Here is a 54601-nt window from a genome sequence, read left to right on the forward strand (position 1 = left end):
CCCCTATCACTCAGGTAACAGCAGAGCACTGACTGACCTTCCCTCCCAGCCTGGAGGATTTTTCTTCAGCCCTAATGTCACACTTTTCTTGAGAAGCTTCATGATTCTTTCTCTTAGATTCATACGAAGTCTTAGTGATCTTTTGAAACCAATTATAGGACCCCTATTAAATTTGAGATACTTAGTTTGACTTTATTTTCTAATTTTCTTCATGGGTGAGTTATCCTATATAATTCAAAGGTCTCTTCAAGGGAGAACCCTGTCATCTGTCATTCTACACCAGGCCCCCAGGAACAGAAAGCTTTTACTGCTAAAGGCTTCAGAGAGGCTAGAGTCCCTTTTAGGTTCCTCCATCCTCCCGGGTACATGGAATTTCACATAGAAAAAAACATCGCAGCTAGTTAACAAAAGAAATTAGTAATTAGATAGCAGATCAGACAGGGAAAAAAAAGATGGAAATCTATTCATTAAAGAGAGAACTCATTTTCTCCCAGGGGCCTTGTTACCTGTGAAGACCTTTGCCTCTGGGGGGCAGCATCTCCCTGCAAAGGAGGAGAGAACATTAGGAAAGGAGTTTGCCTCTTTGCAGTCACTCATTCCATTTCTCATTTTACTAGCAATAAGGGAAAACTTGCTTGTCACTAGGGTTCGACTCTCACAATGAAGCCTCCTGGCCTGAATAAGATTCAATATTTCAGCTGAATCACTTCTCAACTATAGAAACACTTTCAGAAAGTAAGGACTATTAGCTGTCCTCTGAGTCAACCACTCAAATATGGGTCTCCACCTACAGTGGATCCACCTTTTGTGTTATCAGCCAGAGTAATAGCAACAACAAATGCCATATTTACCGAATGTTCTTACCCACTGTGGTTTTTCCGCAGCATATAATTGTTAAAAGTTGTTAATATACATATTTATTATAATTATGAAAGATTTATGGAAGTGAAATCTGACATTAAAAATGGTCATGATATATGATTTGTAAAAAAGAGAGATTATATATTATACTAGAGGCCCAGTGCATGATATTTTTGCTTGGGGAAGGGGGTGGCCCTCAGCCTGGCCTGCACCCTCTCTAATCAGGGACCCCTTGGGGGATGTCTGATTTATGATTTAGGCCCGCCCCAACTGCCCTCCCCTGCCGGCCTGATTGCCGCCATCTGATCTCCACTGCTAGCATGATTGCTCCCAACTGCCCTCCCCTGCTGGCCTGAATGCGCCCAACTGCCCTCCTCTGCTGGCCTGATTGCGCCAAACTGCCCTCCCCTCCCCGCCTGATCTCCCCAACTGCCCTCTTCTGCTAGCCTGATTGCCCACAACTGCCCTCTTCTGCCACAACCCACCTCCTCCACTGGGCCCTGCCTCTTCTGTGCACATGGCCATCTTGTGATGGACATCTTGTGACAGCCATCTTGTGACCACTTGAGAGCATGATGCATGAGGGCATGACAATCACCTAGGCATTTTAGTATAGATTTTTTTAAAATTTAATTTTATTGTTTAAAGTATTACAATAGTAGTACATATGTCTCCTTTATTTTTTTCCCCATTGATCTTCCCCCAGCCTCCCCTACCCCTGGCATATGCCCTCACCCCCCAACCCCAGTGTCTTGTGTCCATTGGTTATGCTTATATGCATGCATACGAGTCCTTCGGTTGATCTCTTACCTCCCCTCCACCCCCCCAACACTTCCCAGCCTTCCCGCTGTAATTTGACAGTCTGTTCCATGCTTCTTTGCCTCTGTATCTATCTTTTTGTTCATCAGGTTATAATGTTCTTTATTATCCATAAATGAGTGAGATCATGTGTTGTTTTTCTTTCACTTCCTGGCTTATTTCACTTAGCATAATGCTCTCCAGTTCCATCCATGCTGCTGCAAATGGTAAGAGTTCCTTCTTTTTTACAGCAGCATAGTATTCCATTGTGTAGATGTACCATAGATTTCTAATCCACTCATGTGTTGATGGGCATTTAGGCTGTTTCCAAATCTTGGCTATTGTAAACTGTGCTGCTATGAACATAAGGATGCATATATCCTTTCTGATTGGTGTTTCTGTTTTCTTGGCATATATTCCTAGAAGTGGTATACTGGATCAAATGGCAGTTCCATTTTTAAATTTTTAAGGAAACTCCATACTGTTTTCCACAATGGCTGCACCAGTGTGCATTCCCACCAGCAGTGAAGGAGGGTTCCTTTTTCTCTGCATCCTCTCCAGCACTTTTCACTTGTTGATTTGCTGAAGATAGCCGATCTGACAAGTGTGAGGTGGTACCTCATTGTCATTTCGATTTGCATTTCTTGGATAATTTGTGACTATGAGCATGTTTTCATGAGTCTCTTGGCTTTCTGAGTGTCCTCTTTCGAAAACATTCTATTATTTTAGTATAGATTTATAGTAGGATTCTTTTCTTTTGGAATACACATACCTACAAACATTTGAAAACAGGAAAACATTTCTGAAGAGTTAGAACCAAAATTTCAACAATAATTTTTCAATAGTTTTTATTTTCTGCTTTAAGTCCTTCTGTATTTTCTCAATTTTCCACATTATACACTTATGTTTGTACTATACAATAGAACAATTAATAGTGAATTTCAACATTAAAATGAATATTTAAATATGAATTGCCTCAATCTTAGTCCTATGTTTGCCTGTCCTATGTTCTGGCTTTTATTGATTAACTAGAGGCCCGATGCATGAATTTCTTGCAAGAGTAGCCCTTCACAGCCCTGGCTGCCTCGGCACTCGCAGCCCCAGCTTCGTCTGGAAAGTCCTGTTCGGCTGTTCGGTCGATTTGCATATTATGCTTTAATTATTATAGATATTTATTTGGCATGTAACCAGCAGAAAGTTGTTTGAGGGTGGATAAGATGTCAGAACCAAGCATTATGTAATAATTTAAGCAATAAAAAAAAAAAGAAAAAAAAAAGAACCAAGCATTAGTGGATGTTCAAACCACAGAGACTAAGTGCAAGACAGAGGTACCAGCTCATTAATCACCAGGGCAACTCTGAGTAAGTCACCACCTGTATCTTTCTCCTTCTCTTGGTCCATCTCCTTCTCCTCTTGGTCTCCATCCCCTCATAGAATTCTAGACTCTAGGAGGAAGGTGAGCCACAGCTGTCATCTTGTCATGCCCTGCTACCCAGCTATCTGTCCCAGAATACATTTGACTCCCAGCCTCTACTTCAGCACCTTCAGAGATGCGGAGCTCGGGTTGGTGAATCACAGAGATGTTGCGGGTTTGTTTCCAGACTACAGCAACAGAGCGAGTGTTGCAATCATTTTGCTGGTGGAGGGTTTTGCCTTCAATTTACATAAAATGCAACATCTGTGAAGTGCAATAAAGCCAAGTACAATAAAACACAGTATGCCTGTACTTTTGCCTGAAAAGCATTCTCCTCTTTGTCTACCTAGGGAACTTCTCAATATTTGAATCAGGTGAGCTGTTTTAAATCAGGCCCCTGTGGCATAGGCATCTGTGCTTACATGAGTGGACTGAGCCTCAGTTTTCTTACCTGTAAAATGGGGTAACCTGATATGATAATGTGTATGGGATCTTCATATGGTGTCCGGCACACAGGAAGTAAACAATAAATGGTAACTGCTACTATTTGTCATGTCAGTGGTTTTGACCCTGATCTGCACATTAAAATCACCTGCAGAACCTTTAAAACATGACTGAATAGGTCTGGAGTGATGTTCCCAGCAAGGTATTTTTTTAAAAGTTGCCCCAGTGATTGAGAACTGTTACACCAGCAGTTCTACGATATGACTTAGACCAGCAGCACCAGCATCTCCTGGGACTTGTTAGAAGCTGAAATTCCAGCCCTTCCCTCCAGCCATCCGGAAGGAGAAGTTCTGGGAGTGGCCCCAGAAATCCAGGTTTTAGCAAGCCTTGCAGGAGATTTTGATGCATGCTCAAGTTTGTGAACCACTGCACTATATTGCTAGCTAAGTGAAGGCATGAACTAGCCGTGTTTGTCTTGTTCAGTGCCCTATTCCTAGGACTTACCACTGTGCCATATGCAAATTCAGTTTACTTCAATTCAATTCAATTTTCTGTGAAGGCACTGTGCCTCGGTCCTGGGAAAATGGTGCTGTGAGAGGTAAGTCCTTGCCCTCTCAGCTTGCTTACTGCCTCCTAGACTTGACTCTTTCTGCTCTCACTTATCCCATAAGCATACCTCTACCTCCGGTTGTAATCTTTATATACGTTTTCATGTGTCTGTATCCCCAACTCAACGGAATAGTTTTATTCATTTTCTTAGGAGTTGCTCTAATGCAGTTGCATTGCTGGACCTGGTTCTGTATTTGAAAGCAATGGACTGTGTTTCTTGATGTAAAATGATGGGGGTGGGGAGTCTGGTGTGTCAGTCAAGATTTGATCAGGGAAGCAGAAAAGCACTATGAGTCTTAGGGTATAAGGATTTATCTTAGGAATTAGACCTTACACCGTTGTGGGAGGAGCTAGGGATGTAAAATCCTGGGTAAAGAAGTAGGAGGATCAAAGTTACTAATCAGCCTTCCCCAGGCTTGTAGCTATAGGACAAGTCAGAGATTTTAAAGAAATCTGGACAAGCACATCCAGCTGTCAGAGGAACTGGGAGGGGAGTTAGTGAAGAAACCCACAGAAGGCTGTTGCCCTAGAGCGCCTCCTGTGGGCTCTAGGTCAACATGGCCAGCGGTGGGGGAGAGAGCTACTCTCCAAATAAGGAAAGATGAGGCCAAGCCTGAGCTCTTGCCTCTGAGTCCTCACTCATTGCATCTCACTCTGTGACTTTCCAAGAGTCATGGCTCTGCTTCTTTCCATCTTCTTGTTCACACACAAATGTCTTCTTTGAACAAATCTAACCCAGAACCACACAGAAAAGCATCTTCTTGGAGACAATTCCTGTTTAGCCAATTTGACCAAAGCACCAGGTTGGTAAGTATTGCTTAGGTAAAAAAGCTGGTACTTTTATTTTTTCCAAGAGCTACTATTTTTATTCGTTTTTAATAATAGTGGTGTTTCCACACACTCCTAAATGCCATATAGAGAAGACAGGAGACAGAAAAGCTGCCAGAATAAAGATCTTTTGCTGGTTTCAGGTTTATGTTTTTCACAAGCTTAGTCCATGAGTATCTAATGGTACTTCCTGTTAATATGGCAGGTGCCACAGATATTGCAGCAATGAAATAATTTGAGGTGGGTCCTAGTAGTGTTTTACATGCATTTGCATAATGATTTCATATGCTTATTCAGTTGTTGAAATATCTTAAATTATGTGCATTTGGGATCAGTCTGGTTGTTAGAGTTACTAGGAAGCACAGATTAGCTCCCAGTTTCCTTGTTTGTGTTAATGGCATCACTATTCCCTTAGGCACCTAGACTGGAAAACTTTTGTCATCTTTGACTTACTCCTGTCCTTCACTTCTCATACTCAGTAAATAATTTGTTTATATGTCTTTGAAAGGCCATTCATACCCATCTTGTACTCTTCATTTTTATTGCAACAAACCTAGTGAATATAATGCTAAGTTATCTGTCTGTCCATCCATTCATCATCCATCCATCCATCCATCCATCCATCCATCCATCCATCCATGCCTTGTGAATCTCATAACCTTCTTATTTTAAAAAAAATATTTGAAAGACAATAAAGTGGTACACGGCAAATCTGGATTAAAAGGAAACAGAGTAGGCCTAAATCAATTGTTCTGACCTTTAGATGCACTAGAATCAAAGCAGAACTTTTTGAAATATACTGATGTTCAGAACAACTCACAGAGATTTAGCTTCCTATGGTCTAGAGCTCCCTCGGTTATTCTAATGTGCAGCCAGGTTGGGAATTGTGGAATTGAAAATGAGGAAGTAGATATTATCAGCCACTTGATATGAGCTGAGTACAACCTTTGAAACATATGTATAGCTGCAAAGGCAAAAGGGGATATATGCTCTGTTAAAGACACCTCATTGTCTGACAAAATATTTTCCCCCAGAATTTAATTCTAAAAGTAACACAGTTATGTTCCAGCAATGCAACAATAGCTACACTTTACTGAATAGTTGCCATGTGCTAAGCATTATGCCAGTTAAAGGAATTACCTCTTTCAAGTCTTACCAGACACCTATGATGTGAGCATATTATTAACCTAATATTTCAGATGAGGAAACTGGGATGTTGATAACATAAATAAATTTTCATCTTTTGGTTTCAGGCTGTTTAATTGCAGAACCCTGGTTCTTAACCATTTTACTGCACTGCCTCTAATGGGCAATAACTCCAGTTAAACTTTGGCAAGACACAGAATGTGGTGGCCAAATGGATATTCTTTTATTTTTTAAAATTCTTTATTAGTGAAGGTATTACAAATGTGTCCTCATCCCCCCCATTAAATCCCCATCCTCCCCTCCCCCCCACTCATGCTCTCATCCCCCTGTTTTCCATATCCATTGGTTTGGCTTATATGCATGCATACAAGTCCTTTGGTTGATCTCTTCCCCTTGCACACCCCCTCCCCTACTTTCCCTCTGGGGATTAATAGTCTGATTGCTGTTTCTCTATCTTTGGATCTGTCCCTGTTCATCAGTCTATGTTGTTCTCTATATTCCACAAATGAGTGAAATCATGAGGTATTTATCTTTCTCTGACTGGCTTATTTCACTTAGCATAATGCTCTCCAGTTCCATCCATGCTGTTGCAAAAGGCAAGAGTTCCTTCTTTTTTACTGCAGCGTAGAATTCCATTGTGTAGATGTACCACAGCTTTTTAATCCACTCATCTGTTGATGGGCACTTAGGCTGTTTCTAAATCTTAGCAATGATGAATATGCTGCTATGAACATAGGAGTGCATATATCCTCCCTGATTGGTGTTTCTGGCTTCTTGGGATATATTCCTAGAAGTGGGATCACTGGGTCAAATGGGAGTTCCATTTTTAGTTTTTTGAGGAAGCTCCATACTGTTCTCCACAGTGGCTGCACCAGTCTGCATTCCCACCAACAGTGCAGAAGGGTTCCTTTTTCTCCACATCCTCTCCAGCACTTCTTGTTTGTTGATTTGTTGATGATAGCCATTCTGACAGGTGTGAGATGATAACGCATTGTCGTTTTGATTTGCATCTCTCATACAATTAGTGACTTTGAGCATGTTTTCATATGTCTTTCTGCCTTCTGCATGTCCTCTTTCGAAAAGTGTCTATCTAGGTCCGTTGCCCATTTTTTGATTGGATTGTTTATCTTTCTATTGTTATGTTGCATGAGTTCCCTGTAAATGTTGGAGATTAAACCCTTATCGGTGATATCATTGGCAAATATGTTTTCCCACGCAGTGGGTCTTCTTGTTGTTTTGTTGATGGTTTCCATTGCTGTGCAAAAGCTTTTTATTTTGATGTAGTCCCATTTGTTTATTTTCTTTTTAGTTTCCATTGCCCTAGGAGCAGTATCAGAGAAGAAATTCCTTCGGCATATGTTTGCGATTTCGCTGCCTGTGGATTCCTCTAGTATTTTTATGGTTTCCCGTCTTACATTTAAGTCTTTTATCCATTTTGAGTTTATTTTTGTGTATGGTGTGAGTTGGTGGTCTAGTTTCATCCTTTTGCATGTATCTGTCCAATTTTCCCAACACCATTTATTGAAGAGACTGTCTTGACTCCATTGTATGCTCTTGCCTCCTTTGTCGAATATTAACTGGGCATAGTGGTTTGGGTCGATTTCTGGGTTCTCTATTCTATTCCATTGATCTATATGTCTGTTCTTGTGCCAGTACCAAGCTGTTTTAAGCACAGTGGCTTTGTAATACAGTTTGATATCTGGTGTTGAGATCCCACCTACTTTGTTCTTCTTTCTCAGTATTGCTGCAGCTATTCAGGGTCTTTTTTTATTCCAAATGAATTTTTGGAACGTTCGTTCTAGATCTGTGAAATATGCCGTTGGTAGTTTAATGGGATTGCATTGAATCTATAGATTGCTTTGGGTAATATGGACATTTTGATGATGTTGATTCTACCAATCCAAGAACACGGTATGTTCTTCCATCTGTTTAAATCTTCCTCTATCTCTTTTTTCAGTGTCCTGTAGTTTTTTGTGTATAAGTCTTTTACCTCCTTTTTTTATTTTTTTATTTTTTTTTATTTTTCGCTTAAAGTATTACAAAGGGTATTACATAAGTGTCCTTTTTTCCCCCCCGCCCTTGACAAACCCCTACCCTCCCTTACCCCCCAGTGTCTTATGTCCATTATTTATGCTTATATGCATGCATACAAGTCCTTCGGTTGATCTTTTACCTCCTTAGTAAAGTTTATTCCTAGGTATCTTAATTTTTTTCATGCAATGGTAAATGGGATTGCTTTTTTAGTCTCACTTTCTGTAAGTTCACTATTGGTGTAAAGAAATGCCATAGATTTCTTGGTATTAATTTTGTATCCTGCTACATTGCCAAATTCATTTATTAAGTCTAATAATTTTTTGATGGAGTCTTTAGGGTCCTCTATGTACAGTATCATGTCATCTGCAAATAAGGACAGTTTTATTTCTTTTCCAATTTGGATGCCTTTTATTTCTTCTTCTTGTCTGGTCGCAACGGCTAGTACTTCCAGTACTATGGAAGTGGTGAGAGGGGGCAACCCTGTCTTGTTCCTGTTCTTAGGGGGAATGGTTTTAGTTTTTGCCCATTGATTATGATGTTGGCTCTGGGTTTGTCATATATGGCTTTTATTATGTTGAGGTATGATCCTTCTATTCCTATCTTGTTGAGAGTTTTTATCAAGAAAGGGTGTTGGATTTTGTCAAATGCTTTTTCTGCATCAATTGATATGACTATGTGGTTTTTATCTCTCAATTTGTTTATGTGATGTATTACGTTTATTGATTTGCGGATATTGTACCATGCTTGCATCCCTGGGATAAATCTAACTTGGTCATGGTGTATGATCTTTCTGATGTACTGCTGGATCCGATTTGCTAAGATTTTGTTGAGGATTTTGGCATCTATGTTCATGAGGGATATTGGCCTGTAATTCTCTTTCATTGTGTTGTCTTTGTCTGGTTTTGGTATTAGGGTGATGCTGGCTTCATAGAACGAGCTTGGAAGTGTTCCTTCCTCTTGAATTTTTTGGAATAGTCTGAGGAGGATAAGTTTTAGTTCTCCCTTGAATGTTTGGTAAAACTCCCCTGTGAAGCTGTCTGGTCCTGGGCTTTTGTTTTCTGGGAGCTTTTTGATGACTGCTTCAATTTCTTCCATAGTTATTGGCCTATTGAGATTTTTAGATTTTTCCTGATTGAGTTTTAGAAGATTGTATTTTTCTAGGAATATGTTTATTTCCTCCAGGTTGTCTAGTTTGTTGGAGTAGAGTTGTTCATAGTAATTTCTAACAATCTTTTGTAGTTCTGTGGGGTCTGTTGTTATTTCTACTCTTTCATTTCTGATTTTGTTTATTTGGGTCCTCTCTCCTTGTTTCTTGGTGAGCCTGGCTAGAGGTTCATCAATTTTGTTTATCCTTTCAAAGAACCAGCTGTTGGTTTTGTTGATCTTTTGTATTGTTTTTTTGGTCTCTATGTTGTTTATCTTGGCTCTGATCTTTATTATTTCCTTCCTTCTGCTTACGCTGGGCTTTTCTTGTTGCTCTCTTTCTAACTCTTTGAGTTGTATGGTTAGGTGATTTATTCTCATTGTTTCTTGTTTCTTGCAGTAGGTGTGTAGAGCTATGAACTTTCCTCTCAAGACTGCTTTCGCTGTGTCCCATAAGTTTTGGATTGTTGTGTTTTCATTGTCATTTGTTGCCATGATGTTTTTTATTTCTTCTTTGATCTCTTTGGTAACCCAGTCATTGTTCAATAGTGTGCTATTTAGTCTCCATGTGTTTGATTTTTTTTGGATTGTTTTTATTGTAGTTGATTTCCAGTTTTATGCCATTGTGATCTGAGAAGATGCCTTAGGGTGGTCTGGCTTCTCCCACAGAGCACCAGCAGGGGCCTGGGGGAAGGTGGGGTAAAGCAGGAGTGCAGGATAGATTGGGATGAGGGTTAGCAGGAAATGGAAACAGGGGTAGAAAACTGGTAAGGGCATCCTGCTTGAGGTGCTCGGCGTGGGCAATGTGAGGGAAGTGGGTTGGGCTGAACAAGAGGAACTTCCTGTCCTGAAGAGGAGTATAAATGGAGGAAGCTGTGTGGTTTCAGAGCCAAGGTCAGAAACATGGGTGTGCCTTTGGCTTGGGAGTGGGAGGAGGGTGCAAATATTTTAAATGTGAAAGGTAGGTTCTGGGTCACAGGAAACTCATGATTATTTTATCTAACAAAGATCTAAAGTAGAAATACCTTATGTTGCTGAGCGAGACCCGTAGGTTTTATATACCAGCCTGAGTGCTCATCCTTCTGTGAAAGTACCTGAACTATGCCTTGAGTCCAGTCTCATCTCATTCTAATGAATGCCTTCCCGAGTCTTCTGAATAATGGGTTTTATACACTCTTTCAGCATATCTGAGCTCAAGGCCGGTCGGCGGCTCTCTACTGCCTACTTCAAATCCAAACTACCAGTTGGGCTTAATTTTATCTTTTCACCTACTCCATATCTTCCTATACCATCCATCAGGTCTGCTTACTGCTCCTCAAATGATCATGGCATGGGTTAAATGTCTGTTCCACACTCTTTAGTCCTAACTTCTCAATGTGATTGTAAATTCTTTCAGGATTTGTGTCTTTTACCACTTGTTTCTCTTCTTTTCAGTACCTAATGCTAAGCAAACAGTAAATAGCCAATGCCAGTGCTTGACTGAGTCATAGTTTACCCTGAGCAGTATTCAGAACAGCATCAGACACAATAAGATATTGAATAAGGGGTTTTGTATGGAGATAATGATCATCTCAGATTCAGAAATGTGTTGTTGTAATGCTGACATTGATAATAATACCTCATGGTAAATTGTATAATGAAGTTCAAAAGGTCTGAGTATGAATGCCAGCTCTGTCGTGTAGTAATTATGTGACCCTGAGCAGGGCACTGGGAGCTAGCTTCCTCATTGTAAGTGAAAGGTGGTCCTGGGGACCTCAGAGTTGTTGTGAGGATTAAGTCACACACCAAACAGAAACTGTCTACCATGGTAAATGGCTCCAATAGGCACTCAGTAAATACCTAGTACAGAAAATTAAAAATCTCATATCACTTTTTATTCTATTAGATTTCTAATTTTTACCATTATTTGAACTAGAAAAAAATAATGTTAAATTTTCTTTAAACTTTTTTGAGGTTTGATATGTTTTGCTAGTGAAAACTTGGTAGGAATCCTATTAACAAAGAATTTTTGTTTGTTTGTTTTCTTTTTTTGATAATTATCTAGATCTTAAAAACAGGAACAAAGCAACACAAATCACTCTTAACTTTGGGCTGGAAATCTGGAGAGAGAGGAAACAAAAAAGAGAGAGAGAGAGAGAGGAAGAAGGGAAGGGAGAGAGATTCCTTACATTGCTGATGGAAACATCACCCACAAACCCTTGATTTTGAGCCATGATTAGGTCCTGGTGGTAGGGAAGGCCCACTTAAGGGATCCTCGCCTGTTCCAGAGTTGCACTATGAGTCTCCATGGTAGAGCGATCTCTGTGATCAACTGGACTTTGCTGTAGGATGGGTGTGGCTAAAAGCAGACTACTGTGAATGAACCAGGAGTGAGAACATTAAGACCAAACTTTATTTCACCCAGAAACAGAATGATAAAATGGCATTCTTCTCTATTGACACTATCCCATCTTCTTGTCCTTCCATTCAGGGTTGCTGACAGGTTGCTGGGGCTATTGTTTCAGGCATGGAGATTCTTCCCACTGGTCAAGAGGCCACACTCTTAGATGTTGGCTCTGACCCTGCCTGCCGAGGTCGGGCCTTGTACACGCAGGGCCTTAGTTGCTTCTGTAAGTATAGTAAAATTCTGTTAATATGGTGTTATCATTCAACAAGAGAAGAGTGAAGCAACCAGTTGACAAGAGGAGACTTTTTCCTGACATCATTGGTTCTTTATTGAAAAGTACAGAAAATGTTTGAAATGGAATAAAAATTCAGAGGCTCAAATGCATCCAATAACTTGAAGTAGCAGTGGCACATGCATCCACAAGCGATTATAGCTGTTTAAAGCCCTGTCCTGTTTCCCTAGGCAGAGCACAGCAACGATTTTGAAATGCCTGCTTCCGTCACATTAGAAGCAATTAAAGACAATCATATTGTCCCTTTTTTTGTAAAAATCAGTGCTTCTCAATGTTGTAGCAAAAAGATGATTTAGTGATAAAGTGTGGCTGGAAAGGCATTTCCTCATAAAATTTCTGAATAAATTTTGCATCACATCTTATGATATTCCCTTGTCAATTACAAAAAAAAAAAATCTTCTATGTCACTACTCCTGCTTTCTATTGTTATCATTAAACTCAGAGCTGCTGAAAACTAAGGTTTGCTCATTCTAGCCTCAGCAGCAAATAAACAAACAGAAAACTCCCATTTCAAAGCCTCGTTGCAAAGAGTAGTTAATGAGTAAATAGAATTTACTGACTTATGAGAAACACTCTGATTCAGAAAGAGAATTATCAGAATATCTTTGTGAAGTGGGAGTAACTATTTGATATGACTAGCCTGTCTGGAAACAGAAAGTCAATTAGCTTACTTCCCCTGCCCTCCCTTTGGCCAGTCTGTCTTTCTTGTTGTCCCTCTTTGACCTCTGGTAGCTTTTATTATTATTTTTGCCCTATTAAGAAGTTCACATTCAGTCTTTTGACTTTCCTTATTTTCACATGTATTCAGGGACCAGATACCACAGTTTATTCAGAATGGCAAGAATCTTTGTATGAATGTTGATGACATCCATTCTAAAGTACATATTTATTATTAGAAAAGCAGATTGCAGTAGCCTACAAGGCACATTTGTTTGTCCATTTTCTGTGCTAGTTAAGAAAACTCATGAGGAAGATTCAGAAAGGATTTAGAATCCTGCACACAGTTTTCTTTTGTCCATAGAAAAGATTATACAAACTAATGCTTCTCACACTTGAATGTGGGTATGAAACCCTGGGAACCATATTGAATTGAAGATTTGGATTCAGTCGATGTGGAGTGGGGTCTGAGATCTGTATTTCTCCCAAGTCCCTTGGATGCAGGCAGAAGCATCTCAGGCACATCTTAAAGCCCCAGAGCTAGTATTGGCTCTGCAAGGCAGGGGCTGCCCTTCATTATGAGAGAGCCTCCTGAAGGATGGGACACTGACAAAGGGTGAGAAGTGATTAAGGGACTGACTGTTGTTTTCCTTTCTAGACATAAAAAAGAGAGGTCAGCACAGAAATGTGAGTTCTCTCCATTCTAAAAAGATAGTCCCCCAATTCATTTAAATAGTAGTTCATTTTCAACCCCCAAATAGGACTTTGCAGAATGAGCAAAATTTACCCAAGCTGACTAATTAGAAACATACCTTTCCTGGTGATTGACATTTGACAGTAGACTCAATTTTATTCTCCCAAGGTACCACATAAACATCAGCAGTGCATCTTACCATTTCCTATGTGTGAAAACAAAAGCCAAAAGAGAGAACAGTGTTATTTATGAAATACTTAAACAAGTATAAAATATCAAGTAGATATCCAGGGAATAAGTATAGAATTGTATGACTACTCACTCCATGTTTATTAATCTCGCAACTTTCGGTCAACTCTTTATTACTTTCCTTGGAACATGTGGTTTCCCTGGCTGTGAACTCAATAAAATATTTCATTCCAGCCACCACCTGGAAAATTAATTAGCACAAAGTAGAACCATCATTAATATTATATAATGAACTAGAGGCCTGGTGCATGAAATTCATCCTGCACCCTCTCTAATCTGGAACCCCTTGGGGGACCAGAGTGATCAGGCTTAAACCAGCAATCGGTCATCTCTCTCACAATCCAGGACTGCTGGATCCCAACTGCTCATCTGCCTGCCTGCCTAATTGCCCCTAACTGCTTCTGCCTGCCAGCCTCATCACCCCCTAACTATTTCCCTGACAACCTGATTGACACTTAACTGCTCCCCTGCTAGCCCGATTGCCCCCAACTGCCCTCCCCTGCTGGCCCATTTGCCCACAACTGCCCTCCCCTGCCAGCCTGGTTACCTTTAACTACCCTCCCCTGCTTAACTGGTTGCCCCTAACTGCCCTCCCCTGCAGACCTGGTTCCCCACAACTGCCCTCTCCTGCTGGCCTGGTTCCCCCAAACTTCCCTCCCCTGTAGGCCTGGTCACCCACAACTACCCTCCCCTGCCAGTCATCTTTTGTTGACCATCTTGTGATGACATGGGGGCAGCCATTTGTGACCACATGGGGGCAGGCACCTTGTGTGTGGGAGTGACAGTCAATTTGCATATCACCTCTTTATTATATAGGATGATATGTTTTTGCTTTAAGGGACCTTAGGGGAGAATATTAAAATTTTAATTATACAATTATCAAATGAGAGGTATACAAATAAAGTACAAATGTTTGACAACTAAACTTTTAGTTTGTATGCTTGTGTAAAATATTTGGCTGTGTTGAGTCTTGTTTCCTTTTATATAAAAGGAAACAAGGCTACAATTTTATCTTACACTTTTCTGAGTTTTATTACTCAACAGCATTCAAGCGCTCAAGTTGTAATAGAATCTAAAAGAGTAGAAAGAAAAACTTAATCATATTCTTTAAGTATGCCTTATTGTCATGCCAAGTCTTGAATTAGAGAAGTTAGTGTCACTACAGAAATTGTGGGTTAAATTTTGTGATTAGGAAAATTCTTTGGATTTTTTAGTTTGCCTCTCTTAATTGCTTTATATTAAGAAACCATTTTAATCTCTATCAATAGTTTTTTAAAATAGATTTTTAGAGGGAGAGGAAGGAAGTGGGAGGGAAACATTGATCAGCTGCCTCCTTAATGCCCCTTACTCCGGATCAAGCCTACGCCTGGGCATGTGCCCTTAATGGGAATTGAATCCACAACCTTTTGGTGCTCAGGGCGTTGTTCAATCAACTTAGCCACAATGGCCAGTACCTTAGCACCAGTTTTAATCTTTATACAATGCTGTGTCCACAATGAGTATTTTGTGGTCCAATTTATTTATTTATTTTTATATAAAAGAGGCACACTTTATTTATTTAAAAACTTAAACTCATGCTTTTTAAAATGCACTGATTTCAATAAAATTGCACATATGGCCTTTTAAAAGTCATTTCAAAATGCCTTTTATCTTACATCTCTAACACTTAAAAAATATACTTGGTAAAAATGTCTTTAAATTATATGTTAAAAAGTTAGTTGATATGGCCCAATCTGTAGTCCAATTTATTCAGCACTTCATTCTAGGATCTAAATGTGTGTGTGTGTGTGTGTGTGTGTGTGTGTGAGTGTGTGAAAGAACACATGAATACATCAGTTGACCTGGAGAGATGACTATTATTTTTAAAAATGAAGTTACAGCCCTGGTTGGTGTGGCTCAGTTTGTTGAGTTTCATCTAATGCACCAAAGGGTACTGATTTTAATTCTCAGTTAGGGCACATGCCCCAGTTTTGGGTTTAATCCCCAGGTAGGGTGGGAGGGTATAAAGGAGACAGCAGATTGATGGTTCTCTTTACTTCTCCCTTTTTTCTTTCTCTAAAATCAATAAAACCGTATTAAAAAATAAAATAAATGAAGTCACAGGGTGATAGTAGAATCTCGTTTGAAAAAGCAAACCACAACAGTTTTCCCTTTCTCTGTGTTTTTTAAAAGCATGGAAAACGTTTGGTGGGATGAAGAGAGCAGGAGAACAGAGTCATAGGAAAAGCTTAGCTCCCCCTATACTTTTTCTGGCATTGTTCTGCTGGGTAAAAACATGGTTACATTTTTAAGAAAAAATTGATACTTAACTTTTAAGACTCCAGGTGTAGGTGTAAATGGGGAGGAAGGTTCTAAGAGGGTTATAGGGTCTATATTTTGGTGATCATAAGTTTTCTTGCTCAGTTTAGATTATATTGTAATTCAAATTTCTGTAACAATAATGTTGATCACAGTAATGTTGCCCGAGAAACTGGACAATATGTGACACAAACCACAACTGATGGCTCAACTCTATTCAGGGTCAAGAAGAAGGAAGTAAATAGATGTAAATCCTCCATTTGAGGGCCTCAGGATGGCATCTATATTGCCGTTATTATCAGGTGTCATTCTTATGAAAAGTCTTCCCTGCTCAAACCTATCCTGCTCAACCTTTGTTTTTAAAGTAGAGATAACCACATAGCAAAATAAATTCCAAATGTATTAACAATTTAAATTAAAGAAATAAGCAAAGATATAAATATGTATCCATCAGGTCTCAGGACAAAGAAGGCCTTTCTTAGGTAAAAACCAGAGGAAGAAAACATAAATGGAGAAAAAAAAGTCTAAATTTGTTCAGACAGGAAGGACAACTGATTCTCAAAAATCATGGCAAGCAAAGTAAAAAAATAAAAGCTGGGATAAACATGGTATAAGATTAATATTCTTATGCATGTAAAGTCCAACAAGAAAAAATGAACTAAAGACTTGAACAAGTATTTCAGAAAATAAGTTTAAATGATCATTAAGCCAGAAACAAATGACTATCTTCATTAATAACCAAAGATTAAAAAAATAAAAATCAACAATGCAACAGCATTTTTAATCTTCCATACGCTGTCAAAGATAAAAAACAGTGGTGATACCTGGTATTGGCCATGTGTGGGAAGCACGCAGCCTAAGTCATTGTTGGTAGGAATAGAACTCAAAGCAAGATGATCAAGGTCCTAGAGCCAGGTGGTCTGAATGTTAATTGGCATAATTGCAAATAGTTTGGCAATTTGGCAATTTGCATCAGAAGTCTTAGACATATACATATGCCTTGACATTTCTAGTATTTTGTTAAAGGAAAAATTCCTGAATGTGCACACAGATCCTTGAAGTTTATTCATCTGAGCAAAGACAGGGAGGAATATGGATAACAGTGGGGACAGCGGGGGCAGAGGCAGGGCAAAATAAACGGCCTGTGACAGAAATCACATCATTCACATGAGCAAACGGAGAATTTAAGACACATTTGGCATCTGAAACCATCTTGAAATGGGCATGCATCCAAATAGAACTGAATATGCAGAGCCAAGGCAAGACCAAATCTGTAAAATAAATCTTTGGCAAAAATTGGTCATTTGGCAAATTGATCACATGGTAAATGGATTTCCAGTAACTCGGCTGCTTCCAGCAGGGCTTCCTTGAATAGTCATGTCAGAACAGCCAAACTGTTCTCTTTAGATGTAAAAACCAGTAAAGATTCATCTTTTGTAAGTAAGTTTGAAATTCTCACCATATTTGAAATTGACTTGGCAAGTGAAGGAATGTCAGTTCCCTTCAATTAACAGCATTACCTGTCGTTCTCCTGGCATCCTCAGCATAAACAAATACACAATGTGCTAGGATGTTGATTCATTAATTAACAGAGAACTGCAAGTACTATGAAGACTATGTAGTCATGTAAACTGAGTGGTTCTCTCCTGACGGCAAACCTCTGACATGCAATATATGGTGGAGTAGATGGTATTCCTGCATCAAGAATAAAGGAGTTTCACAAGAAAGCAGAAATATGAAGTGAGAAGAAAAGCTGACAAACATAAGAATAGCACTGGGGGGCTGTGGGTGTGTAAGAGAGCAACCAAGGGACCTGTATGCATGCCTATATGCATAACCCATGGACACAGACACTAGAGGGTGAGGGCATGTGCTGGGCGGTGGGAATACCTGGGGAGAGGTCAATGGCTAAAAAAGGAGACATATGTAATACTTTAAAAAATAAACATACTTTTTAAAAAAGGATATATGCACCCCTATGTTTATAGCAGCACATGTTATAAAAGCTAAGATTTAGAAACAGCCTAAGTGCCCATCAGCAGATGAGTGGATTAAAAAACTGTGGTACATCTACACAATTGAATACTATGCTGCTGTAAAAAAGAAGGAACTCTTCTGTTTGCAACAGCATGGAAGGACTTAGAGAGCATTATGCTAAGCAAAATAAACCAGTCAGAAAAAGATAAATATTATGTGATCTCACTAATTTGTGGAATATAATAAACAATAATTTATTTTGATGAACAAAAATAAATTCAGAGACATAGAAGCATGGAACAGACCGTCTCACCTCAGAGGGAAGGCAGGGGATGGAAGGGTAAGAGATCAATCAAAGGACCTGTATGCTTGCATATAAGCATAACCAATGGACACAGACCGTAGGGGGATGAGGGAATGTGCTGGGGATTGGAATGGCCAGGGAGAGGTTAATGGGGGGTGGGGGGGGGGGAAGACATATTTAATAACTTAATAAAGAATCTAAATTTTAAAAAAAGAATAGCATGTATTGGTGTATCATGTGAGTACACCACTAACATGGGTCATGTGCCCGTGAAATGAGGGAGAAAGGTTGTGGTGTCAGGGGCAGGAATAAGTGCCTGAGTAGGAGAGAGAGCAAAGTGCCAGTTTTGACTTATTTTAATACCATTTGGTTAGGTTTCCCCTGTAGTAGTGAAACTAATACAGGATTTAGAAGATGACAATAAACAGCCCATTGTGCCATCACCTAAACCACCACTGTGAATAGTTGGAGGCATTTGTTTCCTTTCAGTATTGTTTTCTGCGCCTTTTTATAACACACCTGGCAACAGCATGTATAGTCAATTTCATGGCCTCTTTTTTTCCCCACTGCATATTTTATCACAAGGCATTTCCCACATCAAGAACTCCTCACAAAGATGCTTTAAAATTGCTCCTTGATACTCTATTTTAAGGATATGCCAGACATTATTTGATCATTTCTATATTATTGATCATTTTGACAATTTACTATGTTGTCTTTTATAGTTAAAGCTGCAATGAGTATCATGTCTATAAAGACTCTATTTTAAATTTCTAGAAATTCAATTACTGAGCCAAAAGTATGAATTGTTATAAGTGAAGTCCTTCCTCCCATCAGATTATATTGGTTTGCTGAAACACTTTGCTTCTATTTTGATTACTTTTGTTGGTTCTATTTTGTTCACATTTAGGCAGGCCAGTTTTGAGGCTTACAATAGGAATCTGCCCATGAACAGATTACTCAGATGCTGTTAGAGCTGGAAGAAATTTGGGATCTTCTCACCCAGCCACTCATTTTACAGATGGGGCCACAAGACTGAGTGAGTCTGAATGACAGCCCTGAGTTACCCAGGACATGAGGGCTGAGGCTCTGGTAGAACTTGGTCTTTTGAGCCCAGACTAGGATGTTCCATATCTATTGACAGGGCATGGAAGGAAAGATGAAGCCCTAGATGTGCATTTGTGGGCCAGAAGGACACCTAGGGAGGGGGAAGTGACATGGAGGTGAGACTGTAAAGAGAGTCTGGGTGATGATAGACTGACATGTGGCTAATCCCAAGGCACTAAGTGATGCTCCAACAAGAAATGATGCTAGAAAGGCAGAGAATGAGAGTAGCTTTTCCTTGCCTTACATTTTATTAATTATATAATAGTTTCTAGAATTTATAAAACACTTTAAAGTTTGAGAAGATAATGTATTGACATATATTATATCTCTTTTTGTGTTCCATTTATTTGTGCATTCACTGGTTGCTTCTTGCATGTGCCCTGACCGAGGATCAAACCTGCAACCTTGGCATATGGGACAATGCTCTAACTGAGCTACCCAGCCAATGCTTGACATATATTATCCTATTTGAGTCTCACCCAAGACCTTCAAAGACAGAAAATGGAAGGTTCTAAATGACTTGTTCAAGGTCACATAGCAAGCATGTAGTGAGGTTGAGACTTGACATTCAATTCCTTTTACCAGGTATACTATTTCCCCACCCAAGATCAGTGGCAATATTAGTAAGCAAGTTTCACATAGACTATTAATATCATGATTTTTGTAGCTTAATTTACGGACCTGTGATGTTGCTCTGTGCACAATGTCAATCTTGAAATAGAAAGTTGCATTATTGGCTGCATTAAGCTTTGTAATGGAATGAGTCAGAGCGTCCTTCAGATCAGGGCTATTGACAGGTATCTCTTCGGGGCAGCCAGGGCAACGCATGGTAAAATCCTCCCCTGAAAGAAGAATCAGGTTTTAAGTCAGTGTGTGTACTGAAGGAGCAGTCTAGCCTAGTACCTCTCCTGCACATTGTCCAGCACTCATTTATAGGGGACCCTGTGCGCCTAAAGGCCAGTAGTGAGTGGGTTGATGTTGCCTGGGTGACCTTCACCTTACTGCCTGCCCTCTTTTCCTCTCCTCAGAGTCAAGGGCATTTAGGGAAACCTTCCATCAGAAGGTGTTAGTTAGTACACCTTCAATATCAATGTGCTGCACTGTTCCTAGGTTTTTGCATTTTTGAAAGAAAGTGTAAAAAAGGACTGCTGCCGAAACCAGTTTGGCTCAATGGATAGAGCGTCGGCCTGCGGACTCAAGGGTCCCAGGTTCAATTCTGGTCAAGGGCATGTACCTGGGTTGCGGGCACATCCCCAGTAAATGTGCAGGAGGCAGCTGATCGATGTTTCTCTCTCATTGATGTTTCTAACTCTCTATCTCTCTCCCTTCCTCTCTGTAAAAAATCAATAAAATATATTAAAAAAAAAAAAAAAGGAATGCTTCATTTAACAGAATGATTCTCTAGTGGGAAAGTCTTAAGTCCTCTGATTCTGGTGAGCAGGGAGCTTCAATGATGCTTCTCACTGTGGAATGTATGCAAATATCTCCCAAGTATGAGAAAAGTCAACTCTTGGTATAAGAAACACTGGCTTGACCATAAACTTGCACTATCTCACTTTCCCTCCATTATAACATGCAGAAAAAAAGTATTTATTAGAAGGATTTTATTGTGAGTTATTAAAAAGGAGATACAGCTTCCCCAGTTTATAACACCTTATGTGGTGACATCTTATACACAAGGATGACCAGCTGACATTGCAACTGGAGATCATCTTTGCCCAAAGAACATAAATCTTTCTTTCTGACACCGTATTACCTCTGGCCACTTGCAGAGCAGTCCCAACTGCATCAGCTATAGCACAGCTGTGCAGAAATGGGGTACAGCTGTAAGCGTTGTTGATTATACCATGGGACCTAAAGCACAATTCCTATAAAAACACCTAGCCAGTTATCTGGGATGAACATGTACTTCTAGAGCACAAACATGTATTATCGCATACCTGATAAAATCTGACACTTCTGTGAGAAGGAAGCAATTCTTAGCTGAGGATCCACATATGCAAGATCTGTACATTCACCGGTAACCTAGTTTTTCAGAAGTAAACAAGTTAAAAATATTTTTAAGAACTTTTAAAGTAAACAACTAGTAACATTAAATATAGGATGTTGACTTCACATAGAAAACAAAACAAAACATAATCCCTGTTGCAAAAGAGAGAATAAGAAACAATTAGATATTAGCATTCACAACAATAAATTTATTTACACAAACACATGAAATAAGATGACAAGAATCCCTACTATTGGTCCACAGTCTGACGCTCTATCCACTGAATCAAACCAGCCAGGTCCCCTACATCACTTTCGATATATACATTTACTTTATATATTTAAATTAATATGTATCTATAATTTTATATATTTTTGAACTTACCATATTATAATAACCATTTTACTAAGTCACTAAAAAAATCTGTAAACATACTTTAATGGCTGCATATATTCTACTGTGTGGATATACTGTAAGTTATTTAAACATTCCCTAATGTTGAAAACATTTCCAATGTTATTCTATTAATAATAATGCTGAAATTAATATCTTACTGTCTGGGTTTCTCATGTTCTTTCCACAGAATAGAATTGTAGAAGTAGAACAACAGACTAAAGGGCTTGAAGCAATCCCTTGCTTAAAGTAGTTTTCTGCTAAAATGCAAATATCCCTGGGATGGTCATTGTGCCTTAGGCATCTGCACCTGCACTAACTACTGCCACCTTGTGATCCTCTCTTGTAACATAATGTTGGTTCTGATACAGTTATGGCGGCTCAGGACTATATTTAAAAAAAAAAAGAGAGAGAGAGAGAGAGAGAGAGAGAGGGAGGAGGGGAAAAAATAAGCAAAGGCAAGTTTGAAGTTAAGGAGTGTCCAGGGCTCAGGAGCACCGGGAAGGACCTTAAGCAGGTGGGGAAGAAAGGGAGACAAGAAAGTGTGAAGACATGAACAGACAAATTTGACAGGGCATCCTTTTATCTCAAGCCCCGGTTATATCTGTAAATGCTTATTGCCAGATGTACAGATCTTTGACCAGGTAGGTAAGGCAGCTTGACTAGTGACATGGAGAATGTGCCTGTGAATTCATGCATGTCATCTGAAATCTTAATGGCCAAGTCTTCCTATGTAGCTGAGTATTCCCACACCTGTAAATACAGGACACCAAATGCTAATAACATTATAATTCAATTTTTGCCTACTTACACCATTGGGAAGGGCCTTGCAGTGTCGGGTTAAGAACTTAAAATTCTCCTTGGAACAACTAGTTTGTTGAATTAAGTAAGTAACTTCATAGTTTGATCCAGACACCACCTGAAAGAATGTTCAATTGAATAGTTAAAGGGCAGTTTAAACATTATTCACTGTGTTATGAGGAACTTAGAATACTGCCTGGCATATTGCAAGTTCTCAAAAATATAAACTCATATTACTAGGCAAAAGTCATGACTAAATAAATATTGAGCACTTTATGACTCTCACACTCCTCAACACACACACACACACTCTTACACACACACACACACACACACACACACTCATTCATATCTGAAAAGAAAAAGCAATATGTAAGTGGAATTACTGTATTTTCTTAAGAAAAACCTAGCAACATTTCCTCTGCCAGGCAACTGAAAAATAATGTCCTTTTAATTTTGTGAAATATTAATAATACTTTTCTAGGTGGTTAAAAACACTTTGGAGCTAGAATGGCCTTTACTGATAAGTTCTCAGGTTCCCAGACAGTCAGACAGTAAGTTTTGTGCTGCTTTATCTTGGGCTAGTCTCACCCCGATAGCTGGCTATGAACGTAATTTGGTGGAACATGCATCTTGCATGAAGGGAAGTTGGATGGTCTATTAAAAGCAGGGAATGTTACTGACTAAAGTAAGTCCCTCATAATTAAACACTGAAATACAAGGGACCCAGTCAGCTATCAGTAAAGACTTAGTGAACTTGGTCAATGAAAAGGCCAGATTTACAAGTATTTACTTTCCTTTAATGATGTGAAAATTATAATTTAGAGAGTGCTCAGAAAGCTGTGCCAACTGTTTGGGTACCATTTCATATTTTGGAGCCATGTTTGACTCATGATAACGAAGTGATAATGTAATTTTCTTAAAAACTTAAGGCTAGAATGATCTTTTCATGTCACCATCTCTAAGAAAAACATGTATTTCTGACTAACCATTCATTAAAACCAACCTCAGAGCCAGGAGTCTGATTAGCCACACTTTTGCCCCTTATATATTGCAGTTTCCCAATCACTTTGCCTCAAGAGAAAGCCCTTTACCTCCTATCCCAGTCAGATGAGGACATAGAAGAGCTCCCTCACCACCAGTCATGGAATCAGAGTCTTTCTATTGACCAGTGGTTTATTTTAGGTTATGAAACTCTAAACATAAAGATCCAACAAATGTTAACAATACTGTGAGAAGTGGAAACTAAAGCACAAACCTGTCTCTGTGCCCTTTTTACTTCTTTAAGAGCAAAGAGGTGGGAATGACCAGTGTGGTTGTTAAAATGTTCAATGCCATGTCTCAGAACAGGGTCGAAGTCCGGGGGGACAGTCCTTATGGGATGCACGCAGCCATAGCATTCATACTGGGAGGTCACCACAGGGCCCTCGGCTTGACAAAGAAAGAGTAGGCAAAAGGGCAGCATTAATCAGCAAAACCCACATTCAGATACATTGTCCTAAATAAGTAACATAATTTCGAAGACCCTGGTAAATAAAGTTTCTAGTACATTCTGTTATGTATTAGAAAAAGAGAACACAGGACTGCTTTTTGTCAGGAGAAAAAACCTACCATTGACTTAGGAACATCTTATGTGCATACTATTGTGCATAAGTATTTTAAATTTATTTAAAAATAATTGTAGCCCTGGCCGGTTTGGCTCAGTGGATAAAGTGTCGGCCTGCAGACTGAAGGGTCCCAGGTTCGATTCTGGTCAAGGGCATGTACCTTGGTTTTGGGCACATCCCCAGTAGGAGGTGTGCAGGAGGCAGCTGATTGATGTTTCTCATCTCTGTTTCTGCTGGAAGCCGGTCCATCCTTGCTGTTTGACACAGTCGCTGCAGGAAAGAAACATCTGCACAGCATATGTTTCAATGGACCTGGCATATATAGCATACTGTTCTTAATATGTTTGCTCCCTTTAGCGCCATGTGTTTTAACCAAGGTCACCTCTCTGAGAAAGGTTGTTTCCCCAGGTGGGGATCTTTCCCTGAGGTTAGGGAGGGGATACAACCCCTTAATCAAGTGCCAGGCGGGTAGTTAAGCTACATAATCTTTACTCCCTGGAATGGAGATAAGAAACGCCCTAACCTTTGTAATAGAAATTGACAGGATTAAAATCGGCTGGTATAAATATGGATGTAACAAGACAATAAACATCAGATCCTCATCAGTTCCTAACCAGAACTCCAACCAGAACTTTGGCTGGAGATCCTGGCTATAGGTCCTGACTAGGCTGCTGATCAACTGAAGGCTGTCTTCGTGTCATTCCTTCTTCGCCGACTCCGTCCACAGCTTTGGGGACCCCTGGATCTGCTGGGATTGGACCCCAGCATGTTTCTAACTCTCTGTCCCTCTCCCTTCCTCTCTGTAAAAAATCAATAAAATATATTTTTTAAAAAATAAAAAAATAAAAAAATAATTGCAAATTATAGACATAATACATTAATTTATCCTCTTATAAAAAAGTAAAATGCTACAGATATAATATTATTTTTTTCAGTGTTAAAGCTCCTTGAAGCTTTATTCAAGATATAATATGTTTTGTATCAATTCATTTCAACAAACATGTACATATTTTGCTCCTTCTGTAATGTCAGGTGTTGAGCTAGACTGAATGGTTACGTTAACTTGTTAGTAATGGCCACTGTGGTGTGTTGGGGAGCACAAGAGACTTGGTTGGAAAGTTGTAAGAAGGACATTCTGATAAAAGGGAAGTGTATGGAAGGCCACCTCCCCTGTTTTTCAGAATTCCGACTTAGCGGAGAAATAGGGGAGTGTTGAAGGCGGTGTCCCTAATTATTCATGACCTTTCCAAACAGGTCTGATTATATACAGACTCCAGTTGTTTACTGGAATCCTTATGCTTCAACCCTGGATGACCTTGCCTAGAGGACAATGTAAACACATGTGTCCTCTTAAGATTACTCACCCTTTTGATTGTATCTAAAGATAAAAACGGCAATAAAAGGCTAACAAGGCAGGCATTCCAGGCTGCTCTGTCCGCTAAAGCCAGGAGCCCCTTAGCCCTCTCTCTCACAAACTGTGTCTGAGTAATCTGTTCATTCATCGTTCAGGGGCTAATGGTCAGACTTGGCAGTGGTGAAGGGGTTGGGCAAAGTGGAGTGGGAGAGACAGAACTGCAGGTGGATATTTCAAAATAATTCGGCAAGAGCTTGGGAAGGCAGGAGCCCAGAGTGAGCTCAAGAAAGGCTTTCATGAGAAGAAGAGGCCTGAGCTAAGAGGGGTGTAAAGTGGTCAAGGTCAACTGGGCAACATAAAGTGTGATGCGAAAGGCCATGGCCAGAGTGGCTTCCGGGTTCAAAGGCTTGGAGAAAGAGCTGATGTGCAAATTGACACAGAAGACAGGAAATATTAATTTGGAATTATGGGGGGAAGCCAGGGAAAACTCAACAGTAGTAGTCAAGTTCCACTGAGTCTCTTTTCTGGCTGCTGTTATTTCCTAGAATACACAATTGCCTTTCAGGAATGCAAACAGACATATCAATGGTAATGTTTAGTAAACAGTAAGCTTGTCAGGTTTGGGGGGGGGGGGGGCGGGGAGGGAGTTTGCTTTATGCCATTGAGTCAGCAGTAGATAGAAAATGTAAATATTCACCCTGTGAATATCAAAAGAATCCAGGTCAGCTTTCTGACTGACTTCTCGAATTTATATTGATTACTGTTGATCTTGGTTTCCAGTAGTGTGAGCCTAAGAAAAAGGAACAAAGGGAGGAATGGCTCTCAAGAAAGCAGGATGAGTCAGGGGCAGCGTGTGGGATGCCCTGTGTACTTTTTACTGGGGCTTAAAGCAGGAGGCAGGGACTGGCGATTGAGGTCAGGACAATTAATAGGGAGTCCTCTGCTGTGGAACCCAGGCCACTCTCTGGAGGCCAGGGGCTATGAACTATATTCCAAGGGTCATGGGCTCCTTGGTGAACCTGATGAGAACTATGGCGCCCTCTCCAGGAAAATGCTGGTACTCACAACGTTCTCCATGTAATTTCAGGGTGTGCATAGACCCACTGAAGTGAATTAAGAGTGGTCGACAGTAATGATGGGGTGCCACTGACTGGATTTTAATAAAATAATATAAAATATTAAAACAGGAGTGAGCTTGTATTAAGTTACCAAGTAATGTTTATAACAGATAGTCTTAACCCGCTGGTCAGTAGAGGCACATGCTATAAAGAGGAAACCATGAAGGCATCCTGGGCCCCTTTGCCTTGGGCTCTCACTGTCCAAGTGTGTAGGAGCCAAACAGAATCAGGAGGCCAACAGTGTTCTACAACAGTGTCCCTCAACACAACTCCCCCTGCAGCTGTTTCTTTGCCTCACTCCATAAGCATGTGTGTCAGAAAAAAGATTTACTGGGTGAATATTCATAGCTTTCCTCACTGCTCTCCCCTTGCAGAAGGTATGTTGCATCAGGGCAGTGGACAAAGTTAAGAAACTGGAGGGGACTTACATGGGAAAGGAGAGAGAATTACTGAAGGGAGAACAAAAGATTGATGAACACAGAAGGGGGAGAGGGAAGGCAGTAGAGACCAGAGACTGGTTTGCTGACCTCAAGGGCAGCTCTGACTGGGGTAAGAGGAGAGATGGCACAGTCTTTTGAGGGTAAAAGATGCAAATTCAGTTTTTCCAGGCAACGGAATGATTTTTCATCCTGCTCCAACATTTCTAGGCAGATTTTTAAAAAACTTAAAAAAGATTTTAAATTTTGAATTCTGAAACATATTTGGCCAAACAGGTTTCAGATAAGTGTTGTAAATGTTTCCCCCCACGTCCCGTGTGGTTCAGGGTTCAGGATTTGGAAGAGGAGCTGTACACAAATGAAAGAGAAGAGACAAGATATAATTTGGAAATATTGGGGGGCCAGGCGGGTAAGTCCAACTCAAGGGGAAGGACTTCCACTGGTGCTCAGGCTTCGCCAACCTTTTGCTGGTTTGGGATACACCCATAGCCCTTAGGCAGGCAAGTTCCAGTAACACACAGACTATCTTATCAATAAGGATTTACATGACTATCTGGTGGGGAAGTTGCTTCAGCTACCATTGTCTGGGCTAACAGTGGGTGCACAGCTCTGACCTTTGCTAGGGCTTCAAGGGTCACCAGCCTTCTGGGTTCTCTGTCCATACCTCTCAGTTAGTGAAGACAATAGGTGGTTTCCCACAGATAAGGGATTGTGGACCTAGTAGTAATTGTGGTTCTCCAAAGAGTGGCAAAGAGCTTTTTTTCTCATAGTATATAAGTGCTGTGTTCTGTATCATGTGAAAATTTGCTTATGAGCTAAAGTTTTTAAACTAAATAATAAAAGCTACTAAAAACTTTTTTAAATTGTGATTTCTGTTTTGGACTGTTTTTCTTTGAATTCCACTTGTTGCAAGAGCTGACACTCAAGAAATATAGTTTTTGTGGGTTCTTTATGGATGACTATAGAACAATTGCTCCTCCACTGATGTTCACAAGTGTGGCTGAAGATGCTGTTCTGGAGCCTCCTATATTAAAACCCTATCTTCCAAAAGGCCAGTTCTGGGTTGGCTTTTGTGACTGACAATCCCTAGATGTGCCCATTCTTCTGCACCCAGCCACTCTGCCACCAGAGGGAAGGAGCTAATAGTGGTTATATCTCTGCATAAGTTGCTTCATTCTTACAAGGTCTACTCTACCAACTCTGCTAATTGCTAGCTATGGGATACTGGGCAAGATACTTAACTGTGGTGGGCCTGGGTTTCCTCATTTATAAAAGGAGAATATTAACACTGCCTCATAGAATTGTTGTGAGGATGAAAGAAATCAACATGTGTAAAACAATTAGCACTGTGGCTAGCAATAAGTGCTCAATAAATGTCAGCTATGATTACTTTTATTGTGATGATCATCAACACATTTTTATGCTTGTAACTTCAAGCCTGATGTCTAGTTTCAGTCTCTAATAATCCTCTGCAGTGAGAATTACTGTGATCCCCTTTTAAGGGAAAGGGAAACCAAAAAGGTGAAGAGTTTTTGAAAGATTGCAAGCCAGATCTGACCTCAAAGCCTGTGCTTTTCTGGCTCTACTATACCCCCACAATTGAAGCATGTGGCGTGTTTTCTAGTCTTCCCCAGGGCCTTTGTACATACCTAATTCAGTTCTGCTGTCCAGGGAGGGTCCAAGGGGATGATTGGCAGGAGCCTGGTCCCACCTCAGGACTCTGCCACCACAGACCTTCCCCCTCCCACCCAAACTCCCCCCCCTTCCCCCGCCAAAGGCTGCAAATGGCATTGCACAGCCACCCACTGCCCTCTGGGAAGGGGCTTTGTCCAGGTTATGCTCCTGGCCCCACATGAAATGGTTCTTTTCCCCCAAGGACAGTGCCACCCTATATATCAGCTACCTGAAGTAATGTGGCAGGTCTGGGTAGCTACGGAGAATTCCACATTTGGTATCTTTTCTATGGTCGCCATGCATTCTCCTGTGGCCTAGAAAGAAAGAAAGAAAGAAAGAAAGAAAGAAAGAAAGAAAGAAAGAAAGAAAGAAAAAAAGAAACCATTTATCTTAATCTTTCAGATGGAGAAGTGCACCTAGTGCTGTTGCTAAGTATGGCTTTTCTCTTCTTTAAAAAAAGATTTTTTTCTAACAGAGTTTTGAGACACAAGAATGAATGTTTTTTTAGTCTAATCATTATTATTTACAAGCTATTGATATTCATGAGGTTTCCGGAGGAGAGGCAGTATAGATAGTGAGGTTTTAAAACAATGTTATTTTTGGAGCACTGGAGATATTTCTTTTTCACCAAGGTGAACACAGTGCCCTAAAACTAGCCTGTCAAACTCTCCTCTTAACAGTTCAACTTCAGAGTTCAACTGCACAGAGGATGTGGTGTTTTTGATACCATTGTAATAACCAGGTATTAACTGAAAATGAACCAAGGGAAGGCCAAATAGACACATGCCCAGTAAAGTCTGGGTGAGGTTGGGAACGTACTTGTCTGGGAACATAGTCGGTGTGGCCACTGCAAGCACGGGAAGATTTCAGATATTAAACTCCTAAACAAAGGCGTTCTCTCTCCTGCCTCTCTTGCACACTGGGGCTCCTGGCTCTCTTGTTGCAGGGGACACACTCCCCTGCATGCACTCCCATGGCCTACATCATATGCCCCCCCCCCCCCCCCCCCAATGGACTAATGGCTGGGATCTAGCCTGATGCTGTGCCAGACCCAGCTCCACCATGGAATGGAAACTTGGGATATTGGTTTGGCTGCACCTCTTTTAGGACTGGTTTAAGGGAAATGGGACTTTAGACATGCAGATATGGAATTCCACACAAATAAAGATCTCTCATCTTCCCTGTGTGAGTATTAGAAAATTCTTTTTCTCAAGATATCGTGAGAACTGAACCCCCAATGTCCAGTGGGCAAAGGGATCCCCCACTTCCCACCAGTGGACACCCCATTTCCACCAATAACATTTTGACACATTAAATAGGTGAGTCCATGGACTGTGGAAAGAGTGGCTTCCTTCCTGGCAGACACTGGCTGTTAGCTCCCCAGGTAAGTCCGAACAACCAGCTGTGGTGTGGCATACAGATGGTAGGCATTTGGTTAATATTCCTTGTTGTTAAAACAAGGTCTTTTCATATATACCTCTTTTTCTTCCAATTTAGGTCAATTTTATCTCCCTTTTACAAGGGAGCCCCTGGGTTAAAAGTGGTCAGCTAATTAGAGGCAGAGTAGAATTCCAACTCAGGTCTGCACAAATAGAGCACCCGATTGGTCACAGGAGTCTCCTCTTCATGGGAGGGCTTTCTCCAATCTCATGGCTGGCCTCTCATGCCCTTTCTGTCTGTGCAAGAACATAGACATCAACCATTTGACTTTTGTACACATTTGAGCATATGTGCACCCCTCACAAACAGGCTCCACAGTACTCATCACCCCCAGCACTAATAGAATTACTTCGCAGTCTCGATTGAGAAAACTGGAGGCTCCGGACCATCACACTTACAGCTTGCTCAGCTTCTTTATTGTCACAGTCCTGCCAGGTTTTGCCACTTTGAACAGGACAGTCGCCCTCCTTGATTTCGTACTTGACAGAATAAAATATGTCCTGGTCTCCCTGGAAAAAAAGCAATCAAACATACATAGGGCTCATTCATCTGACAACAGCAGACCATTGGAGAGGGATCTGGTGCACTTATGTATATTTGATATTGATTTAATTCAACAAGAGCAAAACATTTACTAAGAATACTGAAAGTTATAAATACTTGGAAGAATGTACATAATATATTTATAAACATGTATTTTCAAGTAACAAAGTAGTATAAATAATATTAGCCTATTTTTGTAGAAACCAAATTACATGCACATATATGATTTTAAAAGCCTGAAAAGTTATGCAACAAAGCTGTTAACATATCATCTCAGTGGTGGATTTATGGTTATCATTACTCTCTTCTTTAAACAAACATTCCTAAATTGTCTGAGTATTTTTTGAAAAAACACACATATATATTTTACTTTTACAATTAGAAAACAAACCAACAAACAAGAGTACTTTCTTTTGTCATTTTTTCAAAAAAATGTTAACAGGTATCTCTGGATGATGGGATTAGATATGGGTAATAACTAATTTAATTTTAGTACTTTTATTTGGTTTGTTTTGTTTTCTTTTTTTTTTTCTAACATACAATAAGATAATAAATAAAACTTTTAAAGCTCAGAGGTTCTGAGTTAGATGAGCTTTTAGATGCCAAATCCTGGCATGTTTGAGCAGCAAGAGACCTGAGAGGTGCTGTTGCCCAGCCCCTCACTTTGCAGGTGAGAGAAAGGAGCCCCAAGTAGAGAGGGCAGAGCTTAGGCAGCTGCCCACCTTGGAAAGGCAAAGCCAACCCAGACCCTGGTTCTCCTGAGTCCAGGGACAGTGCACTCTCAGAGCCTGCACTAGTCAGAGTATTTGCATCTGGGAGATGATGGAGTCAAACACGATAGTTCCGAGGTTCGTTTAGGGTCTCAGATTTTGATAAAGCAGCAGGTGACAGTGATTCTGTGGACATTTTAGAAAAAAACAAAACAAAACCCAACAACAAAGCATTTGCCACAGATGTCAGACAATGACAACAACAGCAATAAACCATTGCCGAAGGCGCCAGGACTCGCATGACTAAACTAGTTTGTAAAACAGAGTGGCTCAATGTTACTTTCAGAAATAAATAAATAAACAAACAAACAAACAAACAAAGAAACAAAGAAATAAATAAAATAAATAAAAAGCCCACTGGGCTGCTTTCTTTAATCTTATCATATCAAATGGATGGATTTTTTTCTTCCACCGAAGTAAACTATCATATAGACATAGTGAAGTCCATTTGAACAAACTATTGAAAGCTTATATTTTTTTAACTTTGATATTTTTCCATTTAAAAATAATTTGTTTTCTTTTGCATGACACAACACTTTTAGTTTCAAAGCAGGGTACATCAAAAACAAAAATATCCTCCCTGTGTCCCATCTTAATTTTCACCAATGCAAGAAATCCTTCTGGTATATCAGCACATCATTAAACAGGTATCAAACCACTGAACCTACAAATTAATAGATATTATGTTATGGCAGAATAACCAAGAATTTCGCCCAAAGAAAGATGTTAATTTTCTAAATATAAAAGGAGATCATATGTGAACAGACACAAGAACAGTGATGACAGCTCAACAATGCTGGGTGCAGGACGTTTACACGTGCACTTTTGTTTGAAAGTCCCACAGGTTTATTAACTAAGGCTAGACAGCAAGTCATATGATCCTATTTGATGCCTTTTCTACAGTGTCCAAGATCATTATACGGATACAGCCAAAGACTGGGCCCCAACTTTCAGGAAAATGACCACAAAGAAGAAAATCAGGGTAGCGATTTAGTCCCCCTAGTTATTTTTTTGAACTGAAACAACAAGAGGTGGAAAACATAGACTGCAAGAAATTAAAGGAGTTGGAAAAATTTGGTGCAGAGAGTCATGGTATATGAGTAAGGTCATTGGGTTTTGGATGTCAAGGACATTGCAAAAAAGAGCATCCATGGGACCACATATTTATAATGTCCTGTGGTATCACTCCCTCAGTGACGTTATGATATCTATATGCGATAATAAACAGATCAGTTATGCAACAAGGCAGTGTGTCAAATATGCATTAGTCCTGTGGAATGAACCACCACAGAGATAGATGATACCATACACATTCTTTAAGTGCTCTTGTGTTGTATCTGATTTGCTTGTTTTCAAAGCCACCCAAACTCTTCCCAGGGATGTCCTTGGAGAGAAGAGTGGTCTGCTGAGCCAGCTTTGCTTAATATTTCCTTCGTCAAAGATGATGATTGACTTTAAAGAGAATTAAAGCTAAAGTTTGTTTGATTTTGATTTTGTCCCTTTCAGTTGCATCATTCTGAATGTTTTTATATAAACAACAACAACAAAATTCCAACTAAACCCTCATCCTACCCCCTCACCCCCTCAACCTAATACAGTAGTTTTGATGCATTCAGTTGTATTTATTGGAATCACACATTCTGTCAGGATTTATCTTCAACCTGAGTGTATACATCAGTGATAAAGAATATTCAAAACCAACTAGAATATTGCTGTTACTCTTGATGCATTCAGCCATTGGGCCTTCATGGTAAATATTTTATCTAATATAGTAGTACTATTTTAACTTCTTTTCTGACTCCTGTTGACATACCCCACTGTTCCTCATTTACCCTAGTTTTATCGAGGTATAATTTATTGAGGTATATTTATCACAGTATAAATAAATGACGTATTTAAGATATACAAAAAGATGACTTGCTATATGTATACATTGTGAAATGATTGCCACAAATAAGCTAATTAACACATTGTCACATCACATAATTACCTGTTTTGTGTGTGTAGTGAGAACTCTTATAATATAGCCTTTAAGCAAATTTCAACTGTACAATACAGTATTTTTAATTCTATTCACCATGTTGTACATTAGACCCCCAAGACCTACTCATCTTATTTTTTAAAATATATTTTTATTGATTTCAAAGAGGAAGGGAAAAGAAGAGAGAGATAGAAACATCAATGATGAGAGAGAATCACTGATTGGCTGCCTCCTGCACACCCCACACTGGGGTTCACGCCTGCAATCCAGATATGTGCCCTGACTGGGAATTGAACCACCACCTCCTGGTTCATAGGTTGACACTCATCCATTGAACTAAGCTGCCAAGCTCTTCTTATAACTGAGTGTTTGTACCCTTAACAAACAACTCCCCATTTCTCCCATCCCACAGTCCCTGGCAACCATCATGCTACTTTCTACTTCTGTTAAGTTTGACTTATTTAGATTCCATTTATGTGTGAGATTATACAGTATGTGTTAGACATACCCCCTTAAACACCTCCTTCTCTTTGAGGTCTTTATATTTCAGTTTAAGGATGGTCACCCAGTTAATCCTCTTGCTGTGGCCTGACAGTTTCTGGATTTTCCCACTCTACATAGTCCCTTTCAAATGACTGCATCTATCTTTCTTTAATTTCAGCCGAGGATACCTGTCCTCTGATCACCCAGGAGGTCAACCTTGGAGGCTTGAGGACTAATCATACCCTGCCCAAGTCCCAGTCCAGAGAATGGGGTTGATTTTTTCTAAGAGCTGTAATCCTCTACCTTTAATTATCAGGGATTTTTTTGTGGTGTGTGTGTGTGTGTGTGTGTGTGTGTGTGTGTGTCCTGGGTTCAAGTGATATCACAAATCCCAAATGACCTCAAGGTTAAACACAACTCACTCACCGTCTTGTTGCCTTCAGTTATGCGGTACAATACAAACTGGTTGCCACTTTTGCTTCCATCATTGTGTTTCTTCAGAGCTGCATCTACAGCCTTAAATACATCCTCATCATTGCAGTCAACTTCTTGCGGTTGATCCTCTTGGGCGAAACTTGTTAGCAGACTGGAACAAAGGAAAAGGATGGCAAGTAACTTCATGATTTATCAGTCTCCCTCTGGGAGTTTCACCAAGAATTGGAAACTAACTTGGAGGCTGATGTTAACCCTCTTCAGCCTCTTATCTCTTCTGTCTCTCCTCTCTCTGCCTTAGCACTTTAGGGTTCTGCTTGGCACCCTGCTGCCCTCCACTATGTGCCCTCTTATAAAGGACAAACAGCTCTGATGGATTATCCAAGCAGATCTCAGGCTGGAACATTACAACACTGGGTTGTTGACCTGCTTGTTTTTATTTTGGAGACATGTGTGAGCACATTTCCAGGTAATTGCACAAGTTTGTATAGCAAATCAAAGTACAATCTAATAAAGGAGGAGAAAACAACACACCACCTGCTATTCCCTTTCCCAAATGACTTTCCCAAAGCTATTTATGAAGGTCACTACATGTGACAACAATGCAACCATGAGCAGATCCCTTTCAATAAAATTTCTTTGCACTCCTGGAGAGCACATGCACAGGGACATAGTTTGTGCAGGGAGTCTTACACCAGGACATTGGCATGACTGAAAACTAAAAATAGGCATCCTTTCTGTTCTCTGGCCAAGCTTGCCTCTCTCCATTCAACTGGGTCTGTTGTAGAAAGGAAAATGTTCCCAGGGTGGAGGAGACAGGGGAGAAACTTAAAGAGAGATGGTTTGAGTGAAGCCTGCTTACCCTGTCCTTCCTTCTTGTTTCTGGTTTGGTGGACTTTATAGGGTTCTTTCATTCACCAAGCCTAATTGAGCTTTCAAATAAAATTAGGATATTCAGGGAGAGGTGGTCTAAAGGTAGGTTAAGGATATTTACCTTCTATAATTGAAACTCTGTTGCCTTCACTGGCGCTACCAGCTCTGAGGCCTCGCCGCTGGCTGAAAAGAGGTATCTGGGGTTTGTTTAGCTTCTATAATTGAAACTTTGTTGCTTTTGGAGCTGTTGCTCTTGGAGCTTAGAGCAGGCCGCGGTAGGCGGGGAACCTTGGCTTCCTCCATCACTGGAGCAAGCAAACAAACCTCCTGCTTGCTTCAGCTGTGTGGCTGCTGGCTGCCATCTTTGTTGGCAGTTAATTTACATATCTTGCTGATTAGCCAATGGGAAGCATAGCGGAGGTACAGTTAATTGCCCTTTTTGTCTTTTATTAGATAGGATATTTTGGGTATCATTGTGTGGTTTCATGAAATGACATCTAGCTGTACTATAGGGAGAAAGGCAAAATGGGCTGCCACCATCACCATGTTTTACAAAAGGAAAATGGGGCCCAAAGAGGTTTAATGACTTTCTTAGGATTTTATAATTAATAAATTTTAGGACTGGGATTAGAACCCAGATGGGCCTTCTCAAGGTCACATTCTTTTCTATTTATTATACTGCTGGAATCCATTGCCACATTCCAGTTTTATTAATAAATTAGTGGCCCAGTGCACAAATTCATGCACATTGAAAGGGATTTAATTAGAAGAAATATTTTAATATCACTATTTGCCCTTTCTTTATAATATAAGTGTCAGAGATTAAAGAAAATTAGAAAAATGTATATGAAAGTAATATGTAAATTTATTAACAAACAATAACAATATGATATAACAACAACAAAAACATGATATAAAAACAACATTGATACAGGTGATTCCATGTGGGATAGGGCTCCCACTCGGAATCTGGGTTCTGGGTGCAGCTATCTGGCTCCCTCCTCACTGCTGTCAGAGTCTGGGCCAGTTCCCACAGGGAAACAGCATCAAGTCTCTGCCCCCCTGCACATGCCTTTCTGTGCATGCAGCCCCTCCCACCCACACATGCCTGTCATGCATGCACCCTTCTGGTGATCGGTCATTACAGTGTGAGAGCATCACGACCATAGGCTTTTATATATTGGACTAGTGGCCCGGTGCACGAAATTCGTGCACATTGAAAAGGAATTAATTAGAGGAAATATTTTAATATTGCTATTTGCCCTTTCTCTATAATAAAAGTGTGAGAGATAAAAGGAAATGAATACAATGTGTATGAAAATAATACATAATTTTATTAATAAATAAACAGTAATAAAATGATATAACAACAAACTCATGATGTAAAAACAACACTGATGCAAATAATGACTGATAAAGTGATTAAACTTATTCTAATATCTCCCTGTATACCACATTAAGAGTAAAAACACTTTCAGAGTGCTTGACTAATTTCCCTTGGGATAAAGTATTTACAATTTTAACTTTAACATCACACGCTCTTCGAACTTGAGAGAAAGCGACATATAATTGACCATGTGTGAAAACGGGTTCAGGTAGGAATATTCCTACTCTGTCTAGAGTTTGTCCTTGTGATTTACTAATAGTCATCACAAATGCTGGCATCATGGGAAACTGTCGTCGAATTAATTTAAATGGGAGACCAGTGTCAGATGGGGACAAATCAATTCTTGGAATCAGAACAACCTCACCCTCTGCAGATCCTGTTAATACTTCAGCTTTGATAATGTTAGGCAGTAATCTTTTGATAATAAATCTGGTACCATTACAAAGACCCCATTTACTATTGAGATTTCTCAATAGCATGATGATTGCACCCACTTTCAATTTTAATTTATGACACGGCATTCCCGAAGGAGTAATACTATTAAGAAATTCGATGGGAAAATTTTCCTTTTCAGCATCATCTGTTGAGTCAATGGAATCATCACTCAAATATGTGTGAAACTCTCCATCAAGTATATCCAAAATTTCTTCATTTAATTTTTGAACATGCTCATTTTTTGGACAATGAATTGCACATTTAGATATTTTTTTAATATTATCACTTGGAGTGCAGGAAACGAGTTAAGTCGGCTCGCGTGAATTGCGCGTACTTCGCGGGAGCCGTCTTAACTCGGTTCATATAGATTTGCGGTGGAGTGCGGGAAACGTGTAAACTCGGGCCGATTGTAACTGCGTATTACCAAATATTTGTTTGTTTGCCGTTCACAAAGATACCTACCTGCGTATGCGAACCGTTTCATACCCATTGGGGTAATAGGTATCATAAAAATCCCTTGTAAGTAGAGAACACTTTATGGCGCTGGTCGAGTACAATACCGTTAGGGTACCAATGTATTGTTTTCTCATTTTATAACCGATATCCCTGGATATCTCACCATGCAAAGAGAATAGTTATTGAGAAATACTTCTTGTGTCCGGACGTCTTTAGTTTTGAGTTTTGTGAATATTATTACGTGTTTAAACTAACTCTGATTTTGCGCGGGAAACCTAAATAATTGCCCGCGCCATCTTATATTTTGGCGGGAAATTCACCCGACACCGTAGTGTTATCTATAGATATACTATTTCCAAAGGTGGCTTTAATAATAGATCCGTTACAAAACATTTCATGGGGGATTTCAGTAATATCTGTTCCTAAATGAAAACTGCTATCAAGTTTGTCATCCCCAAGTTTTACTAACCATTCACTATAAGCAGAATCCTCTGCTCTCATATTTGTTGTAAGAGACAACTTTCTGAAACATCCCCAAGTACTTTAAACTCGTTTGTACTATGGCCGATCGCATAGCATGTGGTACAATACTGAGACATTGTCAAAAATCCCCTCCGAGAAGGAGAACTTTCCCACCAAATGCAACATCCAAATTCATAATTTCTCTTAGTAATCTATCTATGGCATTTATAGCATGACTGAAGGCCACGGTGCATTCATCAATAATAAGAAGTTGGGCCTTTTTAATGATTTTAGCAACTTCGCTCTTTATATCGAGTCTAGAAATTGAAGTTTCATTTAATGGAATCAGTAATTTATATTGGGAATGAAAGATTCTTCCACCAAGAAGTAAATTTGCAGCAATTCCTGTAGATGCTGTGGATAAAACAGTACCACCACGATCTCTAATATAATGTGTTAAAACTTTATCCAGATATGTTTTTCCACTACCACCTGGAACATCCAAGAAAAAGTATTTGGGGTTTACAGTTTGATCTTCGATGGCTGAAGTTATAGTCTGAAAGGCTGCCAACTGTTCATCATTCAGAGAATTTATCAAAACCTCTGCCCTTTGTTGCTCGTACAATTGATCACATGTATTTGCATTAGTCAATAAAGGATAGTCCGGAAGTTTGAAATGTGAACATTTCATTCCATGCAATGTGAATACCTCTTGAACTTCATTAAAGGCATGCGTTTCAGAGTTTACACAGGCACCTTCTCTTCGGTGTGATTTCCAACAGAAATCTTCAATAAAATGAGATTTATTCTCTTCCCATAATTTGTCTGCAGCAGAAGGGTATTCAAACACACATATATATGCAAAAAGTTGCCGTAGTTGTTTGGGCATATTAAGGATGATTGCATCGTCAATCGTATCTTTCCAGATAGTGTCATCAAGTAATAATCCCTGGTGTTTAGCAGCTTCATGAAATGTATCATAAGTTACACCTCCTACAGTTCGCAGATCCTCAAAACTTACCGTACCTTTTACATGCAGAAGCAAAAGTCTAAGGTAATATCGTTCTGGTTCTCTAAAGCTCACAGTGAACAGTCTACCTAATACTTTATTCCCACCCTTTCGGCGTTTTGTCCACAAAGAATTAGTAAACACATAATGCTGTGGGATCTCCCAATAATAATAATTACGTGCATCAGAGTCTTCTCTATTCAATAAGAACCAAGCCATCAAGGTCGAGTTATGCCTTTTAGCCCCATCTAAAACTTCAGCAAAATCATCTGCATAAAAATATAAATTCTGATCATTTGGCAAATGAATAGCTAATCTTGTGATTGCATGAGATTGGTCACGCATTCACACTGCAAAAAGTCTCCAAACAGCCTCAGGAGCGCTCACATACCTGGAGTCAATGAAGTCCTGTACTTCGTCATGATTGATAATATTTTTCTCAGAAATTTGAATATTTGCACAGTCGTGCCCTTTATAGATGTATTTAAATAGATACTTGACACTTCTAATTGATGCACAGACTTCAACATTTATATGACAGTTATACTTGAGGCACAAATATGGGTTATAAGGGACAATCCAAGTATTATCGACTATTTTATTTCCAATAGAAATGGTGCTACCAGACCTTCGTTTGTATTTGGGATATCCATCAATATTTCCGATGGTTGCATTTTGAAATTCTTTTGGATATCCCTTTGAACATTTTCCATTTTCCATACATGAACTACTTGGATTTTGCATTCCACATGGTCCATGTACCATATTTGTTTTTACAATTTGAAAAAGTCGAGGACACTGGTTCTCATCTGGAATTTCTGCCTTAACTATACGGTCAATGTCATCTTCTGAATGTAATTTGGACTCATTATCTAATATCAATAATATGTGAGCATGAGGCAGTCCATGTTTCTGAAATTCAATGACATGAATCTTAGCTATTACTTTGCCAAATAAATGGAATTTACATATATCATTTAAAAGAGCATTCAGCTTAATATTAAAAACTCTGGCTACCAAGTCAGGTCTGTTTTCAAATTTTTGCCAGCATTGTAAATTGTTTGTAATATCTGCCCATTTGGGGTTGCATGTCATGGTTATAAATAAATCGGGCTTACCATACTTCGTTATAATTGCCATAGCATCCTGATATCGCTGCTGCATATTTCTGGGACTACCCTCAAAAGATGACGGAAGTATTATCATTTTACCAATCAGCACATTGTCATTTTCAGATCTAGATTTGAGATAATCCATCAAACCACTATATTTTTCAACTCTCAACTTAAATTGGTTTGCTTTGATGAAATTTATCCGATTGGCCTCCATTTTTGAATACGAATCCACAATAAACAATGAGTTAATTTTCCTGCATTTAAAATAGGATTGAATGTGTCCCTCACAGAGAGATGAAATCCATAATACTGCATTTGGGTGACTCGTGTCCTTATATTTTGTCTAGTATTATTGTCGACTACACTGTTGTCTCTGAGTCTTAAAGCAATATCTGTTCCCCAGCCTTGTTCACCATGTGGGAAAAGAATAGGATATGTCGCCGAAACTGGTTTGGCTCAGTGGATAGAGCGTCGGCCTGCGGACTGAAGGGTCCCGGGTTCGATTCCGGTCAAGGGCATGTACCTGGGTTGCGGGCACATCCCCAGTGAGAGATGTGCAGGAGGCAGCTGGTCGATGTTTCTCTCTCATCGATGTTTCTAACTCTCTATCTCTCTCCCTTCCTCGCTGTAAAAAATCAATAAAATATATTTAAAAAAAAAAAAGAATAGGATATGTCATTGCATCTAATGTAGGAAACAGGATATTGATTTGTTTCATTTTAGTGGCACTCGGATTATTAGGATCTGGTTTACAATGAATGAGCAAGTCCCTTTCAAAAGGAGGTTCTCCATCTTCGTTTCTGAATATGACAGCAACCTCAGTTACACGGGGAGAATTATATCTACCTGGGTCACTGTTACAATCATATTTAATTGCCATTGCTAGCTCTGTGGGAGCAATACCTTTTGCTGCTGCTTCAGATTGGGCTTCCTTTTCTATCTCATGTAGCATCTTGTATGATTTTGTTAATTCATTTATTTCATGCATGAGGTTGTTGATGTTGATCATGAGTCTTTCTGAGCAGCCCTGGTATTCTGGCATTGCTAGTCTTTTACTTGTAGCTTCAGCTGTATCCAAAATATATAGTTGAGCAAACTTCTGAGAAACACCATCCGAAGGATGTAAAGTTCCAGTACGGTGATAAACTTGTCCGTGTATTCTAAAACAGTATGGCCCATATCCTGATGGCGATGCAATTATTAGCACTCATGGAAGCAAAAGCAAAAGAACTATTTATGGAACGAATATTTTGCATGACATTTTTACTGTCAGAATCTTCGTTTGTCATTTAATCCTTTTAAATATGCCGGGTAATCTGGAAAATGTATATCATTTGGACAGACTTTCCCTTTGCTACAACATTGAGTAAATTTCCCATCGGATGGTTTTTCATCGGAGAAATTTAGAGCTAGGCAAAATTCACATTGAACCGTCATTCCACCACAACTGTGTTCGAGGATTGCATCCTCATGCACTCCATTTTTGCTGAGAAGGCAGTTCCTACCGATATTTGTAGTACTTGTTGATGACTGTTCTCTAGACATATTTTGTCGTCGCCATCCACTTCTTTCCCTTTCAAAGGCACGTTGGTCTTTAGACATTTTCTGTTGATGACACCTCAGTCTTTCGGCTTCAGAGCGACGTTTTTCCAGTAGCTGCTCTTCAGATACATTCTGTTGCAGATGTCGCCTCTTTCAAGATCAGACGCACGTTGCTCTGCAGACATTTTCTGTCGATAACGCCAGCACTTTTCGGCTACACAGCTACCTTGTATCAACCGTTTATCTTTGGACATTGGACATTGTCCTACCTGTCTACTGACACCGTGTGAGATGCAGGAGAATGAGAGTCCTGCTGCTCAGGCCACTGAAAGCTGTGTGACTAACGGCTGATTCTGCCTGAGTCTGTGGGGGTGGGACTTCCTCCTCCCTGCTGTCACTTTCCTCAGCTGTGATGAGGAAGCTGGGGTGACAGGCCACACTGTCCCCGGAAGCCTGGGTCAAACACTGGAGGGCCGGTTGGGGGCGTGACTGGTGGTGAATTGCAGCCAGCCAGGATCTCCCCCGGGAGGGCCAGTTGGGGGCATGACTGCGGGTGGACGCGGCAGCCACGCTGCCAGCCCGGTCTGCCGGCCTGAGAGCGGATTGTGGGCATCCGCCCACCAGCGGGTTGGGGCATGAGTGTGGGTGGACGCCACAACCGCCCCACCAGCCCCGCCAGCCCGGTCTGCCGGCCTGTGCAGTGGGGACCCGCAGCTGCAGTGGCCCCGTGATCACGCGGGCTCTGCCCCTACTCAGGCCAGATGCCTCTGGGGTTGGGAGCCAGCAGTCCTTGATTGTGAGAGGGATATCCCACTGCCTGTTATCCCATCGGGATTGGGCCTAAAGGGGCAGTCAGACATCACTCAAGGGGTCCCAGATTGGAGAGGGTGCAGGCTAGACTGAGAGATACCCCTTGACCCCCCACACGAATTTCATGCACTGGGCCTTTAGTATCCTATCTAATAATAGACAAACATGGTAATTGACCGTATCATCGCTACGCCTCCCATTGGCTAATCAGCACAATATGCAAATTAACCACCAACAAAGATGGCGGCTAATTTGCATACTGAAGGCAGAGCAGGACACTGGGAGCCACCATCCAGGCCCTCGCGTTTGACCCCAGGAGCCGCCAGAAAGCCAGGTCGCAGGCAAGGTGACCCTCCTGGGACCCAGGAGCCACCTTGCCTTTGGCCATGATCGTGATCATGATCAGAAAGCCAGAAGGTAGGCAAGGCAGCACCCTGGGACCCAGGAGACACTTTGCCTGTGGCCCGTGATGGTAATTGTGATCGGAAAGCCGGGCCGAAGGCAAGGTGGCACCCCGGGACCCAGGAGCCGCCTTGCCTGCGACCCATGATCGTGATCATGATCGGAAAGCGGGGCTTCAGGCAAAGTGGCCCCCTGGAACCCAGGAGCCCATTGACGAGGTCTGAAGGCGAAGCAGCGATCAAGCTATGAGGGGGAGGGTGGGGGGGCAGAAGGAGCTACAGGAGAAGCTCTGGCCGGAGACTGAAGACACCCACCGGAGCGAGGAGTAAAGACTGAAGGCTCCAGCCACAGCAAAGACTGTGTCCAGAGTGAAGATGGTAGGTGGTGGCCAGAGTGAAGGTCTGGGTCCTGGATGCCAGAGGAAAACTGGTGCTGGCAGCCAGGGGAAAGAAGGCCTATTGCATGAATCTTTTCATGCAATGGGCCTCTAGTAGATATAATAAAAAGGAAAGATTTCTTCTTGTAATGAGAACTCTTAGGATGTACTCTCTGAGCATCTTTCCTGTATATCATGTAGCAGTGTTAACTATAGTCACAATTCTGTAAATTTTACCTTGGTCCTCATTTCTCTTAACACTGGAAGTTTGCATCATTTTTTTTTATCTCTCCTTTTATTTTTAAATTTTTTTATTGCTTAAAGTATTACAAAGGGTATTACATATGTGTCCTTTTTTTCCCCACCCTTGACAATCCCCTGGCCTCCCCTACCCCCCAGTGTCTTATGTCCATTGGTTATGCTCATATGCATGCATACAAGTCCTTCGGTTGATCTCTTACCCCCTCCCTCCTGCCCCCCAACCCTCCACAGCCTTCCCGCTGCAGTTTGACAATCTGTTTGAGGCAGCTCTGCCTCTGTATCTATTATTGTTCAAAAGTTTATGATGGTCTCTATTATCCATGAATGAGTGAGATCATGTGGTATTTTTCCTTCATTGACTGGCTTATTTCACTTAGCATAATTCTCTCCAGTTCCATCCATGCTGCTGCAAATGGTAAGAGTTCCTTTTTTTTTTTTTTTTTTTTTTTGCCGCAGCATAGTATTCCATTGTGTAGATGTACCACAGTTTTCTAATCCACTCCTCTGCTGATGGGCACTTAGGCTGTTTCCAAATCTTAGCTATGGTGAATTGTGCTGCTATGAACATAGGGGTGCATATATCCTTTCTGATTGGCGTTTCTGGTTTCTTGGGATATATTCCTAGTAGTGGGATCACTGGGTCAAATGGGAGTTCCATTTTTAGTTTTTTGAGGTAGCTCCATACTGTCTTCCATAGTGGCTGCACCAGTCTGCATTCCCACCAGCAGTGCAGAAGGGTTCCTTTTTCTCCACATCCTCTCCAGCACTTCTTGTTTGTTGATTTGTTGATGATAGCCATTCTGACAGGTGTGAGATGATAAAGCATTGTCATTTTGATTTGCATCTCTCATATAATTAGTGACTTTGAGCATGTTTTCATATGTCTTTCGGCCTTCTGTATGTCCTCTTTCAGAAAGTGTCTATCTAGGTCCGTTGCCCATTTTTTTTTATTGGATTGTTTATCTTCCTTTTGTTAAGTTTCATGAGCTCCCTGTAAATGTTGGAAATTAAACCCTTATCAGTGGTATCATTGGCAAATATGTTCTCCCATGTAGTGGGTCTTCTTGTTGTTTTGTTGATGGTTTCCATTGCTGTGCAAAAGCTTTTTATTTTGATGTAGTCCCATTTGTTTATTTTCTCTTTAGTTTCCATTGCCCTAGGAGCAGTATCAGAGAAGAAATTCCTTCGGCATATGTTTGCGATTTCGCTGCCTATGGATTCCTCTAGTATTTTTATGGTTTCCCGTCTTACATTTAAGTCTTTTATCCATTTTGAGTTTATTTTTGTGTATGGTGTGAGTTGGTGGTCTAGTTTCATCTTTTTGCATGTATCTGTCCAATTTTCCCAAAACCATTTATTGAAGAGACTATCTTGACTCCATTGTATGCTCTTTCCTCCTTTGTCAAATATTAATTGGGCATAGTGGTTTGGGTCGATTTCTGGGTTCTCTATTCTATTCCATTGATCTATATGTCTGTTCTTGTGCCAGTACCAAACTGTTTTAAGCACAGTGGCTTTGTAATACAGTTTGATATCTGGTATTGAGATCCCACCTACTTTGTTCTTCTTTCTCAGGATTGCTGCAGCTATTCGGGGTCTTTTTTTTATTCCAGATGAATTTTTGGAATGTTCGTTCTAGGTTTGTGAAATATGTCATTGGTAATTTAATGAGGATTGCATTGAATCTATAGATTGCTTTGGGTAGTATGGACATTTTGATGATGTTGATTCTACCGATCCATGAACATGGTATGTTCTTCCATCTGTTTATGTCTTCCTCTATTTCTTTTTTTCAGTGTCCTGTAGTTTTTTGCATATAAGTCTTTTACCTCCTTAGTTAAGTTTATTCCCAGGTATTTTAATTTTTTTGGTGCAATGGTAAATGGGATTGCTTTTTTAGTTTCACTTTCTGTAAGTTCAGTATTGGTGTAAAGAAATGCCATGGGTTTCTTATCATTAATTTTGTATCCTGCTACATTGCTGAATTCATTTATTAAGTCTAGTAATTTTTTGATGGAGTCTTTAGGGTTCTCTATGTACAGTATCATGTCATCTGCAAATAAGAACAGTTTTACTTCTTCTTTTCCAATCCGGATGCCTTTTATTTCTTCTTCTTGTCTGATCGCAATGGCTAGTACTTCCAGTACTATGTTGAACAGGAGTGGTGAGAGGGGGCATCCGTGTCTTGTTCCTGTTCTTAGGGGGAATGGTTTTAGTTTTTGCCCATTGATTATGATGTTGGCTGTGGGCTTGTCATATATGGCTTTTATTATTTTTTGTTATGATCCCTCAATTCCTATCTTGCTGAGAGTTTTTATCAAGAAAGGGTGTTGGATTTTGTCAAATGCTTTTTCCACATCAATTGATATGACTATGTGTTTTTTTTCTCTCAATTTCTTTGTGTGATGTATCATATTTATTGATTTGCGAATATTGTACCATCCTTGCATCCCTGGGATAACTCCAACTTGGTCATGGTGTATGATCTTTTTCATGTACTGCTGGATCTGATTTGCTAGGGGCAACCCAAGCTTCCCTCCTGCCCTGGCTAGGGGCTGAAGGAGAGGCTTGTGGGCACAGGAGGCTTGGGTCGCCAGGGCAAGCTGCTGAGAGAGGAGCTTGCAAATGACCCTCAGCCCTCACCCAGGCTGGCCAGGCCACCATCGGGGTGAGGGTCCCCGCTGTGGGGCATGGCCCATCTACAAACAGCCATCAGCTTCTCACCAAGGCTGGCCAGGCACCCCAGTGGGGACTCCCACCCTGAACAGGGTGTGTCCAGCCTAAAAAAATCCCTCAGCCCCTCAGCCAGGCTGGCCAGGCACCCCAGCAGGGACCCTCACCACATGGGGCGTGATTGTCCTGCTAACTGCCCCAGCCCCTCACCCAGCCTGGCACCGTCCCCCATGGGGACCCCCACCCCAATGGGAGCATTGCAAACCTCCACAGGCCCCTTGCCCAGGCTGTTCCCCCCCCCCCCCCCCCCCAAGGAAACCACCACCTTGATATGGGACACCCTTCAGGGCAAACCAGCTGGCCCCCACCTGTGCACCAAGCCTCTATCTATACTAATAAAAGGGTAATATGCTAATTAGACTGGAGACCTTCCAGGAGACCTTCTGGACAAAGCCATGGTGGCGGGGCCAATGTAGAGGCGGTTAGGGCCCAAGAGGGGAGGGCAGTTGTGGGTGATCAGGCCAGGATGGGACAGCAGTTGTGGGTGATCAGGCTGGTGGAGGGGGGTTGTGGTTGATCAGGCCAGCAAGGGGGGGGGGGGCAGTTGTGGGTGAGCAGGCTGGCAGGCAGGTGAGTGGTTAGGAGAGAGCAGTCCAAGATTGCGAGAGGGATGTCCCAGATTGGAGAGGGTGCAGGCCAGGCTGAGGGGCCCCCTGCCCCCATGCACAAATTTCATGCACCGGGCCACTAGTATTAACATAATGAAGCACTATATTGGCACTGTGGCCACTTCAGGCAGCCAAATTTTCTGCTACCAAACATGACACATGGTAGGGCTATACAAACATCTCAGGGAGGTGACTAAAGTCCATTTTGACCTTCCTATACAAAATGAAATTGTCCTTGTCTCTCTGGAATTATGTCCATGAAGATGTAGGCATCATCTAAGTCCATTATACAATTTTTTATAGGCCACTGTCAGGGCTATTCATGGTGGCCAGTTTTTCTTTTTAGCCACAAACACAGTCTGTCCAATTTCCCTAAAATGTATTCTGGCATGTGAGAAAGTTGTTTGCCGCACACAGGCAGCTTAACCCCTACACAACTGGGCTTGGACGTCTGCCCAGAAAGCTGTAGTCTATAAGCTTCAACATGCAGCCTCAGGTTCTCCGAACCCAACAGGGTCTCAGCCAGTCCCTCAGTCAGACTCCTCCTCTCTGGGAGAGTCTGAAAGTCCTGAGCTGCTCTTAACCCACTTATTCAGGGAGGATGCCTTCCCTCTGCCTTCTCCAGTTGACCCTGTTTTACCAGTTACAGAGCCTTGCCATCCCTTACTCTCACCACTGCTTAGCTCCTAGTGGTGAGCCAAACACAGCTGGGGCTGCAGGGAGAGACAGTTTGCACATAGCAAAGCACTCCAGCAGTGGTGGCTTGGGCTTCAGGCCCTATTATGCCGCCTGTCCTTCTTCCTGGCAGCATCTGTGGCCTCTCCTGTTGTCCCTTGTAGGAATGTGGCACCTAACCCCTCCCCCGCCACCAGGTGTCTTGGCCCACCCCTTGGTCTAAGAGGTTAACTCTCTCCATTTCTCTGGGAGAGTTCAAAGTCCTGAGCTCTTCAACTCAAAGGAGTATCTTCTCTCCCCATAACTCCTTGCTGTCCCAGTAACTGTAGTTGAAGTGCTGAAGTTTGAACCCTTTCAACATGGTTGCAAATGGGAAACTTTACCAGCTTCATCCCTGGCCACTTTCACAGATTCCAGGGCCCGTTGCTTGTCTCCATTTAACCAACAAGCCAAATGCTTAAGCCTTTTATTACATTTTGTAATACACTCATAACTCACTGGGCAGCAACTTGGGTTTTGGGTCACTGGCATCCCCAGCTTCTTGCTTCAGTTTCTGCTTCTACAGGTGGCTACAGGCAGCTTGGGTGTGGACAGCAAATGACACTAATTGTTTTTTCCCTATTAGTCTTCCTCAGTACTTTGATATAAGTTATTTACCTTTTGTTTAGGGAGAGAGAATGTAAATTATTTACTCTTCTTGGCTTACTGGCCTGTATTATTTAATCAATTTCCTTTTAAACATTTTTTTTCCTTTTTATCACATACACTAGTGCCCCAGTGCATGGATTCGTGCACATTGAAAGGAAATAGAAGGTGGCCAGCGGGGCAGGACTGGAAGAGATGGGCCGGATATGATGCCCTGGAGCCAACCTCTGGAGGTCCCTCCCCGGACAGCTGCACCTGAGGCGGTGCTGTGGCTCAAAGTGTCTGCAAAGTGACTGGGGTCCCTCCGGCAGGTGAGGTCCTTCGGCCTGGCCTGCAGGGATCAGGCCAAAACTAGCTTTCTGACATTCCCCAAGGGGTCCAGAATTGCGAGAGGGCAGTTCTTGGGTGACACCCCAGAATCGGGCTCCCTCCTCTCTGGTTCCGGGATGCGTCACCAGAGAACTGCTGCTGCCAAGTCACTGCAGCTCCACAGCTCCTGTGTTGAGCATCTGCCCCATGGTGATCAGTGCACATCATAGCTACCGGTCGGACAGTCGCTTAGCCTTTTATATATAGAGATAACTTTTACAAATGTCATACTTCTAAATTAGCCTTCAAACCTTTCTATGTCTTTCAAAAATGCATAACCATGCTTTAGACCTTATATTTAGTATTTCTACTCTAATACTCTTTCTTTCTGAAATACTATCAGGAATTTGTAGAACTTTTCTTTCTTTTATTTTTTAAAATGTCTTAGAATTCTTTACTCTTAGAAATCTTAATTTTTCAATAATTACCAAAAAGTAAACAGCCAGCATTTCTTAGATTAACATTTATGAACACACTTAAAATGTACTTTTTATTTCAAGAAAATATACCTTCAACAAAGTATAAGAGACCTTCTGTGATAAAAACAAAGAGTAGGCAAATTAAAATGTGTAACATTTTGTTAGTTTTCTATTTTTGCCTTTCTTATTTTATTTTATTTTTTATTTTATTTTTTTAATATATTTCATTGATTTTTTACAGAGAGGAAGGGAGAGAGATAGAGAGCCAGAAACATCGATGAGAGAGAAACATTGATCGGCTGCCTCCTGCACATCCCCCACCGGGGATGTGCCCGCAACCCAGGTACATGCCCCTGACCGGAATCGAACCCGGGACCCTTCAGCCCACAGGCCGACGCTCCATCCACTGAGCCAAACCGGTTTCGGCGCCTTTCTTATTTTATGTACATAGATATTCTGAGCTTCTTTTAACAGATTTTATGTACTTCTATATTACCTGGGTGCAGGTAGTCTGAGAGTAGGGGTGTCAGTGAAGAGAGTAGGGAGAGATAGGTTTTTATTGATTTTTGCTGGCTGCAAGCCACTTTGCTGATGTTAAGTGTCTGGTCTGCTCTTGACTTCTCCTACTATCCCCGCTTTATTCTCTTTAGCCCTTTAAGATCTGGATCTTAAGGTCCCCTGAACCAGCAGCAAGCCTTAAACAAAGGCTCCTTTTTCTAGATAGCCATAGCCAACTTTTAAATTTCTCCCCCTCTTTCTTCCCACTGGGAATGGTGCTCATCTCCAGCAGCAATGGTGGTGTAGCAGGGTACAGGGACCCCCATGTTAGCCAGAGAAACATGCCCTGCAACCAGACCCTGGCTTCTCTGAAAAGCCCCTTTGTCCATCTACACACTCCCCTCCCCCACTGCAACCAACTTCTCCTGGTGACAGGAATCAGCTCTTTTTTTTTTTTTTTTTTTTAGTTTTTATTTCCCCCCCTCCCTTGTTGCAGTAACCATTTCCTCTGTCCTTGGTGGAAGTGGCGGATAAGCAAGGCTAAGTAGCAGGCTAGCAATAAATTATCCCTTGGTTTAAATCTCCTTGAGATTTTTATGACTTTATAACACTTTTGTAAATAGTTAACATTTTTTTTTCTCTTTTCCTTACAAGTAGTTTGGAACTTAGCCGGCTTCTGTTTTAAACTTCCCTGGGTTACAATCTTTACAAATTTTATATCTTTAAATTAACCTTAGAATTTTAAAATTTAACCTAACACGGCAAAATCATAAGTCAGGGAAGAGCGAATTCAAGTCTCTGCTTTGCAGATAGAAACCTCCCTAGCTAAGAGTTCTCTGGCAAGCTAATATTTAAAAAGAAAGAGAAGGACGGTTCTCAAGAATAATGATTCTTGGGAGCTGTTGGAATGTCATCCTGCAATCTCTTTTACAGCTCAACCCCACTATATATCTGGGCTTTTCCTAATTTTAAACCAATTAAATAAAAAGACAAAAACATTAACAAATACTCTCATTTGTACAGCTAGATGACACAATTTCTCACAGTTAATAGAGACACAGAACAACACAAAGTAGCTTATGTTTTAACACTTTCACACTCACATTTATACACTAGTCAGTCTGAGATTTTACTTTTCATGCCTGAACTTGAACTGCAATTAGGCAGACATTAACTCAGAAGTTAAACAGTTAACTGAATTCCTTCCCAACACCCCTAACAAAAACAGACTTGGGGGCCTAACAGAAACAGACATGGGTTCTTCCTCCCCCCCCCCCCCAACCCACACCCCAAGAACAGGATTCTCAACCGATGTCTCAGTGAGAATCTACCGGAGAAGTTACAACTGTGTCCAGTCCTTCTCTCGGTAGCAAAATGACTAGCCATACAAGCAAGCAAGCAGGAAAATGAACTCCAATTCACTTAATCAAATTTACTTACCTCCAGAGGTTTGTTGTTGTTGTTGTTTTACTCTGAAAGAATGTAGGGGCATGTTAGGCACCCACTGCCTGGCTGCCAGAACCACTAAGGAGTGTCTCCGGGGCCCTGGAAGCTTTTCAGGGGGCTCCTTCCCTGAGGACCTTCCCAGGGTCTGGCAGCCAGGCTGGGGGAGGCCGTCGACCCTTGGCGTCTGAGACTGAGTGCTGGTAAGCACTGTCTCCCCATACAGGCCACTAAATGTTATACTGTAAATCAGCAAGTCGACATGAGACACCTTAATAAACCAGATTTTGGAGTCCTTTATTACACAGACAGGCCTAGAGAAGTATTGTTTCCAAAGTCTAGGCAAAAACATGAAGGAAGCTCTCCCTATTTATACTTTTTTCAGTCCTTTGTCTTCCAAATTTGGAATGAGACTTCTGGATCATCTGAGAAAGAAGGCCTGTGTGGTGAGAAGGGGCCAGGAGACTATATCTCAAGGCCTGGCCTGGAGCCAGCACTGACAGCTCTGTCTGGGGCATAGTTTATGGTCTCTCTAGAATGAAAGTAGTCTTATTTTTCCTATTATTTAAGCAAGCAAGTGTTTACAGAAGCCAAAATAGCAGGGTTAAAATTTCAAACAGCAGTTTTTACACAAGATGGAGGTTACTATGCTTCAGCACCTGCTGGCCTGGTCACCTGTTGGGAGCCAGATGTAAGCTGGCAAGGTCCTTGCACCTGAAGGGGCTAGCAAGGCTGGGACCCTTACCCACACAGTTTTCCCAGACTTGTTTTTAAATTTTTGTAAAACTTTTCAATTACGAGAAGGAGATTTTAAATTAGAATACTTGGGGAGGGGGCGTCCATATTGGATCGCCACGTGCTCCCTTCTTCACTTCCCCCACATCCTGCTTTGGGGGAAATTTCAGCAAATGACTCAGATGGCGTATTTGTTCCCAAAGAACTGAAGCAAGTTTATTAGCTACACAATCGTATTTATACACAAGACACTGAATAGGTCTGTCAAGAGGAATGTATTCTTTGTTCCTCTTGATCTCTAAGGGAGGGACAGAACAGAAGGACAAGTTCTCGGTACAGCATATCTCAGTAAATAGTTACAGACTTCTTGGTAATCCATGAAAGGCTGTTCTCATTCTACAAAGGTTGCTCTCATTTTACTGATAATCGCCATCCAAACAAGTCTGGGAAAACTGTGTGGGTAAGGGTCCCAGCCTTGCTAGCCCCTTCAGGTGCAAGGACCTTGCCAGCTTACATCTGGCCCCCAACAGATCCCCCTTCTTTGTTTTTTTAGGCAAAGTTCATGTAGTCCTATTTATTTTTGCTCAAATGAATTTCCTTTGGCTTATTTTGACACCACATATGTTTTTCATGGGTGTCTTGCTGTTAGCATTATAAATGAAAAAATTAATTTTCAAGTAAAAATTTTAAAGTAATTAAGGCATTTACTTAGCAGGTTATTATTCCACTACCCCCCCCTTTTTTTTCTTTTCTAGCACAAAAATATAACTGCTTTAAATTCATTGCATGTTAAGCAATTTTACTATGAAATGAAAACTTTGGTTAATACTTCTTGAATAATTACTTATATTAATTAGCAAAATTTAATTAATCTGAAAACTTGATTACTATATTACTCTTAGATTTAATACTCTAATAACAATCTTAGTTTACACTGTGAATATTAATGGAAAGGATTATTTTGCATCCTTGAGAAGACCCCGAGCATTCCTGGTGTTAAGCTAGATTTAGATATAGGGTAGCTGCTGTTGGCCAAGTCTCTGTTTTCTGGGTATCGATCTCGGCTGGGCTAAGTCTCTTTCTGTTATCTGGGTCCCGATCTGAGCTGGGCATGGGAAGCGGGAAGCAGCCCTGGGGGCAGGAGACCTCCCTCAGAAGGGGCAAGTGTTCAAGCCCCTGCATAGTTGGGGGGGGCGGTGAGGATCTGTGCCCCACCTCCGTTGACCCCCAAGTTCTCTCCTGAGGCCCCTCTGCAACTGTGTCTGTCTTAGGTCGTTCCTCCCTGAGGAATCTTACCCATCATTGACTAACCACCCATCCTCCGGGGCCAAGCAGGGTGATGTGAGGTTCAGTTCAGTCTCCTTGGTAGCCTATGCACCCTTGGCCTCCATACCAAGCAACTGCCTTGGGATCCCCTCATCTGCTGGCAGGGCCCTGGCATTGACCATGGGGAACCCAGGTTTCTTCTCTAGAGAAGGCCCAGCTTACTCCAATGGGCAAGAGACAGATCTATGGTATCAGCCACCATAAGGCTTCAACCTCAGTATGAACAGAGAGCTCAGGCAACAGCTGTGGGCAATTGGAAGAGGGACCCCCTTGGCAAAAAGGTCAATGGAGGTCAATATAGAATGCTAAAGTGCCTTCCCAGGGGGCCCTCTACACAGTGGAAGGGATTAAATCCTTTTATGTTCTTATTAAATTGCTACCAAATATTTAAAGAATTAGTTTGTAAGTTTGTTTGGGATAAATGGATAATATGCTGTTGTAAAATATTAAAAATTATTAATGAGCTTTTGTTATTTTAAATTATATCTTAAAATTCTACTGCTGTATTTTAAGAAATATTAAATAAAATAACTTGTTTTGCCCTTTCTTAGAGGCAAAAACTTAAAATATATATTTATTAATTTTTATTTGATAAAGCTTTCCATGTGATTTCAAGTATATTAAACTGGCTTTATTTAAAAATCCTTTAAGAAGAGAGAATAAACTTTTGAAAACATTTCAGGGCCCATGAAATGTCTTAAAGTCATTCCTTGGTTATAGTTTTAAAATCTAACTTGAAAGACCATAAAATATATATGTGTATATATGATTTAAAGATTATATACTTTTTATAATTATTAAGAGATATCAATTAAATTAAAACTGATCTTTGTATATAAAAATTTCGGTTGGGATCACAGAATTTATTCTCTTTTATAATCAGACCAATGAGTAACATATTTTGAATTCCGAATTTTTCAGAGAAAGCATACGATTTTCTCAAGAATATTTGACCATGTGATCCCACATCTAGGAATATATCCCAAAAAACCAGAAACACCAGTCAGAAAGGATATATAAACCCATATGTTCATAGCAGCACAATTCACCATAGCTAAGATCTGGAAACAGCCTAAGTGCCCATCAGTAGATGAATGGATTAGAAAACTTGTGGTATATCTACACGATGGAATACTATGCTGCTGTAAAAAAGAAGGAACTCTTACCATTTGCAACAGCATGGATGGAACTGGAGAGCATTATGCTAAGTGAAATAAGCCAGTCAATGAAAGAAAAATACCACATGATCTCACTCATTCATGGATAATAAAGACCATTATAAACTTATGAACAATAATAGATACAGAGGCAGAGCTGCCTCAAACAGATTGTCAAACTGCAGCAGGAAGGCCGGGGAGGGTTGGGGGCAGGAGGGAGGGGGGTAAGAGATCAACCGAAGGACTTGTATGCATGCATATAAGCATAATCAATGGACATAAGACATTGGGGAGTAGGGGAGGCCAGGGGATTGTCAAGGGTGGGAAAAAAAAGGAGACATATGTAATACTTTTTGTAATACTTTAAGCAATAAAACAATAATAAATAAATAAATAAAGAATAAATTTCTATACTTTAGGTATTTAGTTATCACAATTATAATTTTTCCTAATTTAATTTAATTAGAACTTTAAACTCTTAGCTGGCAAGTAAAATATTTAGCATTTCCAAATTTCAGAGGAATTACATAAGGAGGAAAAGCCATTGACCTGCCTTAAGATCTTCTGATTTTCCTTGTCAGTCCTTTTTATGGACTCTCCA

General features: G+C 40.7%; 1 protein-coding gene across 1 annotated transcript; it reads right to left on the reverse strand.

Moving 5' to 3' along the window:
* Positions 1-11647: 11647 nt before the first annotated feature.
* On the reverse strand, positions 11648-34588 carry LOC139002227 (kininogen-1-like). Its single transcript, XM_070403606.1, has 10 exons — positions 34259-34588; positions 30454-30564; positions 28845-28929; positions 23684-23856; positions 22436-22543; positions 21182-21266; positions 19923-20083; positions 13629-13736; positions 13425-13511; positions 11648-11884 (listed from the first exon to the last, which is right to left on the reverse strand). Exons 1-10 carry the CDS (start codon positions 34451-34453, stop codon positions 11804-11806), a joined length of 1194 nt encoding a protein of 397 aa, XP_070259707.1. The 5' UTR covers positions 34454-34588; the 3' UTR covers positions 11648-11803.
* Positions 34589-54601: the final 20013 nt, after the last annotated feature.

Source organism: Myotis yumanensis, unplaced genomic scaffold (assembly GCF_028538775.1).
Source record: "Myotis yumanensis isolate MYYU_CA2020_CCGP unplaced genomic scaffold, mMyoYum1.0.hap1 SCAF_2, whole genome shotgun sequence".
NCBI lineage: Eukaryota > Metazoa > Chordata > Mammalia > Chiroptera > Vespertilionidae > Myotis > Myotis yumanensis.

What these genes read in the sequence shown, in the direction of transcription:
- LOC139002227 (XM_070403606.1), bottom strand. Translation starts at nt 34,453, where the DNA reads ATGAAGTTACTTGCCATCCTTTTCCTTTGTTCCAGTCTGCTAACAAGT. An exon ending in TAACTGAAGGCAACAAGACG is followed by an intron (nt 30,565 to 34,258) that starts GTGAGTGAGTTG and finishes CTTTTTTTCCAG; the next exon opens with GGAGACCAGGACATATTTTA. An exon ending in GAAGTGTCAGATTTTATCAG is followed by an intron (nt 20,084 to 21,181) that starts GTATGCGATAAT and finishes TTCTTCTTTCAG; the next exon opens with GGGAGGATTTTACCATGCGT.